The sequence below is a fragment of the Nesoenas mayeri genome, assembly GCF_963082525.1.
Source record: "Nesoenas mayeri genome assembly, chromosome: Z".
Taxonomy (NCBI): Eukaryota; Metazoa; Chordata; class Aves; order Columbiformes; family Columbidae; genus Nesoenas; species Nesoenas mayeri.
The window spans coordinates 7,286,648-7,358,736 of record NC_137542.1 but is presented as its reverse complement, the minus strand read 5'-3'; the positions used below and the strand labels follow the sequence as shown (position 1 = coordinate 7,358,736).

Genomic DNA, 72,089 nt, shown 5'->3' with positions numbered 1-72,089 from the left:
TACAAGCACATAAATATTCATCCTTGTGCCAGTATGCACATACTAAACCAGTATTTTTATGCAAAATAAATGTACAAATGCATCTATTTGGGTTCCATAATGTTTTTCTTTTGCAAAGAAATATTTTGTTTTGTTTTGTAGTAGTTAGGGAAGTGCTTGAGGTTTACTGTCTGTGCACAAAGTTATTGCAAGGACCTGCTAAGTGTAGCTATTGCAGAGGCAAGATTAACTGATTAAAACCAGGGAAATAAAATTTATTCTATGCTTTTATCAGAGAGGTGTCATGACCTTTGTTTTTTTTCACTTGCTTCCTTTCTCACAACACAAATAAAAAATCATTCAGATGGAAGATCTTACAAATCTCCTTGCTATGATTTCTCAGCACCAGCAGTTGCATAGCTTTTCTGTGGTTTTGTGCTCCTTTCACGTATTTCTGCATTTTTGTTTGCTGTCCTCTTATTTTGGCCCATGCACCTCTGAGCTTGTGTTACCTTGGCACAGCAACAGCCCCATGCAGAGGGTAACAGGGGCTCTGCAGTAATTCTGTTTAACTTGCCCCAGTTCTCGCCAGATTGGATCGAATCTGGCACCTGTAAATAGTGATGAAATATTGCTGAACAGTGCAACGGCAGCATGACTGCTGTCGCAATCCTTCCTTGGACCGAAAAAAACCTGAAGTACACAACTTGGGCATCATCCTGAATGTGTTTGTGTCTCATACAGATTGGGTGGGTTTATTTATCTGGTTAATGTCTGGTGAATAATGTGGAGATTGGGCACAGACCACAAAAAAATCCTCCCTGAGGTCACAGAAGACAACCCTTGTCCAATTCTTGAACTCTGTGATTCTCCCTGCCCTCGGGGATGAGCTTTTCTCTCACAGGTGGACTGGATCTGGAAGACACCTGTCCGAGCATTGAGTCATAGTGTGAAAAATGCAGTTGTGATTCGTGCTAAGATGTTTAATGTTTACAGGTATAACCAAATGAGGCACGGACTCTGAACTTGGAAAAGGAAAATGTGGTTAAGTTCTATGTAAAAAGTTATGAAACTTGTTTAGGAAGTTATATTGATAGAGGGAACTAACACTTTAAGGGTTAAGCAACTATATAATAATGGCCTACTAACAAGCTAACATTTTAAATAACATTATTAATATCTAGTTTAGAGCTGTATGTAACTAATTGTGCTAAAAAAAGCAGGACTTCATCAAATGCCGAGATAAGAAGTTCTACAGCACCAGCTGCAACCTTGAGGAGACAAGATAACCAAGATTTACAGCAAAAAGGGGGCGCCAGTCTGGTTTCAGTCTCATGGTGCCTGACACCTGTTGCAATTCAGTGTTGCCCCATCACTTCAGTGGAGGTAAACGACCTCCACCAGCAGATGGTTAGAGTTTGTCCTTTCCCTGTAAATCAAAGGTTTGCCCTGTGTTGTTGGATCATCTCTTGGAAAACAGGTGAGAAGGCTGAACACAGCTTCCATGGGGCCTTAGTGCTTCAGCCCTTGCACTGCTGCCTCTGCAGTGGGTACACTACACACGAGTGCATGATGTGAATGCAGTGTGGACTTAAAGTGGCATGTTTCGGTGCACGGGTTTCTTTGGAAGAGACAGATCACAGGATCACAAGGCAATTCAGGTTGGGAAATCCTCACAACACAGCAATAGTGTTCCTCCTCTGCGAGCTGGCTGAGCATAAACAAATTCCAGTGTGGTCCTGGCGGGCTCTCACTTCCAGGAGGGCTGTAACCCAGCGTCACACAAACACTTTTTGTGTAGTACTTTTTGTGTAGTCTGGGCTAAAACGCAGCTGGATTTCACAAAGCCTTTGCTCAGCACAGGGGATTCCCTGCTCTGCCAGATTGCCTTATGCTCTAGAGACCTGCTAACAGCTCTTGTTCATGCTGTCCAAGTGGAGGTGGGTTTTCTGCAGCCCTGTTCAGCTTCAGACATCACTGAATGCGTTTTATGCCATGCTTACAATAGTGACACAGCAAAGGGGTGGCAGAAACCGGGTGTCTGTCAGGCCTGTGCTCCCTGAGCAGCAGTCACAGGCCATCAGGATAGTGAGGTTAATTGTTGCTGTTCACTTCATTTCTCCATGCTGGAAATTTTAGAAGCAGATGAACAATGTGGGTGGGCTTCCAGACCTGTTCATGCTCTGACTCAAACCATCCAGAAGAAAGGCAGAAGCCTCTCCAAGGCATCCAGCGTGAGCCTGTGGAGCCCCATGTGCCAAGTGGCCCAGCTCTTTGCAATTGTTTGCCTTACAGATTTCACCAGAAAGATGCTGCACAGGGCTGACCAGTTTGGGTGCCACTGAAATACTGGGAGAGCTGGGTCTGTTTTCCCCAGGAAAAGTGGGTTTGCTGCCTCCTTGGGTTGCCTGCAACCACTGCCCTGTTGCATCTCCCTGTGGCTGTGGCCACATCCAGCAATGATCTTCCCAGCCCAGGGGAGAGAACCTCAGTGTGGAGCCCTGTCTTGCTCTGGGATGGATGGAGGGCACTGCTTTGGAGCTGACAGGGCCATTCCCACTTCTCTGAGCCATTCACTCCCCTCCGATCCCACAATGACCCAGCTGTGAGTCTCCTTCTTGCAGTACAGCCCTGTGTGAGGAACAGGTGTGTGCTCTTGAAGCACATTACTTTTGCCTTCCTCCATTGCTGTTTTTCAGCAATCAGCCAGCTGCAGATATGTTGGGGGACAAAGAGAAATAAACGTTTTTTATGCCAGCACATTTGGTTTTATTTCTAAATTTTTAATTACCAGCTTAAATTCAAGGGGATCACTAATTTAGCAGCACACTAATGCAGCTCTCATAAACTCTGTTGTCCATGCTAGGCTTCAAAGCCTGAAACCTTGAAGTATTATAAGGCAAAGAAAATAAACTGCAATCATAATGTCTGAGGGCAGGAGTGTCCTCCACTTGTTTATACAGTTTGGCTTGCCAGTTAGTAAGATGAATTGAACCCACTGGTTGCTTTCCTCATACTTCCACAAACAATCACTGTATTTGGCAGGTCACTGTTGTTATCCTTCATCCCAAGTTTCGAAATTATGAATGTCTCTTGCAGTACTAAAAGCATCAGCTTTTCAGGAGGAACAAAAAGAAAAACATTGCAAGCGAGCCTCTGAGTGCTTGTCTCTGCTGGAGGCAGGTCCCTGCAAGCCTCTGGGTGAGATGTACCCATGTCTTTGGGTGTTGGTGGCAGGAGAGAGAGCAGATAGGACACCTCTCCATCGTGCTCACTGTGTGGAACATCTTTGGAGAAACAGAAAGTAGTAACAGAGCAATTAAAAGAAGCAGCCAAGTGAGCAAAGTCATTAGGGAGAAAAGAAAGTGAGACAATCAAATCAGTGATCGGAAAACTGCAGCAACCACATGCTGGTGTTCACAGCCTCCCAGGCCAGGGTGCGTCTGTTGCAAATGTTGGCTTTCAGCCTCAAAAAAAGCAATGTTATTGGCAGGTCTAGAAAAGTAACTGAAAGCAGAAGTCCCAAGACAATGAAAACCTTGTTTACTGGGCACATTTAAATAAAAGACAGATCATGGTAATGGCAGCTGGCTTAGCAGAGCAATTTATGGATTCAATGTTGAGTATGTGGTCAGATGTTTTGCTGAACTGAGACCAGTGTTAACCTCTTCCCCTGCACAGACGTGGCCATTACCTCTAGTGAGGTCTCAGCCACAGCAGAGTAGGCAGTTTGGAGATGACTATTTTGTCCCTTTCTGTGACATATTAGTTCTGTGGCTGAAGTAGGGACTTCCCTCTGCAGGGCTAGTCACTGCAAAGAGCAGTAATACACAGATGTAACACACATTAGCTGCTGTAAGTGTGAAAGAGCACCCAAAATAAAACAACATGGCTGTCTGTGAGGACCGCAAATAATCCCAGTCACTGCTCTGCTTTGCTCAGCTCAACATAATTTGACATTAAGTATTTCAAAAGCCATGCCAGGTAACCTGCTTAGATAGACAAGTTAAGGAAGGGCAGGATCTGGAGTTCCCCGGGATTTCATGCGGCAGATGAAAGCAGAAGTGAGTCCTGCCAAATTCCTGTTGATTAAAATGGTTCAGCCAGGGGGAAACACTAACTCCTTTTTTGCTGTCCAGTACTGATAATGGAAATTGATCTCTAGTGTTTGCAGGGACTGAGTTTACTCAGCTGTTGCTAAAGCTGTTCAGAAAGTAATACCCTTTACAGACAAAATGCCTAGGCAAAAGGCGGGCTGTGTGGAAGCCCATGGGGCATTTTTCATGGAGGTGGGATCCACCTGAAGTTGACAGCAGGTCTCACCAAATACAAAGATGCCTTCGACAGACCTTAGTTCTGGACTGAGCCTTGCATCGCAGAAGCATGACCTAGCGGCTTGCTGGGAATGTGGAAAGCATGTGCTCAGTGAGAAATATGGGTGCAGAGAAGGCTGCTGCTCTGCTGCAGGTGGGCAAGGGCACCAAGGCTGCGTGCCAGACAGGAGAAGGGGCTGTTTGGGGCAGCAAGATTGTCCAGGGGCTGCACATGTGCCCCCACCCATGTGTATCCATGCACCTCAGCGAGCAGCCGTGGGAGGGGGTTTCCAGCTGTATTTGTGCTCCAAGCTCCCTGCAGAACTTTGCTTACTGTCAGGTGAGAGCAATGAAGTTCTGTACCACATTGCTACCTGAGGGAGGTAAAGGCTTACCAGAAAGCAGCCATGCCAGACAAATGGCTGAGCCCAACAGGTGCTGGAAAGATGGAGAAATCCAAACACACCCTTCATCCAGGGAGACCTTATTGTGGAATTTCAGTACTCAAAAAGGGCCTATAAGAAATATAGGGACAGACTTTGTAGCAGGATGTGTTGTTACAGGACAAGAGGTGATGGTTTTAAACTAAAGGAGAAGAGATTCAGGCCAGACATGAAGGGGAAATTTTTTACAATGAGGGTGATGAAACACTGGCCCAGGTTGCCCAGAGAGGTGGTGGATGAACCATCCCTGGAGACATCCCAGGCCAGGCTGGATGGGGCTCTGAGCAACCTGATCGGGGTGAAGATGTCCCTGCTCATGGCAAGGGTTGGACTAGATGAGCTTTGAAGGTCCCTTACAACTCAAACTGTTCTATGGTTCTGTGATCCCAAAGGCAGTTGTTCATGCCTGTGCTGTGGGCTGCGAAGAGCCTCATGGAGACTGCAAAGAGCCTATGTCTGAGACGACATAGTTTTCCCGGTGCCATGTGTACCATGGTGAGCAGGTGCTACTGTCCTGTACCGGCAGCCACCAAACGCTCAACAGGGATAACAATGTTGGGCTCTGCAGGCTTGGTATCACACAGCAGAGTCTGGGCTGATATCTTCACAAGGAAAATAAGAAATTTTGGTATGGTCCATGCTCTGTGGTAGGGAGGGTATCCTGCCTCGCTGAGGACAGGAAGGTGCATGTTCCCTGAGATGCTGCATCCCCTGTTCCACTGTACTTACCTGCAAAACCACCATCTCCATTGCCTTGGATGACTGCTGAGGGTCAGGGCCAGGATACCAGGGAGCTGCTTTCTTCTGGTGGTGTCACAAGGGAAGCCTGGGGAGCTGGTGTTGCTCCTGCCATCCCTTTCACCTTTCTCCTCCTCCACTGGTCAGGAATCCCATCCAGGAAAGCCTGCCACTATCCCTGGATCCCACTCCCCACTCTCCATCCATCAGGGAGCAAATACACAATGAGAAACAGAGGTTAAAAAAGCGCATAAATATGTACATGAAATAGCTCAAGTGAATCCTGAAATCTTGAAGATTTATTTCCAGGTTTCTCACAGGTTTCTCTGTCTATATTTTTTTCAACCTCGCTCCCTCACTAGTGTTAATCGGGTACTTTATGTTTGCATTTATGAAGAAAAAGCCTGATCTTACCCTCTCAACCTAGTTTTCAAACACAACAACAACAACAACAACAACAACAACAACAACAACAACAACAACAACAACAACAACAACATAATAATAATAATAATAATAATAATAATAATATCTCTTGTGTTTTTCCTGAGACATATGTTTGTGAAGGTAGGTGTGTGTGGGAGACAAGGAAACCAAATAAGTACAAAAGGAGAGAGAGAAGGAGGGGCAGGGAAATGTGTGGTAAACCGTTTCCTCTCAGTTCCCTCACAACCCCTTTCTTTATTATTTTTCTGTCTCTTATAATTTGAAAAATCTCATCACAATAATGAATTGGAGCTTAGTCAATAAAAGAGGCATTGCAAGAAGCCCGTTTAGAAAGACCAGATCTTTCCTCTTAAGACGATAGTTCACATTTCTGGGGCTAATAAACTCCCAAAATTATGGCATTAAAATCTGTTTCATACTGAATGACTTATAAACAGAAGTTAAAATTTTGGCAAAAACATATAGGTAGGAAAATCAGAAATATTACAGGCAGAAAGGTTTGCTTGCCAATCCAGGGTATACCTCAGGATGGACTTCTTAATATTTAGCACTGGCTAGAGCTATTGTGATAAAACTTGTGTGCTTTAAAGAATGAGGGTGCATTAGCTAGCCCAAAAGAAATCAGAGACCTGGTGCAAGACTGCGTAACTACAGAAAATGGCATGATTGCTAAGCTTATAAGACTCTCCCTCTTTTTGTCAGCATTTTTGTTTCCTTTGAGTTATCCCCACAACTCACAGGGAAGCATCTACCTGCCCGTGAATGACAGCAATAAAAATAAATAACGCAGAGGAAGAATTACCAATGCAGCACGGCCACCAGCATCGGCACAGAAAATGGTCTGTTCTCTGAAGGATAAGCTCACAGGATGCTTTGAAATCCCTGTAGATGTACCAGAGCTGTTTGTTTGACCTCACTGCAAGAAATCCCTGCTCGTTCTCCGGTGCCTGCTGAGCGCTGTGCATGAAGGTGATGTGGGGACGGGGTGGTCACAGCCCGGTGGAGCAGAGCAGGTGCACCCTGCCCAGCTCACCTGGCACACACTGCTCCTGGTTCCAAACCCCCAAATATTATCCCTCTGGGGTCTTCTTTTCAAAACTCCAGCCGCAGTCCCTCTCTGCAGCTCAAATGCTTCACTGGCAGACTGTGTGGTGTCGAAAACCTTGTGGGGATGTGGCATTGACGCTTTGCATGTGTAAAACTGCTACTTTGCTGTTCAGTGCTGGCAAAGGCTGCCTCATAACCTCCCAGTAGAGGTTCCAGCTCTTGGGAGCTCCACACGTGGCAACACAGCTAATTTCCTCAAACTGCCCAGGGCAGTGTTTACATACCACATCAGAATGATTTGAGCAAGCCTCCTCATGTGTTTGAAAGTCACATAGTTTCATTTCATAACACTTGTCATTATATATAAATAGAATTGATTGCCAACTAGTAATACATATTTTTTTAATCCCCTTCTTTGGATGCTTTTCAGCAAAGGTATGGACAACTTGTTGCTCCCCAAACAAGCTAGCCGGTCAATGGACAGTGCTAGAAACAGTTTTTCAGCAGCAATCTGGCAGATCAAGCCCATGTCCCACTTTGGAAAGCTGATGCACACAACAGAGGCACCCTAGGAAGCTGGTACCAGAAAACCATGAATGTCACCAAGGTGCCCAGCACACACTGAAAATCCAGGGGCCCGAGGCTGTTCTCCTTGGTGAGGAGCATGAAGTCCTCAGATTTCTGGCAGCATCAGGGGTGGACCCAGTGCAGCAGACCATGTACCTTGGGCTGCATCAAAAGGAGCGTGGGCAGCAGGTGGAGGGAGGTGATTCTGCCCCTCTGCTCCGCTCTGGTGAGACCCCACCTGGAGTGCTGTGTCCAGCTCTGGAGCCCTCAGCACAGGACACACATGGACCATGGAGAGGGGCCAGAGGAGCCACCAAGATGATCAGAGGCTGGAACAGCTCTGCTGGGAGGACAGGCTGAGGGAGTTGGGGTGTTCAGCTGGCAAAGAGAAGACTCCCGGGAGATCTTATTGCAGCTTTTAAATACTTAAAGGGGGCTTGTAAGAAAGACGGGGACAAACTTCTTAGCAGGGCTTGTTAACCTGTTCTATGAGTCTATGTTGCACAGCTTATGCATACATGTCTGTGTAAATAACCCCACACAACTCCTTGCTGTCACCATCAAGCCAGGCTGACAGTTTCACTGTGCTCTCTAGGGGATGTTCCCCCTGGACCAGTCACGCTCTCCTTGTCAGGTGGCTTTGCCCCAGATGGGAAAGCTCATCTTTTCTCTCTCCCCTTGAAAAATTCCTTCCTCTCAGGACATTACCCTGAGGCACTTCTGCCCTCCTGCATGATGGAGCTTTCTGCCCATCTCAGGGGTGCTGCCCCATGCCAGGCAGCCAACAGCAGAGCTGGTTGGTGGCAAGGAGCTCGCTTACTCTGCCTCAGCTGCTCCAGTTTGCATTTCTTTTCCACGGTTCTGAATATGCATTCACTGAAATCCTTGCTGAAAACGTTGTTTGCCAGTGGAAGATGCTCGTGCTTATTTTGACGTATTTTCTGACAAAACTGCTGATAAATACAGGCAGGGAGAGGCTCTATCTTTCATACATGTGAAATTATTATATTTCAGCCAACTCCTAAAAATGTTATGGGTGGAAGAATGGGGAGAGGGGCAACAGAGACCCCATGACTCCCTTTGCCAGCACCAACGAACCTGTGTGGACAAGTGTAGTGGGTCTCAAGCTCACTATAGCTTACACTGTGCAACTGCCAAACACACAAGTGTTGCATGCTGTCATGGCATGTCCACAAGCCTTGCTATGACTGGACAGTCATTTTTATTTTAGCTACTTCTTTAAGATAAATTTCAAACATCCTCACCTCTGTTGTGTTGGTACAGAGAGCAGTTCTGCAAAATCCTAGTGCTCCGTAGAAGCAGCTATGCTGGTATTTCTGTGAAATCCTGAGGAAGATTAATGGGGCAGACCCTGAGTTGTTTATTAAAGGGCCTGATGCATCTCCTAAGCTTTAGGTATCATTTGGAGATCTCCTATGTGTGCAATGTTTGTGTATTTAAACAAAATCATTGAAAAATGGGGAGGGGTGGGAGATTCGCAAGTAATTATTTTCTGAACACACTCCATAAGGATTGTCTAAATAACTGTATTTGTGGTGATCTGTCAGTGAGCACTCCACCCCTCAATCTAAAACTCAGCTTACTACTGACGTCAGAGAAGGAGGAGGGTACAGTGCGATAGTCATAGTTAGGAATGACAAAGATTATTGAGCTTTCTTCCTTCTTCCGCCTCTCCCTCCTTCCATTTTTCTCAACTTGCAGGAACCTGCTGGGTGAAAACAACCAAAATCTGAACCAGTCCTGGCAGAGAAACTTCTCCTGGTCTCCATCACTGCCACTGCAGGCCCCAAAGAGGTGGAAAATATCCTCAGTGACTAATCAAAGGATTGACAGAAGAAGCAAGCACAAATGGGAAGATCAGAAGCCGGGCTGGGATGGGTTCCTCTAGCTTAGTAAATCTCCAGCAAAACAAGAGAGTGGCCTGTTTGGTTTTTGTTTGTTTGCTTGTTTTTCTTTTCTTCTTTCTCTTTTTTCCCCTAGCATTTTGAATCAAAGACAGGCTTAACTTATCTGGAGAAATTTGTCTTTCTGTTTTATTTCAAGCTCCTGGTTTTGAAGCAACAGTAACATAAAGTGTTCCTGCAACAAGATCGCACAGTCTAGTACTTATTTTTCTAAGTGGTAACTGCTGAGACTTACCATGTTATTGGCACTACTTTACGCATAAAGTCAACACTGAAGTTCCTGTTGGCCAAAGTCCCGGTTTCAAAGCGTGATTTTAGTTCTTTAATATCACCACAATGAGCGAAGAGCCCAGTAGTAGGATTCCATCATACATTCAGAAGACACTTTGGGGGTTAAAAAAAAAAGTTTCCAAAAAGATGTTGAAGGAAGGCAAGTGGAAGCCACGAGGGGAGTGCTCGGTGCCCTGGTGCTAGCAAGGACACAGTGGTGTGAGAGCAGGCACAGGGGTGTGGGAATCGGTGTACCTCCTTTTCTAGGATTTGCTGTATTGGAGCAAGCCCTGCCCATCCATCCAAAACTACCAGCATCTCTCTTGGGAAAGAAGGGCAACACCTGGGAGCTCACTAACAGGACCCAAGACAAGCCTCTGTCCGGATTGCCAGAGCTCTGAGCCCCGACTCTTCCCAGTTCGATCACCAGTCGAGTAGGTGTTTGAAGTCTGGACTTTATAGTAGTAAGGGGCAGGCCAGGGGTTTTCCTACTGGCACAGAAATATCCATGTGTGTGATACAATGCTGGTGCTCATCTGCTGCTGTTCCAGCGTGGGAGTTATTGCACAACTCCGACATGGTGCTACCTGCCTGCCAAGGTGGTGATTTTTCAGCATTGCTGCTGTTTGTGGCTTTGTTGGAAAATCACTTAAGCCCACTTTAGGGAAGGAAGGTAAAAAAGAGCAATGTTTGTTCAGCAAGTGTGACAGGAAAGATGGGCAAAGAGTGTGAGAGAGAGCCAGGAAAAATCCTTGCTTGGACAAAAGTGTCAGTGCAATTAGTTTCTCTTATTTCGTTTGCAAAAGTGTCACTTTTTCTTACAATGTGCCTTTTTTTTCTCTCTCTCACACTCCTGCTGACATATGATATTACTGCTTCAGCAGAGCTACTGTGATTTCAGCTGCTGCCTCTGAGCTGATTTGAGTCATGAGGCCTTTATCTTGTAGTCTGCCATACCCATCCTGCATCCTTCATCCTCCTGCAGACTGCAGGGGCCAAACCAGCTCAAAGCACAAGCTGGAGCAGCGCTGTGGTCACTATAACTCACTCTGGTGAAAGCATCCCACCAAAATCCACTGCACTGCTGGGACACAGCCCTGCCTGGCCCAGGGCACAAACAGCAGGATGGTCAGGGAGAAGAGGCAGACAACCCACAGCGATGTATCGGGAGCCTTTGAGAATGTTGCAACACCAGCACATTCCTGCCTTGCTACTTAAAAACACTTCCAGACACTTTCCCTCTGCACCACACTTCACTTAAGCCTCCAGTGTATAAGCACACAAAAGGGGAAAACTAACAAAAAAACCCACCAAAATCTGCAAAAAAATTGACCATGAGAACATCAATGTTTCACAACAGATACTAAGAAATATTCACCTCATGAGAAGACTAAACAAAACCATGGTGAGGCCTTCGGGATTGATTTAGCGACCATTTTTAATTTAGCCATTTTACCAACAACCACACACAGACCTAAGACCTCTGCCACGCTTTTTTATAAGGACTGGCTACAAGCTACATGCCCAGGGTGCTGCACTTATGCAAGTGACAGGTTTCTGTCCCTGCACAGGCACCAAAGCCAGAGCTTATGGTTTGCCTGAGGCAGGGAGCCCTCCGGTGAGTAGACCCAAAGCAAATGGGCAGGTGACACTCCAAGATTTGTGGCCAAAAAATGGGCAATGGAGACATCATGTTTTTATGGGAAAGCTTGCTCTTGTTACTGCTTCTCAAATGGTTTATTGGTAAGGATGGGAAAGGATGTATGGGAAAGGATGCATGGGAAAGGATGCATGTGTGTTGTCCCCCTACAAGTAGTAATGCTGGAATACAGGTTGGGCACACTCTGGCTTTGGTCCCTGCTGCAAGGGGACTGCAGGGGTGGATGCAAGAGGCTGCTGAGAGACAGCACACACACCTCTGGTGCAGTAAGCTACCCACCTGCAAGCAGCCAAAACCCCATTGTACCCTGTGGATTTTCTCCCTGACCATCTGCTTCTCATGCCTCCACATCACTGCAGTGACACGAGTTTCCTGTGTGTGTGTCATTGGGGAAACCTGTTCATGCACGGTGCCCAAAGCCCAGACATGGCAAAAATGGTTGCTGAAGTCTGGGGTTGAGAAGGAAAGCACTGATGCATCTTACAGCCGAGTGCCATATACCTCCAAAGCATGGCATGGGTGTTCCCTGCTGCTTGGCCTCCTGCAGTCTGATCACCAAAGGAAAGCATCTGAGCATTAGTGGTCTTCCACAGGAGTTGAAATGAAGGCAACCTGGGACCTCAGCATTGACACTGGCTGTTGCAGATTGGTGATGCTGTATGAGCAGTGCTGCCAGTAACAGTCCTGATTTCTTGGTGCTGAAAGAGGCTCTGCTGGCCTCCATCAGTCTTCTCCATCGATGCAGTACACTGGGGCACATCTGGAAATGTGCACAACATCATGGCTACCTCAGGGGATCTCAAAGGATTAATTTTTGCTGCTGTTCCTGTCATTCTGTCTTTGGTAACCCAGTTCTGGCAGCAAAACAGAGTATTTCTTGGGTTGTAGACACCAAGGACTAAAAATGGGTGGCAATACCTGTCTTGCTTCTGCCAAGGCTGCATCATCCCACCTCCATCATATTGACCCATTCTGGGGAGGTGTTAAACCAGTACAGAGGTTGTGCCACTGATAATCTCTTCTCGTGAGAGAGGTATCCAGAGGCATATGCAAAATGCTGATACTGAAAAAAACACAAGTGAGGAGAAAAGGATATTGTCAAAGTGCAGCAACCTCTTTTTCAATTAAGTCAACTGGTCTGAGCCAGGTAAGTCCTTTTTCCAGGTGGGACTTTCATGCAGTGTGCCAACAAGCAATTGTGCACCTACTGAGTTTCATCAGTTCAAGTAGTGGGGACACAGGTGTCCACAAAGGGTTCTACCAAAGTAACAGAAGAAAAAAGCATTGTTATCAGGAGTTCTAGGCAAAATCGTTATCCATGGTGGGAAGCTAAGACTAAGCATCATCTGTTTCTGCATTAAAGAGAGGTATTTTTCTCACAGCCAAGTAAGATGCTGAGGGCTGTCGTTATGGGAAAGATAAAGAGCAAAGCAGTGTTTTGCCAGATTTCCTATTCCATGTCGTGTTGCGTGATAGTCTCACAGAGAGGCAGCTGAGCCAAAAAAAAACTCCAAACACCTTTTTTTCACCTTACAGTCCATCTTCTATAACACACTTCCCAGGCACCCTTGGTGGCATCTGACACGTGACTATATGCAGAGCAAACAGTTGTAAGGAGAGAATGTGTTGCTCCCCAAATGCTGGTCCCAGAGGCTGCAGCACAGTGTACCAGCAAAAGAGTGGCCATGGGGCTCGCTGGTGGCCAGGAGAGCTCACACACAGCTCTGTCTGTCACAGCACCATTGTGTGAAGGCAACTGGACCATGATGAGCAAGAGCCATGATCTCAGGAGCTCTTGAGAGCACCAGGGAGAAACTGTTTATTTCCACTGCCTTACCACTCAGAAGGAAAGCTTTTTATTAAAAAAAAAAAAAAAAACAAAAAAAAAAAAAACAAAAAAAAACAAAAAAACAACAAAGCCTGTGCTTTAGAAGTCCTTAGATTGCTTCTGTATGCTGAAAAAAGAAAACAGGAGAAAAAACTAAAACTCATTTATTTACTCAGTGGTCCCTTTTCTTCAGTTCCAAGGAGCTCCTTACGCAAACAAGTACCCAGTGTGAGAAGAGGAAGAACTGATGAGCTGCTCAATTGCTGAGATTCATCATTGTTGCAGGTGAGAGGTATTATGAGCTGTGAATAACTCCTAGATGCTGTGAGCCCAGTTTTCATTTCCATTAAGTATACCTGAAACCATTTTGTCTGCACGTACATTTTTTTTCCGTGGATATTCATCACATACATGCCCAGTTTGCCATCTCCTTATGCTGTCAAAGTGGTGGAAACAAGCACATAAATAAGGTTTATAAGCTCCAAGATTCATTCACAGCTTTCACTGTCTCAGAAGCTCTGTGGACTGATCAATGCATTAACTCTTTGATCAAAAATGAAAAAATAAAAGGATAACCTAGCTTGTCTTCACTCACCTCTGGAGTTTTGTCAGAGAAGAAAGAAAAAGTCAGATTGCTCCAAGACTGCATCTTGCTTCCCAGGGCAAGTGACAATGTTTTATATACCAGTGGGTATCAAATTCTCACCGTAAACATGGTGTCCCTGTTCGCAATGGAAAGGGCCCATCCTTGGTCGTTAGGTCAGAGGTGGTTTGAGGTGAGCGGTCTTCCTCAGTCTGTGGAGGTCTCTGGCTGTGCAAAAGGGCAGTCTTGGAAACAAAAATGAAAGACATTTTTCTCCAGATTTCCTCAGGCTCAGATCTTCCCCCACATCCACGTGCACCCTGGGATGGTGAAATGTCAGGCCACCAAAACAGATCTAAGAAATCAGAGAGCAGAGAACTAATACTTTAAAATACTCTATTTACAGATTCTCCTGCCTGCTAGGCAGAATGAGGCAGAAGCTGATCTGAAACCAATTTTAATATTGTGCTATGAATACTCCTAATTTCAAAGCCCATTAAGCTGTTTGTAAGTAATGGCAGTGTTGCCAGGAGAGCACAATAGGTTTGATACTTCCTACTGTAAGGCCAAGTCGAATCAGGTATAGCTGCTGTGAAAGCTGCTCTCCGTCTCCAGAGAGCAGTTGTTTAGACTGAAGGCCAGATGGGATCACACTGCTGGGCAGTAGCACCCTGTGTGCATGTGTTTAGCTGATGGAAATGTGAGATAATCTGTTATTAGCTTTGTCTGTAATAAAAGGACGTTACACAATGTTGTTCTTATCACAGGCAGAGCGTGTTCTCTGACATTCACAGCAGCTTGGCTTATGCTCCACAATTTCATATAAATGTCGGTAATTAACATCTTAAATTCTTGTCCTCAGTCTCAGAAACAGCAAGAGGGCTTGATCAGTTTTTGATGAACTTGTACAGGGTCCAGGTCCATGCTATCTTGGCTCCTGGCATGGTTGTTCTTATTAGTAAAAGCATTACTTTGGTAAGGACAACACCATCAAGTTAGGCACAAAATGCTCTGAACTATGCCACCTGTGATACAGCCATGATGTAATAAATGTACTCTGCCTCCAAAACACATCAGAATAAAAAGATAGCATGGAAATGCTATAGTGGAAGAGAGGATCTGCAGAATGAAGTGCACTTTGGGTTGTCCAAAAGTGAGAGGAATAAAGCAGCAGGCACTGGGGCCTAGAGAGGCAGGAGAGAGAGTAACTCTTTATCTAGAGCAACATAAGGTTATGCCTGCTGACAGTACAGTAAGGTCTATGCAGCTGGAGTTTCTCTGGAGTCATGGGACATCCTAGAAAAAAACACGGATTATTGCACAGGGCAGAAGTCTCAAACAAAACCCACAGAAGATGCTGGAGGTCCAGAGCAGCCTGATGAGACAGTCTTACATTGCACACAGCCACTGCAGTAGTCTGAGTCTCTCCCTCCTAGGTCTGGTCTGTGTGCCCTTGTCCAGAGCTACCACAGCTGCAGACCTGGCTGCATTTTCACAATGGCTTCTGTCTACTATCTGAGATTTTGTTGAAACAGCCAGTGAATTGAGTCAAGTTCATCTCAAGGACTGTCTCAGGTCTGGTCTGGCTGGAGGTTTGAGAAGTGGAAGGAGAGTTGTGAGAAAATGCTATCTAAGCAAAAGCTGGTTTTGGAGCAAGGCTCCCGTGAGCCCAAAAGAGCAAGTTTGTTTTCCCAGGTGCAGGAAATGCCCAGAGGATGGTGTTGTTCTGATATGGCAGTAATTTCACTTTGTGCTCATTTGGTGCCTAAATAGGTGAGGTGAAATTCTGCCTTGTTCAGACTGATAATGTTCTCTCATAATTTCAATCAATAATTCATTCTTGAGAGCTTTATAAATATTAGCTATTTTAGTCTCACTTCACCTAAGAAGACATATCTCCAGCACTATTGAGTTTGGATTCATGAACCTCATTTGCTCCAGATGCATGGGGATTTTTTGCTTAGCATTTTGCCCTCAACTAAAAAGCCCTTCCTCCTGAGGCTGTAGAAGGTCATAGGCAAAAAGCAAACACTTTCATGCAATATTTATCACACCTGCATTGCTTCTGGCATGCTCTAATGGTCTTGCCTGTTAGCTGTAACTGGACCCTTCTGTCTCTCGGTGTGCAGACCTTCATCCTTGAGAGAGGAATACTACACCACCCGACCTGCTGGGACTGTTTCGTTTCCAAGGCTAGTGCTAGGTAAATAATAAATGCAGGTGCCTGTTTCTGCAGGGGCTGATGATCCTTCTTGTGGTCATGGAAGCATCTTCGTGGAAGCATCACCTTGCTTTTCCACACTCCTGGCACCCTCTGCACAGGTGGAAGCAGCAGAAAGCAGTCCTGCAGAAGACAGATGCTGGCAGCTGGCAAGGTGTGGGGAGGATAAAGACTATCCCAGCTCAGTGTAAACGAAGGAGAGGAAATGTAACCATAGTTTAAAAAAAAAAAAAAAAAAGTCTGCAGAGCACAGTTGCTAAAGGTCACACATCAGGTGTTGGTCTTTCCTCAGGATCAGAGGAGCTGGCAAGCCCCAAAGCACAGAAGAACAAGTGCTGAACGGGACATTTATAAGGGTATGATGGCAGGGTTGGTTAATTGCTTCAACAATGACCGTGAGGGCTACAGCTACATGAGGAGGGATCCTGAAGCATGCATCAACAGCTGTGTGTCCATCACCAGGCTCCACACAGGGCTGCGCTCGCTGCTGCCTGTCTGTGGGTAGCACGGGCCTGCTGCTTGCACCCGTTCCCATGGAGAGGAGGATGCAGTCAGCACGGGGACATGCAGTGAGGTTAGTCTCTCAAAGCCAGCACCATGTAGTGGGAAGAAGCTCCTGGAAGAAATAGAGGTGGGGTGAGGTAACTTGTAAAGCCAAAGCCCACGGCTTTGCACGTGCTGTTAAAACTGGTAAAGCAGCTCTCTCTCTTGGGGATGGCTCTCCAGTGATGGACTAACCCCAAAGCTCACTCTGTGCTTGTCTCATGTCCTCTTCCTTCTGCTTCAGCACACACTTGCTGCCTGCACCCACCATTGGATGCCAAGGGATCCCATGCACAGAAACCCTGGGCTTAATTTCCCCAGTAACCTTGGCCAGAACCTCCATTTCCATTAATTGACAGTAACTCATCACTCAGGGGAGAAAAATCAGTGTGGAACCGTGATGACAGTTCAGAAGTCCATGACTTAAGTGGTGACTTGTTATGGAAAGTCCAAGATTACTTGGTGGAAATTCAAACTTTCCATTGATTGCCAGCTGAAAAAAAGCCTGTGACTCTCCTCTGAAGTGCAGCAATACCTAAACAGGAGATGGGCCAGATAAGGCCTAAACCTTATAACTTCATTTGAACAACATTAACCTTTCCCATTTGTACATGAACAATATTAACCTTCGCCAGCTGCACACCCGTCAGTAATATGTGATAATGTTATCATCACTTACAGGAAAAAAACTAACTGACTGACTTATACGGAATGAGTCTTGTTGAAACAGAAGTGTCTTTTGACAGAAGATACAAGATTTCTATCATAATGAATAAAACACCCAGTTTGAATCTTGAGGTCACCAAGCCAATGTCTCTCTGTCCTGGAGCTGGGTCCTCAGGGGAGCAGCAGGCAAACATAAGCAGTGGTATTTTTGGGACTCCACAGTAAAATCAGCAGAGAACAAGGGAGCACAGGAACACCAGGGAGACCACAGCAAAAGGAGACAAAAGACCCTGCCACAACAGACAAAAGCCTGCAGGAGTGTGAGCATCCATCATGCTGCAAAAGGCTCTGGTGACAGTCATTGCCTGAATCATGTCAAAGGTTAGAGGAAGGAGCCTTGGGAATAAAAATGACTTGAGTGCAGTCACTGTCATTGCTTAATCACATCAGGGCATGTGATCTTAGAGGTGAAGATAAGGTTTAATTAAACTGCAAAGTGCACGAATCTAAATAGTTGTGCAATCTAACCATGGTAATAGGGAAAGCTGCAGGCTGCACAAAATGATATGACATTTCTATAATCTCTCCTGTCCCAAGCACATAACAAGTACAACACTCCGTTTGAGACTTAAGGTCACTAAGCCATTGCATCTGGAGCTCAGTTGTCTCTAAGGTAAGTTCTTGTTTCAAAACACAGCTCCCCCCAAATTCCTTGGCTACTTGGCCAATGAAGTTCAGCTACCCTCACGATAACGTCACAGCTTCTGGTTGCTCCACCTTTATCACTGAAACCTTCCATCCCAGTACACCTGTTTCAAACATTTTTTCCTTTCTCCCCCTTACACACCAACCTCTCTCCATTTTCCCTCTAGAGATCCATTTTGCAGTGCTCTTCTGCTTACTCTCCAGTGTTAATTCCCTCTGAGGAGTATCAGACCCAGCTATCAGGTTTCCTTGCAACTACAGGATAAATAGTCTCGGAACACTAACATATAGAAAATAATAAAGGAAAACAGAACACTACTGAACCATAAACTTAACAGGAACAAAACACAGCTGTGCAGAATATCAGTGGGCTGGATCCTGGCATGGTTGGTGTTGTGTATAGCAGGGCCAAACCCAATACTATGGAAGTACCAGAGAACTGGAGTAAATAAAAGGAAAATTAGATCTTCCTCTGCATTCTTACAGGCAAGGGCTCATTTCACCATCCTTGGAGCTACCTCCCACCATGCAAACTGAAGAAAAGAGATAGTTGAATGCTCTTGCCTTCCTCTGGCCAAGAGTCAAGTAAACCCTTCAGGTCAGACCATTTGCTGAGAGGAGGAATTCAAGAAATTGCTATGCTCACTGAACTAAAATACACACATATATATATGGGCATGCACATGCATGTAAGTATATATTTATGACTCTCTGTGCTGCTGCAGGTCTAAGACCCAAAGATTACTTTTCGAGGTGTTTAACGTGAATCATCAAGTACCAAATGATGTTGTTCAAAATCTGAAGTTTAAAACAGCTGTCATGGATTACCCTGGTGTAAATGGCAGTGGAACATTGCCACTGCCGAGCAGACAAGGCAGCCCCATCGACTTCCAGCGGGTGCATTTAGACAAGCAAAAGGCGTTTCAGCATGTAGCCCAAGCTGGACTCACTGACAGCCTCTGTTGTGTGGTGGGTGGTTTTTTTGTTTTTGTTTGGTTGGTTTGGGGTTTTTTTTCGAAAGCTAATCCAGCACAAATGTGAGCAACATAATGACAATGTGTAAATTCTGCTTAAACAAAACAGCTGTTCTTGAATCATACAAAGGGCAATCATTTAAACCATTGTTGCGGCAGCCTGCAAATACATTCCTTACCGTTTAAAGGCAAAATGTGAAGCACTGAGCACTTTCCTGAAATGAACCAAATGACATCTGTGGTCACAAATTTAGCAAATTATCTACCACCCTGTGAATTTTGTGAGGCACATGTTAGTCACTGTACCCAGAGACAGAATTGCAAACTGGGACATCAGTTGCAAAAGATAGATTTTCCTGAGACTTTTTTTGTTTTTTCCACAAGGAGGTTGCACTTTCTGTCCCTGTGTGTTGCACATTTACAGATACCAGATGTGGCCTTTTCAGTTTGCTCTTTGGATTTTCATCACAGAAGATCTAAGCTCTCCTTTTATTCCAAGACACTGCAGACTTGAAAAAGGTGTGATTTAAAAATCATATAATTATATCAGTGCAAAACTCCCAAACTGACATTGTGAAACAGATGTCAAGCTTTCTTAAACCCATGAAACCAAAATGAGATCAAACCCTGGCTTAGACTGAGCTCAGAGCATCCAGCTTTTTACCCACTCAGCAATCTTGAGCAAAATGGGCCGAAGCCTGTAATCATGGGATGTAGCTTTTGACAGGAGGATATTTGGTGTGCATCTCAGCAACACGGTCAGGGACCATAGTGACAGCCAGCCTTGCTGCTCCTGGCAGCCCTGTTCTGGAGGACAGGGGACACTTCAAAAGGGAATAACTGGTTGCAATAAAGTGAATTGAAACCACTCCCTTTAAGTATAACACTGGCTACACCTGTGCAGGTGTGCCCCGAGTTAGGCAAGCTGTGATAACCTTCGCAAGTGGCTTATACCTTTAGCCAGTAGCTGTGTCAATGCAGCCACATCAGCTAATTGTAAAAATAATATTTGTTTCAGTTGCACATTTTACAGGAGCTCCTCAAAAGTGAGTGGCTACATTTGAGCAGCACCTGCAGAGTGTGCAGATGAAAGAAAATGCCCGAGTTTCACCCCAGACACCCATTTGTCCCGGGTTTGCTCAGTGCTGAGCACTCAAAAGGCCGGATCCCTGAGTAGAACTCCCCACTGTGTTTGAGATAATACAACAAACTGTAAGTCACATTACTCCTCTCACATAGTAAGCCACAACTTCTTCCAGCCCAAAAAGGTCTGCATTTCAGATGCATTCCAGGATGTCAGACAACCAAACATACCATGCATTTGTATCTCCTTTTCAGTCTTATACCCATCCCTACAGAAGAAAGACCAAGGCACAGCCAGGTGTGGGACGCTGCTGGTGCTCCCCGTGGTGCTCTGCCCAGGGTGAAGGTCCTCACACGAGGATGGCCTCTCTAAGCAAAGGTGTTTCCTTGTTTAGTATTTTGATGAGCACCTTCACCAAGGAGCATCATTACACCCCAGCACAAGATTTGGGTGCTGGTACTTGGACCTAACAGCATTCAATTTATTTGGAATTATACTAGCTACATTACAGCAGTTGTTTTCAACTTGGTTTTGATTTCCAAAGCTTACGGGTTTTCTGACAGAGGCTGAAACTTATGTCCAGCAAATGAAAACCTTTAGCAATAGGTTTCTTCCAGTGATTTATTTCCTGCTGATCTGCAGGCTGAAAACCACCAGCTCGGTGTAGAGTGATGCAGAAACCACAACCTGAAATTTACGGGCAAACGCAACACTAAAAGTTCTCTGAGAGTGAAACTCTCTGAGATGGAAAGTTTAACTGAGCTCAGCAGAGAGGCAGGCTGAAATCAAAACCAAAAACTCACCCAGCTGAAACCCTTTCACCAGACCGAAAGGAGAAAAGAAAAAGTCACAGCTGCTGTCTTAGTTGGTTCGTGCTTTTGGTAGTTTACCACACAGGTTTCTTTATCTTTCCTTTCCCAGTACAAGAGAGATATGGACATTCTGGAGAGAGTCCAGCAAGGTGATGAAGGACCTGGAGCACCTCATCTGTAAGGAAGGGCTGAGAGAGCTGAGACTGTTCATCCTGGAGAAGAGCAAGCTCAGGGAAGATGTTATCAAAGATAAATACCTGCAGTGGTTGCAAAGGAGATGGAGCCTGGCTCTTTCCAGCAGTGCCCAGTGACAGGACAAGAGACAATGAGCACAGACTGATACACAGGAGGTTCAGCCTGAACGTCTGGACACACTTTTTCATTGGGAGGGTGACCGAGCACTGGCATAAGCTGCTCAGAGAGGTGGTGGAGTCTCCATCCTTGGAGGTATTCAAAAGCTGTCTGGATACAGCACTTGCAATGGGCTTTAGGTGGCCCTGCTTGGGCAGAGAGGTTTGGCTGAGGTGACATCCAGAGGCCCTTTCCAACCTCAACCATTCTGTGAACACCCATCAAGGAGGAAGGTGGTAAAGCTCATGTCCCTGGACAGTCATGTAGCATTGTCTATCCACAGAAAACTTCATAACTGAAAGGATCCCTTCCTCTAGGATGTGCCACCTCCATGTGACGATGTGTGACAACATACAGTGTCACACGCCCTGGACCTCCATATGAGCCAGGCGATGAGCAGAGGGTGCCAAAGCTAGAGGCCTTTCCTCCCTCTGATGCTGCTGTGCATGGGGTCCCCAGTCCCCTGCTGATCAGAGTAACTTCCAGCCATCCTCTCCACCTGGCTTCATGGCACCAAGGCCTCTGAGCAGCCTTAGAAAGCCTCATTCAGAAGAAAAAAAAATACATATTTTTTTCAGCATTTACCAGGAAGCACGATGACATCAAGGCAGGAGGTCTGGAAGTCAGCAGTAAAAGGGCATGAAGGTCTTTGCAGCCTGGGTTTGACGGTTGCAGCCCGCTTCTCCCTCCTCCTGGGGATGTGGGGTGCAGGGCTGCATGGCAGGATGTGCTCCCTGGGATGGTGGTCCTTCCTGATGGCTTTGCCTGCTCTATGAGATCCACCCTCCGCACACCACTCTTACCCCCATACCAGTCATCCTCAGCCAGCAGATCTCCAAAGTCTTTCTGGAACTCTGATTTTCTCCCCTTCGTTAACTCAAAATTCTGACTGTATCTAAACAAATATTTCCTTTCTTTTTGAACTTGTCAGGGCCAGAAAGATATCCTAAGTGCTTTGCCTTTACTTGGACTTTTGCAGGGAGGTGAGGGAAAGAGAGAATTTCAAGACTTAAGGAAAGTAACAACTTTACCAACTCCTCTCCAAAATCAGTGTCGTTTTGTTTATGTTTTTAAGTGAAAACGTTTGTTAAATTACTCACTGTAGTGAATTTTAGGCGTGTTCATTACTTCATAGGAAGAAATCCCAGAAAGAAAAACCACAAGGCATTTCCTCTCTTACAAACCAGCAAAATCCCAACTGTGCTTCAGCATGCAGATAAAAACAGTAATACTCCATTTTTTTTATGATAAGCCGGCACTACCTACAAATTTTTCTGTACCCACCGCACACAAGCAAACTATGACACACGGAAGGAACGTATCTGAGTGGTTTGCAAAGATGTCCTAATGCAGTAAAGAGATGGTGCTGCAGCGGCTTTCCTGCAAACCAAAACTGAGCTATTTGATGCAGCCTGGCATCTGTCTGCCTGAAGTATCTTGGGCTGCATCAAAAGGAGTGTGAGCAGCAAGTGGAGGGAGGTGATTCTGCCCCTCTGGTGAGACCCCACCTGGAGTTCTGTGTCCAGCTCTGGAGCCCTCAGCACAGGACACACATGGACCTGTTGGAGAGGGGGCTGAGGAGCCACCAAGATGATCAGAAGCTGGAACAGCTCTGCTGGGAGGACAGGCTGAGAGAGTTGGGGTTGTTCAGCTGGAGAAGAGAAGGCTCCAGGGAGGCCTTATTGTGGCCTTTAAATACTTAAAGGGGGCCTATAAGAAAGATGGGGACAGACATTTAACAGTGGCTGTTGTGATAGGACAAGCGGTGATGGTTTTAAACTAAAGGAGGGGAGATCAGGCTGGACATGAGTAAGACATTTTTCACACTGAGGGTGGTGAAACACTGTCCCAGGTTGGCCAGAGAGGTGGTGGATGCCCCATCCCTGGAGACATCCCAGGTCAGGCTGGATGGGGCTCTGAGCAACCTGATCTGGTGAAGATGTCCCTGCTCATGGCAGGGGGTTGGATCAGATGAGCTTTGAAAGTCCCTTCCAACCCAAACCATTCTTTAATCTATGATTCTATGAAGTGATCTTGTCTGTGGCAGGCTGTCGAGAAAACGAGCCCTCCGTCACCATTTGCAGCACAAAATAAAGCACCACTTTCATGTGGCTGATACAGCAGCTAAAACTGCCAACAGTAGGACTATTAACAGTTCAGGAGAGGTGGGAGGAAGAAGCCCCAAGATCTGCCTGCAGTGTGCCCAGGTTTTCCCCATAGTAAATGCTTAAAATCATGTCCGCATGTTATCAGAGCTAGCAACAGAGTAGCTATGGGCACAGAATAAGGAAGAGGGTAGACGCTGACACAGGGGTACAGGTGGCTCCCAACATTTGGTCCCAGGATCCTGCCCCTGGCATGAGTACAAGGCTGCTGCCTCTGTCTGCAGCCCAGATTCAGCAAGATTTTCAGGCAGCAGCTGATCTTGCAACTGTTGCCCACAACTCCAGCAGGCTGCTCCAAACCTGAAGGTGACCTGTGGTGCCAACAGGGACAAGTGGTTCTCCCGGAGGTATCTCCCATCCCCACTGCCCAGGCTGTGGGGACCTGGTGCTGTGCTGGCAGCTCTTGGGTGGCGAATTGACTCTCAGGGGAGCATCTTCTTGGAGAAATGAAAACCTAATTAAGAAGTCCTGCCCCTGGCGGTCCAGAGGGCACAAACAGGGCTGGCAGCACCTCCTACACGGGCAGGAGCAGCCACGCAGAGAGACCATGCCAACTCTGTCGCTTTCTTCTGCTTCTTCATACTCTCTCCTCCAGCGTGAGAGCCCAGCAGCAAAATCCTCACCATGTGCCACAGCAGAGGTTCCACCTGTGCAGCACCATGAGGCAAAATGGGCTGTGCTGACTACTTGCTTTCAGTTGCATCGCTGATGGACAGGGGCGATGTGGGGAGCCATCCACCTCCGTTTCCCTGTGCAGTGATAACTCAGGCAGGGTTGAGCAAGGACGCATCAGGACACCCCTCCAAATCACTTCCTCCCAGCCTCAGGAAGGGGAAGAGACACACACGATTTACAGGTGAGAAAATGTCCCTCCCGGCTCCATCCACCCCCATGGTCTTTCTCTGAATTTGCCATAAAGCCCATTCTCCCCAACTTCTGCCTGCAGGTGCTACCTGGCTGCCACAGGAGGAGGTCAGCAGCTTGCTGTATGAAGTTGTGCTGTCCATCCTGGCTCACACAGAAGTGGGACAAATAGTTACACCGCCTCTAAGTGAAGGCATTATTTCCACAGTTATTTCCAGACCCCAGTGCCCAGCCAAGCCCATTCATTGACAACAGTGGGAGCCACACTCATGGACAGCAGCCACGTTTGCTCCAAAATTGGGCAGGTTGAATAACTTCAAACAGCAGAAGGCATCCTCACACCTTTTTTCCCTGGCTCAGTCTAACAGGCACAGTTGACAGGTTTTCACAACCTGTCCCTGTCATTTCTCATTTCCCAGGTTTTCAAGGCTCACATTACAGTTGGATGTCGAAGTGGCACACCTGGAGGGATGGCTGTTTGCCTTGAAATGCCAAAGCCACACACCCTGTCACCAGTGCCCACGTCCCCAGCACCGCACTGACCACGGCACCGTGTGTTCCCACAGGCTCTGCTCCCCTGGGTCAGCTCTCGCCCCCCAGACTCAGCTCTTAGCAAAACCACAGGCCTAACAACAGGGCTGTGCTCTTGGCTGAACAGGAAAAGGGCTGTTAATGAGAAAAACAATGGTACGCAGTTGTCTAGTAATAGAGTGGGCTTTCAGAAAATATTCCCTTATTAAATAGCTTTTCAGCTATCAAAGAAACAGTGTAAGAAACTGGCAAGGGAACAGTGCTATCTGCAAAGCTCATTGAAGTCCAAAAGCTAATTCAAAATCCTTTCATGGGGATTACAAGTAAATACCTAGAATAAATACAATACTAAAGACAGCCTAGGAGAAAAAACAACATGGTATGTGGCTCTGGCTGGAAGCGCTCTGTTTCAGTCTGCCTCTGCTCAGGTCACAGCTCGGCGGCTGAGAAGAGCAAGTTACACCACACGGGTCACCACGACGTGCGGCTGTGGCTGCTCATGGCATTTACTTGCACGTCAACGACACCTGGAAGTCCTGAGCCCAGTCCCCACTTTCGCATGCTTCAGCCACCTCTGTGGGCACACAGCAAATACCACAGCTCGCTTTCCTCACCACCTCATGTGCTGGGTGTGAGTGCAGTGCCACGGTAGACGTGCAGGCATTTGCCACGTGTTTCCAAGAAAAGAAAACAAACCCACACATTCGTCTTCCCCTGTGGTAGCGTCCAGGGGCTTTGTCTGACTTAATCAACGTACGGCACTTTCTGTGCATCATTTTCATGGGAGGGCAGTGACAAAACTTTGTGCTCCTTTCTGAGCTTGCAAAATGGCCCAGAAGAGCAAGTCCAAGCACTTACATCTGGAGGAAACATTTGCAAACACAGACGTGTGAGAAATGCTAGTTTTAATAAAGGTAGTGGTTAGAAAATAGCAATTAGAGATAAAAAAGATTAATTTGAAATAACACTGCAGGCAAATACAAGTGTAACCACTCAAATGAGACATAAGAAGGACATGTCCACTGCCTTATGAGTCATTATGTAAGACAAACCAGAATAAAGAGGACGGAGGATACTAGGTTTCAAACTGGCAGCATTTCATATTTTTCTCTTCTCTTTTGCGTTGGAATAAATGGACACAGGGAGGAATCCAGCCCTGTGTCTGCCAGATAAATACTGAAGCTTCTCCGGAATAGGATGTACCACCTTGTGGAACAATTCAAGGCTAAGTTCTCAGTTTGCTTGTGTTTCTGTAACATCTGTTACCCTACTGAAAGAGCAATGTGTTTGAACAAAACGCGTTTCTGGTAAGTAGGAATGCAAAACCTCCAGACAGCAGAAAGGCAAGAATGCAAATGAAAAACTTTTTTCATTTACTAATATAGAAATGTTATGTATATATTGGAAAATAAAGGGGGAGAGGTTTATAAACAGCAAGATTTCTGTTGTGTTTTTTTTAATTTGTTTTCTATTTACATGCACAAACAAGCATGCCTCATCTTTTTAAAAATTACATGAAATATATCCTCCTAAAGAAAATTTAGGAGTCAATATGAAAGTCAATATACTTAGTTTGACAGTGAAGATATTGCAAATAAATTCAATAAGCACATGGTTAATGTTGCTTAGCTAGCTTGACGCTAAAGCTAATCCAATATGCAACTCAAATTCCCACAGCTTAATGCATTTTATGAATAAGCTGCATGCTTTAATGGCCATTCATAAAGCCTGAATCCCTTAGCCCAACATCCAAAAGGCAGCATATGCACTGAAACTTAGGCTAAGCCACAAAAAGCATTGCTGTCTGAGGGTGTGAGCCCACTGCAGCTTGTACCGGTGTTGGTGCTGGCTGTTGTGATTCCCCTCCTCCTGCCAGCCACCCAGCCCTTCACTGAGCTCTTCCACCCCTAAAGCAACAAACACACAAAAAAATGCATCCCAAAATCCCGCAAACCCAACCCCAACTACTTCCCATGCTTTGCAATTGGGGTTAGTTCACTGGAACAGCTTTGCAAAGGGTTTGGCAATCACTGCAGCCAGCGCCAAAGAGGAGCATTTGGAAACCGTCCGACTCCCACGGCCTCTGCCCAGCTGTGCTCGTGTGTTGCAGCTGGCAGGTGCCCAAGTTTCTGCCGCTAAGGGTCTATTTCAAGGAATGCTTATAACTTGTACCGTCCTGTCAAGCCCAGGAGCTCATGCCCGGTGTCTCAGCTTGCTGGAGGACCAGCGGCACGTTTGTCTAAAACAAGAGAGTTGCATTTCTAAGGGACACACAGCAACTCCTTGCACCAGGTTTCTGAACGCCAGAATAGTCAGACAAAAGCACAAGGCAGTAGACACACAGACAACACCTAAGCCCTATGTTTTATTCCCTAATTTGCCTTTCTCTCTGCTCTGAAGCACCTCGAGAGCATCCAGAATCCTATTCCTGCAGCCCCTAGACCTGCCTATAAGTTTCAGGCAGTGGGCTCTGGCACAGAGGCTGGACATACCCTGAACCCAGCAGAAAGACATGCTGCACCCATCACACATGGTGCCTGTTCCCAACACGCACGGGACCAGCAGGATCAGCTGGTGGTCAGTGTGATGGTGGCCATCAAGTCACCACGGCTGCCTCTGTGTTTGTATTCCAGCGAGCAGCAGGCTCTTCCCACATGCAGGTCCTTCAGGAGGGCACACACCAGCGGCATATGCACCGTTGGCTTCTGCATGAGCTGGTACCCCCTGGAAACCAGAGAGAAGAGCAAATGGAGAGAGCAACGTCAGTCCCTGCACCCCGCACACAGAAAAGGACATCCACCTCATTCCCACAGACGTGCCCTTGGGCAGGGAGCAGCACCCTGAATCTGCACTTGGCTTGGAGGGAAGAAATGGGACACAAAAGGGGAGAAAGCAAACCTAGAGGTAAGATGATGCTGGTGGGAACATTGAGCAGGGGAATGGGGAAGCCTGGCAGAGGGACAGGGGGCACCAGGGCAAAAAGGAATGCTTGAGATGAAGGACAGTTTGTTGATTTCCTCACCCAGGGAAGAACATTTTTATGTAAAATGCAATGAATGCACACAGAATCTGTGCCCAGATGCACACATCAGGGATATATATATTAAAAAAAAACCAACACACTTATTTTCTTTTTTCACCTTGTTATTTCATGAATGAGTGATGGAGCCAGCAGTCACAGTCAATGATTACAATCAGTAATCCATTTGTATTGTTTCCATTTCAGACTGAGAAGGAGATAATTTCCTTTTGGTTCAGGTAACAGAATGTTTTTTCTCTATTTATACTGAAGTAAAATAATTTCAGATTCATAATCTGAATGCTTTGAGAGGGACTCAAATGCTGCTCCCTGGCTAAATGCATCTATTTGTTCATCAACACATAGTGCAGACATGAAGATTTGGCAGCCCCGACTGTGTTACACTTGTGAAATGAACATTTTCTTTGCTTGCAGTCTGGCTGTAGGCAGGAGAGCCTTATTAAGGCAGCCAAGTGATGCCTAGAGTACTTTCAGATCCAGTTCACATCAACAGAAGTTGGAAGTCTAAAAAACCCAAGTCCTGTCAGACCCTCAAACTGTACACAATAGCCAGAAACAAAGTGTGTGAAATACAGACTTGGAGTTCTTAGAGTTCAGAGAAGGGCAATGAAGCTGGTGAGGGGTCTGGAGCACAAGTCTGATGAGCAGCAGCTGAGGGAACTGGGGCTGTTCAGCCTGGAGAAAAGGAGGCTGAGGGGAGACCTTATCACTGTCTGCAACTGCCTGAAAGGAGGTTGTGGCATGGAGGGGGTTGGTCTCTTCTCCCAGTGACAGGCGATAAGACAAGAGGAAATGGCCTCAGGTTGAACCAGGGGAGGTTTAGATTGGGTATTAGGGAAATATTCTTCCTGGAAAGGGTTCTCAGGCATTGGGACAGGTTGCCCAGGGAAGTGGTGGAGTCACCATCCCTGGAGGTGTTTAAAGTATGTGTAGATGAGGTTCTTCGGGACATGGTTTAGTGCCTGAGTTAGGTTATGGTTGGACTCACTGATCTTGAGGGTGCCTTCAAACTGAAATGATTCTATGATTTGCTGATGAAGAAATGGGAGAATCTCACATATGAGGAGAAGCTGGGAGAGCTGGGACTGCTCTGCCTGAAGAAGAGAAATCTTGAGGGGATCTTATGCACGTGTATGAATACTCGACGAGGGTGCAGAAAAGGAGATGGAGTCAGACTTTTCCCAGTGGTGTCCAGCAGCAATGGGCACAAACTGAAACACCAGAGGTTGCCTCTGATCAGGAAACACTTTTGCTATGAGAGTGACTGAACAGGTTGCCCACAGAGTTTGTGGAGTCTCCATCCTTGGAGATGCTCAGAACTCAACTGGATGCAGCTCTGAGCAGCCTGCTCTTGCTGAGCCTGCTTTGAGCAGGGGGACTGGACTAGGTTTCCAGAGCTCCCTTCCAGCCTCACTGTGCATGTCTGAGATTCACATTTAACTCTTTGTGGGGAGAACTACACTGCAGCTCCCTGACAGCAGCACATACATCTAATATTGGATGGACATGGGAGGAAGAAGACCCTGCACTACAAGGATGCTTATGGTGGCTATTTAGTGCTGTTTGCAGCAGTGATTGTCTATCTTCCGGTGAAGAATACGATTCCCAGTTTTACCGAGAGGATACCTAAGGCAGCATGGACCCTCTCTGGTGGAGAGTAGAAATTTCTTCATCTAAGTTTTCTTAGACTGGTGTCATCTAATTCATGTCCTTGTGGACATGTGTAGAGCATTTCTAAAGGATGCACAGAAAGTAACTAAGCAAAGTGAACCTGTCACAGAAAGCTTTCAACAGACCACCCATGACAAAAGTGTCAAAGGGTCTATCAGTTGGGTGGACAGCAGAAAAAGGATGGCTGGTTTAGTCAATCTGATCAAACTCAAGTGAGCAATGATACACTTTCCTCCCCCGCAAACAATAGGTTTCAGCTAAGTATGGAGAAAAGTTCTGGAACCTGAAACATTGCTAAGGAGCGGGTTGGCAAGAACTGCTGTCTTTCACAGGAATGCTACAGTGAGACTTCCCAAACAACCTATTTACCTCCGAGTAAATGCTAAGTGAAAGTTTACCTTTCTTTTTCTCTCCTTTTTTTTTTAATTTAATTTCTGTTTCTATAACTGCCTTGGCAGGAACTAGTTCCCAGCAAGGAACTGCGGGGCATCAGCTGTGTCAGACTTACACCATCTGCACACTGTGGTACATGGAGACAACACCCACCAGCCAGGACATAAGTGTGCCCTTTAGTGCCCTCTGATTTCCATCCCTTGCTAACAGCAGTGAGGGAGTGGTAATTTTCCTTTGCTTAGGTGGGACACGTTAATTCACCAGTTGCAGTGTTGCAGTGGTGGCAAACGGCTGTCACAGGTGCAGCAGACATCAGAAGTAGCTGTAGTGCAAACTCAGCAAAGGCAACACAGCAGGGAAGTTCAAGTGCACAGCGATGAAACAGCAGAGCTGCAGTCCCGCCAGACACCTCGGCACCTCCAGCAACCTGGAGAAATGTGCCCAGCAAATTTATGATGATAACAACTTCCCAGAGAGTGAGAAGCTCAAAACAATTCACAGCCAAGAGGGGGGGAAAAAAACAACAATGTGCTGTAATAAATTAGCTAATTCCACAAAGGTTTTTAGAGGGGAAAACTACTGGGTTTTGGAGATGGAAGAAGAGGTTAGTTTAAAAGACCTCCTTTAGTTTGTAAAGTATTTCCCTTCAGGACATGATCTGTGTTTAGACTTATAGCAACATCAGGAAACGCTACTCTTGAGATGTAAAATGGCATGATTTTGTGGCCAGCAAACCGGCCTCTGCGGTCCTGCAGAACATCAGACACCACCATCCCCTGGAGGTGTTTTAAAGACATATAGATGAGGTTCTTGGAGACATGGTTTAGTGCTAGAGCAAGGTTATGGTTGGACTCTATGATTTTAAGGGTCTCTTCCAACCAAAATGATTTTATGATTCTAACAGATGTCACCAGCCATGCCATCGGAGGGTCATTTCTCCCAGGACAGCTGTAGCAGTTTTACTTTGAACTGCTCTATGGTACACGGCCTCTGGGCACAACTCTGCTGCTGGGTTCAGGCTGCTTCACTGAGACTGCAAAACCAGCCTGGAGAAAGACCCTACGCCTAAGTGCAGTCTGTTCTGGTTCATGGACTTGGTTTTATTACTTTTGTCCTGGTTTTGTTAAACACAAGACCAGTCCTCTTTTAGTGAGTTTTCCTTTCAGCTAATTTCTCCTAAGTAACTGCACTTTCCTGAAGTTAGCTGCATATTTTTTGAGACACTGTTTGCTCCAGGACTGATAAGATGACCTGCACTACGCCAGGACCTTAAAGACTGGTTTTGCATATTTTGTATCATTTTCTCTGTTTATTACTGGCATTAGTAAAGCCTTTAAAACCTTTCCAACTTGAAGTCTCTTTTCCTTTCTCCTTGTCACTTAGGTAATAGAGAGCATCTGCCATGGTTTATTGTCACATTCCAATTAAACCCTGACAGATTTAATTAGTGGCCCGTACAGGGAAAGAGAAGAGAAACCGTGACAACTTTATACATCGATAAAGAATGGGTCCACTGTTCAACAGCAGCAGCAGACTGACAGGCAGAAATGCACCAGCTTCTCTGTTCATCATAGCGCAGAGGGCTGGAAATGCCAAATTTCACTTCTGGTGCTCATTTCAGCTATGGCTTTAAGCAAAATGAAATCACCTCTTGAGCCATCACCTGCTGCATACAAAAGCAACCTGTTTGGCAGAAAAAACATGAAAATATGCAGTTGTACTCTGGCTGCACAAAGACTGTCTTCATGAAAGTACCACTGGATGTCAAATACGACTGTTCACTCCTAGCACAGTCAGCATATTGCTGACGCATTATGATGAGATCATTGTTTATATCAGTCCACATACAGACAAGATACACTTTATATTCACATGCAGTCATCATTGGCCACGTGCTACACAGCTCAGCTTATCATAATTGTGGGGCATGCCTGAAACACACTGACATGTTAAGTATCTGAAAAAAAAAAGAAGGGTTGTAGTCCACACCACCATGGCTAGACAGGTTGAACTCACAGGACAACACTCCTAACATCTGCCGGCACCCTTCTCCCTCCCTGCTACACCATCTGCTTTAGACAAACAGAGTCCTCAGGTCCCACATCATCAGCAGGGACCCTTCACAGTAGGGAAATTTGCCAGCAGCAATTTCAATAGTAACCCACTGGCATCTCAAAGCCTGTGGCTGCAGACACTCCCAAACTTGGAGAAGATCCAGGTTTGGCCAATAGGCCAACAGTGACAAGCCATCCTTATCCTACAAGTCATGTGCAGGAGCTGGCATGTGACCGAACGCTCCAAGACACAGGGAGCCAAACTGAGAAGGTCTCAGAGTGATCTGTAAGCAGGAGAAAACAGCTGCAGGTTCTCGTGTGTTGCTAATCAGCTGCAGGGCGGTCAGACACCCCTGTTGACCTGCCTTCCTCCTTTGCCAGCCACACAACATAACCCTACAGCAGATCTTGCTGGAAGCCCCATGCAATTCAAGGAAAATAGGCCTCTTCTAGAGAGTTGGCCTGGAGGAACACCCCAAAGGTCGGTCTGTATCCAAGCAAGAACCCTCAAAAACATTCCTACGGTTTCACCTGTGTGATATTCTTTCCTATTACCCAACTTGTTGCAAAAGCACCCAGATTTGATGGTATTCCTGCACTGTGGAGCATTAGTCACAGGCGAATTTAACTACTGCATTCACTACAGCTCCCTCCATCTTTCTGTTCTTCTTCCCACGTTTCTGTCCTAGGAGAAAGCTACTTCTGTGAAGAACTTCAGGGGCAAAACAGTCATCTCAAGAGGAAAGAGCAGAAGCCAGTGAAACTGAACAGAAAGGAGACAAGTGACAAAAGTATGTGCCTTGCCTTGCTCAGATTTTGCAGGGCTGCCAGGTAAGGAAGCAGAGTTTCTGAACTCTCCCTTAGTGGGGACTTATTGAGAAGTTCACTACCCCAGAGGGTAGACAAATAAAAGATTGTTCAGGCTTACGACTACGGAGTCCAGAAAAAAAGTCTGACGTTCTTTTGAGCCCTCCTCTGTCTGGTTACTGAGAGATGAAATGAAACTGGATACAAGCCCCAGTGGTTCATGATTTATTTGAGCCACTAGCTTTTTATATTCAAAAAATGTTATTTTACCTGACTGGTCCACCCACAGAAAAGAATGGGCTTTTCAAATTCAAGTCTTCTTGCAAGGTTTTATTTTGGTATTAGTACAGATAAGATTTTATATAAAAGTTCATATAAAAATATATGTACTTATAAATTTTTATATATAATTTTATGTATGTGCAAATAGAAAAATAAACTTTATTATCTATACTGACAGAATCCCCCAAAGCCTTCATAATTTCTCCATATTTCCTTATTTGCACAGGGCTGGGGCGGAGGGGGGGTCGCTTTTGAATATGTTACTGCATTTTACATGTATGCTCTATGAGTCTTCTGTCATCTCATCACCTCCCTCAATATTTTGGTATCAGAGAAAGGAAGGAGCCATTACCACCAAAAATAAGTTACTGTTGAATACATAACATACACCCTTTCCAGGCAACAGACGAGCCTTAGAAGAGGAAAAGCTACGCCTCTACAGTAAGGGCGGAGGGGAAGGCTAGCACAGCTTTAGATTCAATTGGGCTCACTACAACCCTCCGAGCAGATCTAAGTTTAACACAGGCCCAGAGGATGCAAAGCCCAAGTCAAGAACAATAACCCGCTTCATGTGAAAGCCCAGTGACGAGATTTCTTTCGACAGCTCCCGCTTCCTGCTCCCAGTGAGCTGGCCCGCTTCCTGCACCAGCACACGAGCTGACCTCTCCCAGTCACCCACAAGCTGGCTGCCTATAAAATGGCCATTAATTCCAGCTGGCACACGGGTTTGGCTGGGGCCCTTCCTTCCTGTCAGCTACAGGGAAAATGAGACGGGGGGATGCATGGAGGGATGAGACGGAAACATGCAGCCATCCACAGACTTCCACTGCCAGCTGCCTGGTTTGCACCTCTTAATTGATCATCTACAGTCACACCAACAGGCAAAAATACTTAGAGCTGATTAAGATCAAGAAGAGGAAGCACATCCTCCCCAGAAGCACAATGAAGTAGCAGCCCACTCTCAATCTGATGAGAAATTAAGAAATAAAGCACTTCAAAAATTGTGTTGGAAAGTATTAGAAATACTACTTTTTTTTCTTTTTCTTTTTTTTTTTTTAGTCTTAGTTTACAGGAAGGTCATTGCTGGACCGCTCTCCATCATCTTTGCCAAGTCTTGGGAAACGGGAGAGGTGCCCGAGGACTGGAGGAAAGCAAATGTCACTCCAATCTTCAAAAAGGGCAAGAAGGAGGACCCGGGTAACTATAGACCGGTCAGCCTCACCTCTGTCCCTGGGAAAGTAATGGAACAACTTGTCCTTGGTGCTATCTCAAGGCATATCAAGGATAAGAAGGTTATTAGGGGCAGTCAGCATGGCTTTACCAAGGGTAAGTCATGCTTGACCAACCTCATAGCCTTTTATGAGAATGTAACAAGGTGGATGGATGATGGCAGAGCCGTGGATGTGGTCTACCTTGACTTCAGTAAAGCCTTTGACACAGTCTCCCACAGCATCCTAGTTGCTAAGTTGCAGAGGTGTGGTCTAGACAATAGAGTAGTGAGGTGGGTTACAAACTGGCTTAAGGAGAGAAGCCAGAGAGTGGTAGTCAATGGTGCGGAGTCTAGTTGGAGACCAGTATCTAGTGGAGTACCTCAGGGGTCAGTACTGGGGCCAGTATTATTCAATATATTCATTAACGACTTAGACGAGGGAATAGAGTGTACTATCAGCAAGTTTGCTGATGACACTAAGCTGGGAGGAGTGGCTGACACGCCAGAAGGCTGTGCTGCCATCCAGCGAGACCTAGACAGGCTGGAGAGTTGGGCGGGGAATAACCTAATGAAATTTAACAAGGAAAAGTGTAGAGTCCTGCATCTGGGCAGGAACAACCCCAGGTTCCAGTATCGGTTGGGAAATTACATATTAGAGAGCAGTGTAGGGGAAAGGGACCTGGGGATCCTGGTGGACAACAGGATGACCATGAGCCAGCACTGTGCCCTTGTGGCCAGGAAGGCCAATGGCATCCTGGGATGTATTAGAAGTGGGGTGGTTAGTAGATCAAGAGAGGTCCTCCTTCCCCTCTACTCTGCCCTGGTGAGACCCCATCTGGAATATCGTGTCCAGTTCTGGGCCCCTCAGTTCAAGAAGGACAAGGAACTGCTGGAGAGGGTCCAGCGTAGGGCAACCAAGATGATTAAGGGAGTGGAGCATCTCCCTCATGAGGAAAGGCTGAGGGAGCTGGGTCTCTTTAGTTTGGAGAAGAGGAGACTGAGGGGTGACCTTATTAATGTTTATAAATATATAAAAGGTGAGTGCCATGAGGATGGAGCCAGGCTCTTCTCGTTGGCAAACAATGATAGGACAAGGGGCAATGGGATCAAGCTGGAACACAAGAGGTTCCACTTAAATTTGAGAAAAAACTTCTTCTCAGTAAGGGTGACAGAGCACTGGAACAGGCTGCCCAGGGGGGTTGTGGAGTCTCCTTCTCTGGAGACATTCAAGACCCACCTGGACATGTTCCTGTGCAACCTCACTTAGGTGTTCCTGCTCCAGCAGGGGGATTGGACTAGATGATCTTTTGAGGTCCCTTCCAATCCAGAACATACTGTGATACTGTGATACTGTGAATAAGCTGATTAGTTATTTTAACCTAAGCAAAGTGTAAAGACAAGAACCACAAACATATTCCGCTGAAAAGGCTCACAGACACACTTGTTTCCATACAGACTGCACAGCTTCAGCATAGAAGAACATATAACACATACAAGACACTAACCTATATCTGTTTTTGAAAAGGAAACACACTGGACATAATGTTGGAAGGTTATAGCTGAACATCAACAAAGCCTTGGGATCCCCAAGAATGGCTGGTTTGCTTGTAGCTGAACAAGACGGATTCAAAAGGAGAACTGGCCACTGATCTGCATGCAGGACTTAAAACTGAAAACACAGCCAGCTGCCAGTTGGAACTACCACCAAAATAAAAAAATTCAGCAAAGATTTGCAATATAGTCAACAGCAACCTTCTACATGAAACAGGTAACCAGACTCTAACACAAAATGGCAAGTGACTGAACTGGCATGAAGGAATTCAATGAACTTTGCTTCCATAGTGAAAGATTCATTCTCTAAGGAGCAGACAAATAAGCACTGAAAGCAGAATGTGTGGAATTTAACCATAAGAATTGTAACTTCTCAGTTGTCTGATAGCTGGCAACAGAAGTTCACTTACGCAGTGCAGAAGCAAGAACCTTTAAAGCAGTCAGACTTCAAATGCTCAGCATCTGTAAGACACACAAAGCCAGTGGGGTTTGGTTCTGTGTTTTGTGGTGGTGTTGATTTGTTTTTGGTTTTTTTCTGGTTTTTTTTGGTGGGGGTTGGTTGGTTAGGTTTGGGTTTTTTTGGGCACAGGGGCTGTATTTTTTTTACTATATACATTTTTGTTAAAAGCACATCCCAGATCTCCCACTTGAGCCACAGTGCATTTCTACAACACTAAGATGGAAATCATACATGCCTCCTCCAAGGCCAACATGAAGGCAGAGATTACTTTCCTAGGGGAGGTTCTCATCTGCTCAGATATGCAACACTAATTGTTACTGAGCAGTTTATCTGGAGAGCTAAGAAAACACCTTTAAATAAACTTGTGTATTCACCCTGAATATCCAAGTAGTAGACCAAAGCGGTATGATCTGACAGTTAGAAACTTCAGTCCAGCTTTTGGGTCTAAGGATGCATAAACTAAGTTTGACATTATTACCATTCTATACCCTGCCATCCTTTCTTCCACATATTTACACAAGCCTGGAGAGTATCCAAGCAGAAGTCACTTTGTATAACTGTAAAAAGTTCATCTGCTGGCATACAAGGCTTTGGGTTTCCTCAGCCTCAATAGCCAGATTTAGTGTCATAGCTGTTGGGGGACCAGTTCAACCCAAGACCAGCTGAAGCTCAAACCTACCTTAGAATTAGATAATCAGAAATCAGGTGTGAGGATTAAAAGAAGCCTTTAAGATGAATGGAACAGATTTCAGAAGTGAAGCAGAAGGCTGGAAAGAGATAAAGTTTTCCAGCTGACAGGACAGAGGAAATGTAGGCAATCGACTGTCAGTATCAGGAGACAGAAGCGCGGCAACAAAAGGAATTAAAGTGGGAAAGATTTCATTTGAAAACACAGAATAAAATCAAAACATCATTTGCTCTCAGGTAGGAAAAGAATAAAAGGACTCAGGAAAGGGGACTTTAGTGTTGTGCTGTGTGTCTACAAATGTACTGAGCACAAAACACACTCAGGAATATTTACACTTCTATAACTAGTTTTCAAACAATTCCAGTGGTGTTTGTCTAATATGTCTCCCAGATTCCAACAACCATCATACACACAGTCTCTTATTAAGTTCTGCATGAAAATATTAATAAGTGTTGGGAACAATATAAGAAAACGACAAGTCAGATGATAGAGCAAGCACAGAGTGTTTTCTTCATGGAGTACCTAAAAGCGAAGTATCAACACTACTCCTCAACTTCAACATGTTTTGTTACAAAAATATCCATCCATCTCTAAAATCCAAATTTAGGCTGACCAGGTATAGTACACAGGGAACCATTTGTTCTGTTGTTATGTCTTTATACACTGAAGTTATTTTAGATAATAAGGATAACTCAAAATCAGATTTAGGCACATGTGAGTTAACTACAGCAAAATATAAAATCCAAAACAGACAGCCCAGGTTTAAAAAAACTCAAAAGAAAGCCACATCCATTTATTGCTGTTGAGATTAACTAGAAATCAAATCTATTAACACTCTATAAATACTTAAAGCTGTCATGTTAAAGCATTGAACAAAGGGCAAAAAAACCCTGTATTCCAAACAGATTGTATTCTAAATTTATTTCTAAATACAAGAAAAAACAAGACAATGATTTTAAATAAACATGGTATAATTCTACACATCTGTAGATCAACACAACTTTACATTAGCCACTTTTAACTTTTAGAAGTTCTGCTGCAGCATCTTCTACAACATTTGACAGTGTTGGTTTCCATTTCATCATCAACTGAACAATACCCAAATGAAACTATTTGCTTAAGTGAAGCTTTATTTTTCGTGACCAAAGATGGTTCTACTAATACAAAAGCACCTCTTAAACAATTATCCCCATCTATTTTTTTCAAATGAAGTCTGTTCAGTTTTTTCTTTCCTTTTTTCTTTTTTTTCTTTTTTTTTTTTTTTGGTTCTGTTCCATTGCCTGCATAGAAATCAGCATACAGCTAAGTTGCAAGCTAAGCTTCACTTTAGCAGTGCAATGAATAGCAAACTTCATAAAACAAACAAAGATACAAACATCAGCAAAATTCAGTATCAAAACCAGAATGTTTTTGTGGGTCACAACTAGACTAGTTTTCAGTGTGCAACCTTCCTCAGGAAAAGTGCTTCTTCCTGATTCACATGAAAAGAATGAAGCATGCAGCAAAAGCCTTTGTTCATACATAAATGCCCATTAAAACTGTTCCACGGTATCATAAGGCAAAGAGATAAACACGGATGAACCATTTTGGCCCAGAGTATGTTTTATGACACATACATACGCATTATATCCGTGTAGCATATGACATGTAAGGGATTGGCTCAGTAGGGTAAAAATGTCCATTTTTATAAATACATGTCATTATTGCTAACGTGCTACACGTTATCATCCAACTTTTAAAGCTGCTTTGTTGGCATTAGCCTTGTAATTCGCAGCTCACATTCCTAGTGACAATATGCTATTCCATATGAAGAAAAGTAAAGCAGCATAAATACAATTATGAAAACAAAAGCCTTATGCAACATCCCTCTCGAGCTTTGCTGTGTTTTTTTAACTAAAAACTGTTCAAAGAAAACAAGTCCAGTTCACCACAAATTAGGAAGTCTCACAATGAGGTTGGCAACCAAGCTACAGGGAGCAGAGAGGGGAAAAACACAGCATGCATTATAACCTAGTCCTTGTAGTCATACCAGTGGAATACAAAAGTCCAATCTAAAGGCTCGACTACTGGTAGAGGCAAAAGCCAAGAGTAGACTTAGTTTGACATTTAAATTAAGATTACAGTTTTAATAGTAACAGCAAACTCACCTGGCCCTTTAATATAATCACAATATCTACCGCAATTGAATACGTAATTATGACTAGTATAGGTATGTATGTTTACTTTAAAAAGATATTAAATACCTGCATCATGAAATTACATTCTTAAGACATTGTGTAAGAAAATAGCTCATGTGTGAAATGTTCCCAAAATGTGTTTCTGCTCCCTTCTACCCCCTACTATGTCCCCCACACAACCACATCCCCCCTCCCCCCATCAAAGCATTCACTCACAGGGGAAAATAAACACCCCTTAAAAAAGGATGGTAATATTGAAGGGGACCAGCTTGGCTAGTTACAGCACAGTGCTTAACAAGGTTCAAGACAGAACCAGATCAGAGTTGGCCAAAAGATGCCCACAACACATGCCTGACCAGTAATTCCTTCCAACTCATTCTATCAAACTCAGTCCACTTTTGGTTCATTGCAATGACTACAGTATTTCATAGATACATTAGATAACCACAAGACTTCAGCTTTACTTTAGTTTGTTTTTGCAAAGCATTTTCACCTTTCCATTCATTTTGTTCTGCAGCAACTACAAGAGGTAGGCATAAAGCATTTAAGAGCTTCTTTCCGAAGGTCCTGTGACTAGCTCAATTTAGTGGGATGAAACAGAGTTCAGCTGTACTTCTGTGACTTTACTAGGTACAGCCTTGCACAATCCAGACACAAAATAGCTATATGAACCCCGGATTTGCTAGGCTAGCATACCATGGAGTAAGAAGCTGTTCATATCCAGGAGGATACTACTTTGTTTTTTTGAAGAGTTTACTGCAGAGTATTCCTACAGAAAGTACATGGTGTTTCAAAAAGATGGACTCAATTTGAAATCAGTATATTTGAAATTGGGTCCATCTTTTTGAATCACCCTGTAGATGTCAGGACCAATTCTCTCCATTTCTATTTGTACATAGGAGCAAGGTACCATTTGGCCAAGACTACAGATGTATTTTCACAGATGCAAGTGCCATGCAAAAATAAATTAAAGAACAGATACCAAAACATACAAGTAATAAAACTACTGAAGGTAGATCTTTTAAGTATTTATAGAAACAATTTATAGTACTTTTCTTCTCCCCCTTCTCTTTTTGACATTCACAGTTACAAAGCTGAGGCTATACATCAAGGATTTCTTCTGCAGTGCCTCCACAACGTAATCTGTAGCGTCCTGTCCTCCAGCTAATAGTGGGGTCCCACAAAGCGGATAGGAAAATATATATTGTCATGGATTCTCTGATGAACCAAGCTACTGCATAATCAAGTTTTGAAAAACACAGAGCACCACCCTAGGAATACAAAAAACAAGTATATAAAATAGTGATTATTCAAAAGCAATTTTAAAGTAACTTAAAACATTTGTATTACAGATAAATCTATGCTAAAGCTTATTATACAGATTTACATATCAACAGCATATTTTTTATAAGCCAGTGACATTTTCCTGGTCAAGACAGGATTACCCATATTAAACATGAGGAGCTTGGCAGAATGATCCAGGTTCAAAGAGAGACTTGTATGTAGAGTAAAAGGCAAGGAAAAGTGTCACAATTTCACCTTTTTCTTTGTTCAAGCAGACACTGGGTTTTTGCCATAGACCCCAAAAAAACAGCATCTTGACAGAATACTCCTGCATGTTCCCAGAGGAGTGAAATTCAAATAAATAAGCCTTTGGGCTACTGCATAGCAGAAGTGGGACCAACAAAGAACACACACAAAAAAACACACACACACTTACACACTTACATCCTCTCTAATTTTCTGCTCCTTGGAGAACTTCCAGCTATAGGCAGAGCAGGAAATCAAAGAGGTTTCAAAAGAGGAAAAGTAGCCACAAAGCACTTTTACACACTGCACATGGTGAGAGGAGTAATCAGAAAGGTGACAGCTGAAATGACCTTCTGGAGTCCTACTGAATCAACACAAGGCTGACTTTTTTTTTAGTATGTGTTAAAACTACCAAAAGAATACTTTTCAGTATCATGAGAACTATTTGACTGAATATACAAGTAATTATAGATCAGGTTTGGATGGAATATGGTCACAGCAGAATGTTGTCCAAATAGTTCCTACAGCATTAGAAAAAGAAATGCTGTTCCAATTTGTGACAGAAACAAACTTAGAACAAAGCACACTTAACTTGTTTTCGTACTCCTTTAATTGAAGCTGGAAGATCGAGAAGTAATGGTATCTGAACTGTTATTTCCTTGATGTCAAGAAAGTATTTTTGTTATAATTAGGCTTCAATTTTTACTGAAGTAGGTGGCACTACTAACTTTAATAACCTCCAAAGAAATTGAAGCTACATACCTGAACACCTTTTAGTTGAATGTAGTCAAATATAAACCACGCCAAGCAGTGACACATGAAAAATACCATTATATCCCATCTAAACACGTGATGAGCTGCCCATCCAATAACTAGACTGGCAACAAAGCACTCTGAGATTGGCTCACAAATTATGGTGGCAGGCAACATATTAATTCGCAGTTTGGCCCACCTAGAAAAGACAAACAAATCAGTTCTGACTAGACATTATTCTTTTTGCCCTCCTCCTCCACCTCATCAAATTATAAGCCACCACGGTCTTTTCTGACAACGTTAGTTCAAGTCTCATTTAATTTAGACCTCTGAATAAAATATTGCAAAATTTTCCCTTTCAAGGATACTGAACGTAGTGTTTAAAAGATACTAAGGAGTTTTTTAAACTTTTTTTAATACTTATCAGTCATGCTTCTGTGGAAAGTCAGTACCTCCCTCCCAACACTAACGAGAAGCGTGCCTCAAGCTGTGGATTGGAACTTCAGCATTCTGGATATTAGATAAATTAGCTTGGAAAAAGTATTTCCTCACTATCAGGTTATCTGCATCAGAGGCAGGTGACAAGGGTAGGTGGGAGAAGAATAAAATTTTACCTGATCATTCTGGACTGAAACTGAGAAATCGAATATGAACCAGAGTTTTGCATTGCAACTTGTGTGGCCATCGCAAATTTCCAGCCCCTGGAACATGAATGCAGTATTATAAAAAATGTGCAAATGAGAGATGCAAAAAACTAGTTAGAACACCCAAAGATTTTATTAGGCTTCAAAAGCTTCTTTGGCACACATGCCATATTATTACAACAGGTATAAACAAAAAAAGAAAAAAAAAGCCAGCTGTATATAATACCTAAACGAAGTTCAAGTTCTCAGAAACCTTTTTCTAAACAAATCAACAATGATCTGGCTTTTTATTTCTAAAAGACTATATTGATAAGACAAAGCACATCATAGGCATGTTTGCTATACATATGTGAAGCTGACGTGAACGCTTATAGTATGTATCATGTGATTTAAAAAAAAATAAATTTAAACTACACTTAAAGCAGTAATCTTGCTTCAGAGTCAACTCACCGGTCAGCTATAGCTTTGGCCATAAAGTAATCTTCAGCAATATATTGTGCAAAAGCTATCAGTCCTCCAGCTTGGTCCAAGACATCCTTCCTCATCAAGCATGACATTCCTGTTACACACTTAAAGCCAGTTAAGTTGGCTGAAATATATGACCTTGGATGTGAAGTTCCAAAATAAACCTGTCAAAAAAAGATAAAGCGTTTAACACTCCATATGTATTTATGCAAGTACTACTCACTGATGAGTTTTTCTCCAAGACTATTTGGAGGGAAAAGAGTGCTAGACATGGCCACTTATAATCGTGTATCTGAAAAGATCTTTACCACCAACCTAAGAAATGTAGTCTACCACAAAATCTGACAAATCTAGTACGATATAGGCCATATTTTTATAAATCTATAAACAGGTTTTAAATCTACATATTAAACTACCACATTATTGAGGTTGTTCTCAGGGAATACATACATTAAAATCCATTCAGTAACTTACTAATCACTAAGATTAATACATTATTTGGTGACAGCTGACAGGGATGCTGTCACCACTTCCTCTTTTAAAGGTAACTGCATTACTGCATGCACATTCTTAGAAACTTACTACATAGTGGTACAGAAGCAGGGGAATTTTGTTTACTTAATGTACTTGCAAACAGAAATAGTTAAGAAAATATTCAGACTGTGAGCAAGTCTTTTTACAAAATTCAATAACTTTAAACCAGAAGGGTCCTATAAAGGGACAACAGGATGAAGTGCTAGTGGTTGTCACTATTATTCTTCCTACATATGACCTTCACACTGGTATTACCAATATAGTAACTCATTCAAGAAAACGCATGCCCATCTTGCAGTATACTTGATTTGGAAGCAAAAAGCTATGGCTGCTTTAGCATGTAGCAGTATTATAGCTTTGTGCTACAGCTGCTTGCTCCTCTTTTCTAAGAGGAAATACAGACTTTGTGTTACAAAACAAAAACAAACAAACAAAATCACTTGAGCTACCCTCTCTATACAATGAAGAAGGCCTAATGAATTTCACTGCACTTTCATCTCACATTTCTGCCTTTGACACACATTAGCTAGCCTCGGGGCCAAAATACCTTATACATGTCAGCTTAGAATAAAAGATGGCTGATTAAATTACATGCCTTGAGATACAAGGAACAAATGAGAAAACTCAACTTCTTCATTCTACGAAAGAGAACTTACTGGGAAAGAAGAGAGGGAAGAATAGGTTAGAATGAGTGATAGGTGGATAGAAATCAACTCTACACCTTCTCTTCCAGAGCAAGTATTAGGAGACATGAAATAGCACTATAGAAGAACAAAGGTCAGAGTGAACAAGGCAGTGGTTCCTGTAACTGACAGTAGATCTATGGAACATCCTGGTACAGGCAGTTACAGATGTTCAAAATCTATATGGACTTAAAAAAGGAACGGAAAAGTTCATGTAAGAAATTTGTTCTTACTATAATACTAATATATTGAGGATTAGTAAATATACAAGTCTACTTCCTGCTCAGGAAGTCTCTCAGCTTAAAATTGCAGAAAGTTGAGGCAGTATTACAGGATATAAAACGTGCTTGTGTTCTACTCTCTTCAAAGACTCTGCTTATAACTTCTGCTGGAAATAAGATACTGTGCGAGCTGGACTTGGCTCTGACTTCTCATGGCCATTTCTGTGTTCCTTTTCACACATCAAAATAAAAATTAGTGGCCCTTCCCGACTATGCACTAGAAAGAGTTCTTCAGTTTTAATAAATTTTTAAATAAAATCCATAATTTTCATCTGTAATCTTTTTTATTTTTACTGCAAACTTAAATACGGAATCAATGTTCAGAGCACACCGTAGAATTTTGGATCAAGTTATCCTAGATGGTTTGAAGTGCAAGTGCAGCTGAAAATAAACATTTCTTCACGTAAAAGGTGCAGGACCCACTGTACAACTTTAGGTCAGCAAGGTCTTGCAAAAAAAAAAAAAAAAAAAAACCACAACCAAACAAAACCAGCAACATGTCACTCACCTGTTCGAGGGTAGCAGCAAAACCCTGTCTGTCTGCCACATATGGAAGCCCATGGACCAAGCCTACTTTTTCAGTCATTTGGTTGGCCATATCTGTCAGTGTGTCCGGCGTCACTAAGTGACAAATGAAAAAAAGACAGCCCACTGAGCAATTCTGATATTAGCACACTACTCTATAGAGACACTAATTCTCATTCGATTAGCAATATCAAGAGCATGTATACTTTGACGTAGAGTATTTTGGAGCAAAGTTTCAGAAAAATAATAGTGATTAACACCATTATTATGGCAACAAATACAATGAAACAGTCTGACAGTATATTTAATGGAATTTTTACCTTCAGAGAGTAAACACTCTTATACCATGAAAATAATTTTTCCAGACTTTTTAGTTCTCCTTGTATTTTGGGTAAAAAAAAAAAAAATCTCCAACAACTACTTGCTTATAGGGAAAAACAGCAACATAACCGTACATTACAACACACACCTACCTCTAATTCCGCTATCACAAATCCATATGAGATCGTATTTGGCAACTTCATAGCCAGGCATTAGGTTGTTAATCTTGGGGTTGATGCCAACTTTCTTGCCACCTAAAAACCACAAACATCACACTCAAATAACGTTTGGGGTTTTTTTAGAATTCAGACTCAATACCCAAAATATTTAGATACACTGACTAAAGAACAGTAGATGTCTACCCATCAATACTTAAAATTTCAATTCTTCCCATAAAAGTGGACTAAGTATTCCTTCACTTCTGTACTTAAGATCTTACTACAATTATGCAGAGAATTATGAAGGGAGAAAAAATTCAAATGCTTCTTCAAAATGGCAGAATAACAATATTAATGTAATTTAAAAGGTAGCAGAACTACAAAGTTTACCACATTCTGTAAGGTAAATATTCTCTACCTTTTATTCCTTACGACTACTGATTATGACCATTATACTCTACAGTAATTTCAGCAGAAAAAATAAAAAGGAGCAGACTAAAGTGAGACACTCTTTTCCTTCCAACTGACAGACATGGTGCAATGTGTTTCATGTCAGAAATAAAAAAATTTACATTCTACCACCTAGTTTTAATATCTCTTCCCTCCTCTAATTCAAACATAAAGTGAAGAAAGACCCCTACAGCCTAAGGTGATGAAAAGGGATTGTTGCAGTACCTCGAGATCAAATACAGTCCAAGTCTATTTCTGCACATTTAGTTCAGTGCCAAGACAGGATCTAAACTGCAGTTTCAGATTTAGAAAGAAAAAGTTGCAGAGGTTGCATAAATCATTCTTCCAAAAGTTATTTTGGTGTGACGTCACAGATTGTGACTACAAACTCACTTCTTTACACCAAACTGATGACTAAGGTACAGAGCCAACACAGGCTGAAGATGACAACTATTTATTTTAGAATATTGTATATGGTGTTCAAGGCCTAAAAACATTTTACAAGTAAGAGTCCCACCTTTGCGTTGCACTGCTTACCTATGAATAGTCTAGCATCAACATTCGGGTATTTGCCAAGGAGCTTTTTGCACACATCAATAGCTGGATCATCATGATCTTGTACACAGAGTAGTACTTCATACTAGTGAAAACAAATGTATACACACACAAATTTATTTACAGATACACAGTGTCAACATGATCTAGGGAATAAAGTGTACCAAACTAAAAAGAAAACCCACACTGAATATATAAATTTATATATATATATATAAAATTGTATATGTAATTATAGAATTTAAAATAAAAACAAAAGGAGTTGTTTTTACAGCTAAATAAGAAAATTTTTAATGCAGAACCAAGTATTTGGGAAAAAATAATCGAGCCTGTATTCCAGTAAACTTTTGTATTGAGGAACATTTTCCTATTATTAGAAGAGTTTCTATTATGCATGAATCAAAACATCCTGTTACGCATGGTAAATCTTTTCTTTAAGTTTCCATTTTTGTTCACATATGAATCTTCAACCTAATCTTTTCGTCAATGAAATTACAGCACACAAGATGTTAAAGGAATGATATTATGATACACTTGACTGTACATCTTGGAACTACACCTTCCTTTCCTTTACTTTGTAGATACATATGCAGAACGGAGCTGGAAGACAACCCACAGAGACCAGTACATGCACACTGAGTTGCGTAACAAAATTACTTCCAGGAACTGGTATATGTATGTGTAATGCATATGTATTGACCTCATTAATCGAATAATGGTTAAAAAACTCAAGAGGAGGTAAGTGAAAACTGTAGTTGTTTCAGCAATCAAACTACTTGCTTGTTACACATTAGCTGCAGACAGTAGATGAGGGAATAGCATTTTAGAAATTCCTCAGAATTTTGAGAGAGCTTTGCAAGCTTTGATGGAGGCATTTCTGTTTCTGCATTACCAGCAAATTCCTTGAATACTCCTTGCTTGATATAACCTTCCTCTCTCCCAGTTAAAATTACTGAACTATTACAAGTTAGAAATCCAGTCCAAACAATAAAATTCAGAAAAAACTGATTTCTCATCCAGACAAATAGAAGCCATTTTTACAGTCCAAGATTTAAAAATTCACTGTCAATAAAAACAATTTTATTGGATCTCATTTGATATAGCACCTGCAAATAAGAGACCCAAATAGTGACCAAAACAGTTCTTACTCTCCCTTACACTATTCTGTCATCTTGCTGAACTTTACTTTTTGCTTAAGTAGTTTACTGAAAGTGCTCTGAACTTCAAAAGCTGCCTGTGGGCTCAGTGATGACAATCCCTGATGTTCATGTTCAGTTAGAACTATTTCATAAAAGAAAAGACATCAAGTTAATAGATTCTTTCAAGAAAAAAACAATACTGTTGAACACACAAAAACCCAATTACTCTAGCTGCATTCAGAATACTGTGGAAACTTAAAATCATTACCACTAAATGGGAGACAGTAAGACTTGATCAAGCACTACAAACTATCAGACAAACACATCTATACCTCTGGGAATGCAAACTGAAAGCCAATTTGCCTAAAGAGCAAGCAGTATTTGCTTCCTGTCATTTTACCAGAATGGAAAATGGAATTTGAAGGGTAAAACACGTCTCATTATGCAGACAAGTCCTTCCACCACAACAGAACAATCCTGAGAGCATGAACACCATAGAAATTACCAAGTGAAGAAATCAGTTATTTATTGTTCATCCAATTAAATATGTAAAAGAACAACTAATTTTGCTACAAATTTATTAACTAATCTTCAAACCACAGTTGCTGTGACACCTCTATATCCATATTCTCCAAGAAATTCAAGCAGAAATAATAGAAAACTTTGGGACTCCAATACTCAAAACCAGAAAAAGGCACAATATATGGCCTTCGTATACAGTAAGAAAGTAAAAAAACTACAAAATATACGACTAAAGGAGAAGAAATATAAAGACACTTATCTATATAAATATTACAATCAGGTTCATTTGGACATAGCATGAATAGAAAGGTTTCTGCCAAATGACCGATATGCACAGTATGTAAGAAGTGTTCACTGATAAAAGTATTACATGTAAGTCCTGCAGTTCAGAAGCTGTATAACTGCATTCCATGCAAGATCAGATTATTTCACACATGAGGTATCACAAAAGAGTATCAAAGAATCAGTGTCAGTGCAGGTTGAACTCAGCCTCACTGGAACAAGTTTAAGATTATTCTTTCTTAATAATTTTTCCTTGGGCAGCTGAATTTTGAATACAAGGCAATAGTGTTGTTCTAATTTTTGTTGTATCATGACTATCAATTAGGTATTATTGTAGTTATTGTACAGAAGTGTTTTCAAACAGCTTGAGGATCTTACTTGCACTGTATAATTTGTGCCCCAGCAAACCAAAGCATTAATAACTCCATTTTTACTCTCCTTGAGAAAAATATGATTGTCACTATTATTTTCTGAAATTCAGATTTGTGTGGAGTAACAATCTTTTGATTGTCACCCATATGTATAAGTTCTCAGAAGCAAAAGTCAAAACTATCTCTCAGTGCAAGACCCAGCATTAACTTCTTCTGAATTCTCAAATTGTATTTGCAGTCAAATATTCCAGCTGCATAACACTGATGCTCACTATAGTAATAAAATAGTTTAAGATATTGTTGCAGCTTCTTTGCACTGTTTGCAATACTGGTATACACAGCATGCCTCAAGTATGCTTTAAAATTATCTTGGCCACACAATCCTTACTGTACTTTCATTGACTTAAAAGGATTCAAATGTTCATGCCTGAAGCTTTTCAAAAGGTCCCAAGCTTCATTACAGGAAAACTATCCAATTTTCGATAAGTTCCAAATGGTGGGGTTTATGTTTGTTTTACCCTGCCTACTTAGGAGTAAGTTTAAAGCCTTTGGTCAGAATACACAAAGGAAACTCACTGTAGAGCTTACACATACCTTTGACCTCTTACAACTAAAGCAGCAGTGTCAGCAGCAGTTTCAAGAAGAATTAAGAAAATTTTTATTAAAGGTAAATTAAAAGTTCTAGAATTCAGGAGATATGCAGTAGAAAGATGTCCTTTTTCTATCCACAGGAGCATACACCAAGTAGTAAATGATATAGCAAGCATTTGCAGGTTTCTCGTTTAAGTTGTAAGCTCCTTAAGGCAAGGACAACACCTGACACACTTATTACTTACATTACTTATCACTTGTATTACAAAGTCAAACAGTGTTCAAGAGCAAATGCAAGTTTTTATTAACTATTTGTTTCCCAACACCAACAAGTGTCTTGGAGACTATCCTACCTACCAAAACTGGTGAGGTACACCACCTCATCACTGAGCAATTCTTCATGAGATAATCCGCCAGTAAGAAGCAGCAGAAAGTCCCAGGCTACGACTCAACTGTTCTCCAGCAGTAGCTAATTAGGGAAGGTATCTGGCTTCTCAAGTGATCTGTTATACACTGACGGGTTTCATATAGCTATAAACACCACAATGTGGGAATAATAATTAAACAAATTTAGTGAAGTGTAGACAATATTTTGCCTCTAAGCCTTGCTCATGCCTTTATAGACAGCTTTTTAAAAAGGAGTAAGTTTTGTTTGCAACATGTAAAATGCACGACTATGTATTTGCTGTCGAAGGAAGAACAATCCAAGACATAATCAAGTTGCATAGTTCTAGCCCAAGCTCCTAATACGACTTTTGGAGGGCATGAGAAGGAAAAACAGACATTAAATAGTATACGTACTTTGGGATAATCCAGTTCAAAGAAGGTTTCTAAGTTGTTGATCAGGTTAGGATCCACACCTTTTAACGGCTTTAGAAGTGAAACACCAGGAAGCTTGCTATATGGCTGCTTGTCTGTGACTTTCTTATTGAGGTGGAGCCGTCTGCAGGGAGAAATAATGTATACAACCACATAAAGAAAATATGCTAGAGAATTCAATTCAAAATACAGTCAGAAATAAGCAAGATTGGGAGTTAAAATTACTGAGGAAAAAACCAAAACAACACACCAGTTTTGGTTGAAGAAACAGCTATGTTTATATCTGACAGCGGATGTGTCACAGACAATGTCTAAAAAACCTTTAGCATCATATGTAGGTTAAATTTCAACTTAGACATTTCAGATTAATGTATTTTGCACTAAGCACTCGAAGAATAAGAGTATCCCTTTTTTCAAACTACAGAGACAAGATTTTTTTTTCTGCCTTCCTCCATAGCATTAAGACTCATAGCATTGTAACAAAACGACTAGATAAACCAACTTACTGTAAACGAGGCAAAAAAATTAAACAGGTCAGGTGGTTTTTCCTGCATTAAGTTATGTAAAACTTAGAGCAAGCTGAAAGCACAGGGGAAACAGTTGATTTTACTAATCAATTTGTTAACAAACACCTCCAAGAAAAAGATACAGGTCAATCAACTACAGTATAAAAATCCCAGAAACTGGACATCAGGCTAGGTCAGAAATCTAGATAAACTGACAACAGAATTTCAAACAGTCACTAGTATTTCAGTAATGAATATATGAAGTAAATTGATGATCATGTCACAACTCAATAGCATGATTGTTTAATCCTATACTACTGCATGAACTAAATTTAAAACTTTCACACTTTAAAATTCACAAGATGCTGCCTCAAAACAAACAAAAATGGGAGTAAGGTTGCTTTATGGAGTACTTCATCCTGGTTAAATGGTAAAAAAGTAGTTAAGTTCTTAAGAAGCATGCTCCTGAAGAATCTGCTTGACCAAGTGAAGTTACTGAACTATGAAGGAGCTCCACTAGGAGAAGAGATTCCAGTAGCTCTGTAGAGTTATTTTTTCCTGAAATGGGATAGTGACATCCTTACACATGTTACCTCATCAGCCCCACCTCCAGCATACTCCTTTCAGGCAAGTTTGCAGCTGGACACCAGGGGCATAATGCTGTTACAGAGAACGAACACTGGGCTCACAACAAAGACATCAAAGAAAAGCAGATTACATCCTTGTATTGTTATTGAGTCCAAGCTTGGGCACTGCTGAGGTAAACTGAAATAGTCTTGCTGAGCAATTAACAGCCAAGGACAGTTAGACCAAAGTAAGAGAAGCAATAGTCAGATAACTACCACAGAGAGAGATTGCCTTACCAATTTTCACAAACATAACAGCAGACAAAGGCTTTAGTGCCAACCTGAAGTGAGAGTCTCAAGGATGCAACTTGGACAAGGCAGGACAAAAGATAGATAATGCAAGGAAAAAAAAAAAAAATCTATTTAAAACAGACCGCAGCAATGCTCACAGCTTTGTACAAAGGCCTTGATGAAGAAGAAATAAGTGGTAGAGTTAGTGGAAAAAAAGGATGAAGCCAGACTTGAGGCAGGACTGTGATAAAAAATAAGTACCAAGTGATAACACTGCAGAATATTGCAAGGCATTGTATTACAAACCATGTTGACACATAGGACTATGCAGATGACTGAAATACATAAGGAAAAGCCTACATATGGTGCAAGAAGGAAACCTTGGAAAACATAAATGGGGGATGAAGCATTGAGGATCTGCTGAGCTATGAAACACCATACACTGAGGCAGAGTATGGTGTGACTGTCTCTAATATGCTGTCTTAAAAAATAAGACTCCAGTTCATGTTCTATTCATAACACTGCACAGAAGTGGCAGTCAGTCATCCTGAAGGTACTGTGGTATTGTGACACTAAGGTAAAGCAATTTCTACACCTGTAATTGCAATGGCTTGTTAGACTCTACAGAATAAAAGGCAAATTAACAGTAAACATTTTCATGTTTAACATTCTTATTTTACACTGAGGACTACATGTGAAGTTGCATATTCTGAAGAATCAAAAATTGCAATTGAAAATCTACCATCACCCAAGAAGCACACCAACAATTCTAGAATCATACCAGATTTTATGCATCTGGGACACAACAATCCTAGCTGTACATACAGACTGGGAAACAAGCCCAATGGAGAGGGATCTAGGGGTTCTGGTTAAGAGCAAGTTGAACATGAGCCAACAGTGTCCCTGGCAGCCAAGAGGGACCCGTGTCCTGGTGCATCCAGTGCAGCATCGCCAGTCGGGCAGGGAGGGGATGGTCCCGCTCTGCTCTGCACTGGTGCGGCCTCACTTGGAGCACTGTGTGCAGTGCTGGGTGCCACAAGATAAAAAGGGTATAAAACTGCTGGAGAGTGTCCAAAGGAGGCTACAAAGATGGTGAAGGGTTTAGAGAGGAAGCCATATGAGGAACAGCTAAAGTCGCTTTATTTGTTCAGCCTGAAGGAAACGTCATTGCAGCCTACAGCTTCCTCACAAGGGAAGGAGGAGGGGCAGGCACAGAACCCTTCTCTTCAGTGACCAGTGACAGAATCCAAAGGAACGGCAGGAAGATGTGCCAGGGGAGGTTCAGGTTGGACATCAGGAAAAAGTTCTTCACCCAGAGGGTGCTGGACACTGGAACAGGCTCCCCAGGGAGGTGTCACGGCCCCAAGCCTGACAGTGAGACTGGACAACACCCTCAGACACATGGTGTTAACTGTGGGGTTGTCATATGCAGGAACAGGAGTTGGACTCAATGGTCCTTGTGAGTCCCTTTCCATTCAGGACATTCTATGATTCTACAAAACCAATTACAATATTCAACTAAGGCTGAAAGTCAAAATAGACTAAATTTAAACAACATGAACATTGCTGATGAAGTTGAGTGTTACAAAATATGCAAAGCTGCCAAAATACAGGAAAGATGAAGCAGTAAGTTGGTACTTTGAGCACAAACTTGTGATTGTGGTTCAGCTCTCTCAGGCAGATGTGCAGTTCAAAATGATAAAGGAAAGCAAACCTGTCACAAAGTTTGTATTACATATACAATATATTATTTTGCATTGAAATTAGCCCAAAGCAGTCATAAACATTAACTATACTGTACATGCTTAATGCATTTTTTTCCACCTCTTCCTAATGAAGCAAGGTGCAGAAAAACACTACACCAAGGAATGTATAACAACTTTGAGCTCTGAAACAGATGCCAGCAGAGCGCTATGTAAAGGCAGTTTCAGATCCTATGTGTGAAAGATGAGTAGCCGGATTACCCATAGGCACTTCTGTGCCAACACATATTAAATGGATCAGCCGGCAATCCCCAGGTAGTGAAACTGTGAAATTCTCTCTAAGCAGTCTGGTGATGCTGTAGGCACATGAGAAAAGAGAAAAAGCAGCAGAATATAAAATGGTGTCAGGAGCTATATTTCAACTATCCTATATCATGTAAGATGCATCTGCAAAATTTTCTCAAACTTAAGTTCCTCACCATGATAATAACTAACCAACAGAAACAACTACAATCTAGATTTCTTCTCTCAGAAAAAAATAACTGTTTCCAAAGACAAAAACTAAACTACCACTGCCCAGTACACTACATGATGAATTTTTGCTAACCTGTATTAAATTAAGCAACAAAACTAACTTCAAAGGCCAAGACTACACTTCCTCTGCCTACCTCATTGAGGGCAGGAGAGTGTTCCAGGAAAAACAAAAAGCTTGCTACAGCAGACTGCTGTGTCTCTCAGTTGAGATAGTAACATACACTTTCTCAAAGCAGCTGAAAAAAACCTAAACACTCTTCATTCAGTCACTTCAGCCTTCCCTCAGCAGTGACTTTACTTAAAGAACTACCCTATTAGAGGGAGGTAAGTAATTCTTGGTCATAAATTTGTATCAGATCCTTAAATATTGCAAGACAGCACTGAACACAACTTGAAGGCTATGGTTCCACAAACCACCAACATATGCTAGCAGATCCTTCTGAAAGGGGCTGTTTTCCTGCTTCTACTTCTGAATTTACATGCCCCTCCTTTCCCCAGTTTGTTTTCACATTAGTGAGCTGAACCATCTCACACAGGTATTTGTATCAGTCTGCTATGGAGTAAGAGACAGGAGATCTCAGCTTGCACAAGAGAAATAAAACATAATATTATCTTTCTTCCTTTGGCAACAGAAAGGTAAAAAGGACAAGCTCACCATATCTTCCTTTTTATACGTATCTTGTGTTAAAACATTTCCAAATGTAGGTACCTTTATCCACAGAAGAAAAAATAAAATTTGCTGTGGGTACAACACACTACTCAGCGCATTAAATACAACTGAAAGACTGGAGGAGTCCAATAAGTATTACAGACAACCCCTAAATTGCAACCCTAAGTTGCAATCACAGAAACATGGTGGGATGACTCGTACAAGTGGAGTGCTGCATTGGATGGCTATTAACTCTTCAGAAGGGATAGGCAAAGAAGGAAAGGAGGTGGGGTAGCCATGTATGTTAGGGAGTGGTTTGACTGTCTAGAGCTGGGGTGTCAAACTCATTTTCACCGGGGGCCACATCAGCCTCACAGTTGCCTTCAAATGGCCAAAGTAATTTTAGGACTATATAAATGTTGAAGGCAACCATGAGGCTGATGTGGCCCCCAGTGAAAATGAGTTTGACACCCCAGCTCTAGAACTTAATGATGGTGATGATATGGTCAAGTGCTTATGGATCAGGAGGGAAGGCTAATGAGGCAGATAGTCTGCTAGAGTCCACCAGCATGAAGAGGCAGATGAAATATTCCATAAGTAGCTGAGAGACATCCCACAATCACTAGCCCTTTTTCTCATGGGGGACTTCCAACCTACCAGATGTCTGCTAGAAATACAACATAGCAGAAACAGTCTAGGAGGGTCCCGGAGTATATGGAAGACAATATCCTGAAACAGCTGGTCAGTGAGCCTACTAGGGAAAGGCAGCCCACTGGACTTGTTTGCAAGCAGAGATGGACTCACGGGTGATGTGATGGTTAGAAGCTGCCTTGGCCACAGCAATCGCGAAAGAAGAGTTTGATTCTCAGAGAAGGAGGATGGTCAGCAGAACTGCCACCTTGGACTTCCAGTGGGTAGACTTTGACCTGTTTAGGAAGCTGGCTGAAAGAGTCCATGGGAGACAATCCTGAAGGGCAAAGGGGTCCAGGAGGCTGGTTGTTCTTAAAGAAGGAAATCTTGAAGTCACAGGAACTGGCTGTTGCCATGTAATGACAGATAAGCCGATGGGAAAGAAGACCAGCCTGGCTGAACAGAGAGCTTTGCCTGGAACTCAGGAAAAAAAGGTCCACCGCATCAGGAAGCAAAACAAGACACTTGGGTGTGGAGGCAGACAAGCACAAGAGGACTCTCCACAATGACACAACTAAGTCTGAATAATACACTATTATCAAGTACTTATTTCTTATACCCAGATTTATGCACACCAGCATACCACTGTCCATTAAGAGGCCTATTACCCCTAGACTTCAGATAAATTTTAAAATTGCAAAATAAATAAAACAAACAAACAAAAATCACCTGTGGCCAGAGGCCTCCTAGTAAATGAACAGAATTATTCTTAAATCAAGAATTAAACACCTTTATCTTGTTTTCAACCTTTTTCCCCCCCTAGAGTGATGCTTTGTAACATAGTTGAACCAGTTTAACTACAGACTACTGCTGAGAGGCACTCTCTCTTTCCTCCTTCCCCCTCTATATGGGATGTGCTGTGCTTCTCAGTGGTGCTGACATTTGTCCAATGCCACAGTCACCCAGTTAAGATACTAATATCAACACATAACTATTACCATTTTGTAATGTTACCATTTTGTCAGTTTAGCTTGGCAAGTATACAGTTTGAAAGGACGTGGCAAGGTGATCATGCAGCTTCACTAGCAGCAAAGATCTCCCAGTGTTCCTTCTCTATGCTGCCATCAACACCAGCCAAACAAGACATCATGTCAGTATCAATACCCATACAACCCTGAATCAACTCATTGACTTTAGAAAAGATTATATGTGACTTTTTTTCTCCTGTTTCAGGTTGTCTTATGCCAAATTAGAGCTAGGGCACCTTAGGGAAGGCTGCAAGAAGTTGCAGAGCATGTTCAAGAAGGAGGCTGTGAATGTGGTATCAAGATCACAGGAGAAGAGGAGGAATAGGGTCTCCTTCCTTCTCAGACTCCAGTGAACTTCCAGAAGAGCCAAGCTGCCACTGGATAAGAAGCATAAACCCACTCACCATGAAGTCAGAGTAGGACCAGTGTCAGCACAACTGAAGTACCAGGGGTACAACACCTTCCTCTAGAAACATACATAAGGAGTAGGGTCAGGCTCCTGAAAACTCTTCCATAACCAGCTCTGCATCAGTTTTCCTTTATAGCATTCATATCCTTATAGCTTGCTCCCTGCCATTATCTGCCTGGGTCAACCCTTCCCACCATTCAACTGGTGTTCTCAGGTCAGCAGCCTTCCCCATCTGCCACTCTTGTCACTCACCTATATCTGATTCAAAGGCCACAGGGACACATGACAAGTCGATCCACCTACACACCAAGCTAAAAGTTACACAAGGGTTAGATCCAACAACACAGAGGAGCAGAAATGCATAGCTCAGGATTAGTGGAAGGGACTTATGAGGAAATCCTAACATCACTTTTAAAATGACAGAAATTGTAATCAAAAACAATTACCGTGACACTTGGCCTTGATAAAATACTCAGAAATAGAGGGAAGTAGACAAGTCTGAAAGAAGGAAATGGTGGGTAAGATTCAGAAGCCCACTTTGTAGTACAGACTTCTTGTGGCTGACTGCCAGCAGAGAAATAGTCATGGCTTTGTGCATGCCTGCAAAAAAAACTGAAAACAAACCATGTAATCCTACTGTTTGCATACTAGAAGTTTATGTTGAAAAGCATGCTGCCACTAGTTACAGCTTCATCACATGCCAGCTCAGGGCAGAAGGCAGACCAAACATTTCATTCACTTTCAATGTATATTTTCAGACAGACATACAGACAGACAGAACGGACCGTAGAAAGCTTTACCACCAAAAATAAAAAGTTGAACTAAAGGTCTTGAGAAGACACAACTGAGAAAGAACGTAGATTGTGATAATTTTAATTTTTCAGAAGGTATTTGTTCTTAAAGTTTTGTTCATCTTAAAATTTGTTCATCAATTTGTTCTTAAAGTTTTGGGAAGTAGTAGTTCAATCAGTGGCTAGTAAAGACAAATAAAATCATACAATGTACAACAATAGAAATCCAGTCTAGTGCTTTTCAACATTATTAATTTGACATATTCATACAGAGCTGAAATTCTTTAAGAAGCATCTTCCAAATGTTATCACAAAAATCATGTTCAGTAGATGCAACCTATGACTTGACAGAGCTTTTTTTTCCTTTCTTTTTAAAGGGAGGGTGCAGGGGGAAGTAAAACTTTTTTCCAAGTGTGTTTAGGAGTTTTAAGTAAAAAAATACCCTTATTCAGGAAGAAGAAAGAGCCAATACTACAGGCCTCATCCTAAAACCAGAAAACACTGCATTTTTTTAATCTAGAAATCCCTCCCCTCTCCCTGCCCTCACACACCTACATGATAAGAGGAAAAAAAACAGGCTCCCATACAAGAGATTGTAGTTAAATCTGAAGTAATGGGAACCCTTCTACTGTCCGAATCCTAGACAGTTTACAATTCAGCAAGCTGAAATAAAACGTGCTTAACAAAAACACAGCAAGTTGCCAATAACATGGATGACACCAAGAATTAAAATGAACACAGTTTTTCCTTGCAGTTTATTTGCAGGCTGCCATTGAAATAGCAATTCATTCCCTGTTCCTGCTTTCCCACACCCTCAGCCTACCGGTGGCTTAAAGCAGTCAGCACCACAAGATAAATTAGATGAGGCTGCTGATCAAACAGAGAACTATCCCACAGAAAAAGCTAGCTTGCTGATCTGAGTCACCATGTAGCCACAAGCTCACTAAAGGCAGATTATAATGGCAGAAGTGTTTAGAAAGGTGTAGGGGCAGGAAGTGATTTGGATTATCCCTTTAAGCATCAAACTGAAAGCCACTGACACACAGATATAACAAATGCTTTTTGATACAGACTCCTTGCAAATAACATTATGCAACTTCAGGGAACTGCATCCAGCATGGTTTGTATTTTATTTATGAAATCACCTCCTGAGAATGGCAGTAACTGTGGGCCAAACAAGCCAACCACAATAGACAGCTTTAATACATGATCAACCCTTCACATTTTAAGTATGGGATCTTTTAAAATACAAAGCCTTAGAACATTTGTACTGTGAAACTAATAAATTCATTTTTCTGACCTTTATTTTGCAAATCTGTAGGATTAAAATACCTTAGCCATATTCATTTTGTAAGGCATAAGTTTAAATGACATCATTTGTTAAACATTAATGTGCTCCCTACAAGCTCCAGGTTGCTTTTTACCATTCTCAGTGTGCCAAAGATCACAGTGATCCATCAGCATTTTCCAGTTTCTTTTCCCTAAAAGCTTCCAAAACAGTTAAGTGCCAGCAACAGAATTGTGTTAATGACTATACAGAAACTACATTAACAAATCATAAAGCAGATACTATGCCAATATTATTTTTTCTTTTCAGTGGATGGCAGGCTGTTTTCTATGTAACTCAGCTGCAAGTGTTTCCAGAGTACAGAACAGCACACCACTGAAACAAAAACCTAACTCAAACACCAACTCTCACAAGTTTGAACACACAGTTCCAGGCCCTATTACCCCAACTGAGGATAATAAAAATAGCTGTAAACCTTGCTTGGACTACACAATTGTCAGCAAGACATCCTTGCTGCCCTTGTGCTGGAAATGCCTTGGAAAGCTTGAATAAGTCTCCTATAAGGAACATCAGAAATTGACGAAATCAATTAGAAAAAGCCTTCCAAAGAAAACATTAATTAAAGTAACAATTCTACACTCAACACCAGGTTTGACATCATTTCAGAAGAGCAGTTTTTTTGTTTGTTTCCAACAGATAAAAATCAGAAAAACTAACTCAGTAAATATCACCCTCCTCTATTAAAAACAAAACAAGCCACACAACACTGCGTAAATAGACCCTCAAGAAAAACATTTGCCTTCGTCACCATTACACATTCTACTTAGAAATGCTGTTATGAAAATTTTGTATCATGCCTCTTAAAACTGCTTAAAAGGAAGTGTGGCGTGTCTTAATTTTAAAGCACCTCATTAGTATTTCAAAGGGTTAACAGGTACAACCCTCAACACAGTGTCTTTCAACCAAACACTGTACTGCCTCATACTGTGTATAACAGGTAGGTGAAAAAAGCAGCCAAAAAATCCCACAAAATCCTGCGGCCTGAAAATCCTGTCTGCTCCCCACTTTGCCCTAGCCAGCCCATCATAGCTATCTGTGACAATAAAACCAGGAAGAACTTCTTACTTTCTAGTTGCTACTCGTATAATTATTTTCAACAGTTCACACTACATGTTCTCATGAAGATGAATCTGAAAGTTTTGCATCTCTTTTTAATGCAGAATCTTAATTTAGCAAGGTTTGCAAGAAAAATGCATGTTGATTTAAGCTAAAAAAGTAATTAATTGGAAATTGCTTAGGATATCTCCTCAATAAGAGCTCAGTACATTGACCAAAACCTAAATTTCAGCACCTTGGTTCTTCTGTGTCTAACAAGGTGAGCATATGACTAGAGAAACATTTTTTCTGCTTCATAATGAAATGTAGCACACGACCCATTATTAAAGCAAAGCAACAGTCACCTGGGAAGTCATCACTATACATGCACATTGAACAAAGACCTCAAGAAAAACAGGACATTTGCAAACAATATAAAAATGCATGTTTAACTCCATTTACAGATTCCTCCTCATGGACTGTACTGCTCAAAGTTAAGATGAGCCATACCAAGGGGAGGAATAAAGACCAGTCTTTGGTTTACAAAAAAGTGTTTCTGAAGAGGGGGACAATAATACGAGTGTGCTAAACCAGATCAAACCAACTACCAGCAACAAAGATAGATTATTCATTATCTCATTCAAAGGTACATTATTCGTTAGCCCACTGTTTTAATAAAAAAAGATTAGTCCACTTGAAGTACCTATCAAGTGTTCAAAGATTACTTTAAGAAACACAATTCCAAAACAAAAAGTTACAAGTAGCACTGCCAAGTTGGTCCTGATCTTTCAGTTACTACAATGCCTCATTTTGGCTTTCTATCTTTGTCTGCACTTGTAAACATGTTTTTACCTTACTTGTCCAAAGGACAGCATGTAAGACTTTCTCTATGCATGCTGCAACTCCAATAATTTGACTCAAGGTATGAATTCAACCCAGGCCAATTATGAGAAGCTATGGTATAGTCTAGCCTAGGTCCTCAACTATTATTAAAAGCAACATATTTAAGAAAATGCCAAACTATTCATCTTGCAATTAGCAAAATGAAAAGCTTTTTCTGATCTATAGCAAAACACTTCTCACAATTAATAATTTATTTTAAATCATAGTTTTCAGTAAAATGCAAAACCACTATTAAGTGTGTCAAAACCACAGAACCTCATTTCAGTTAAAATAAAATGTAAAAAGCCCAGTGAACTCTGAAACCATTACTTGGCTTTAAGCTGTTCCCAGGGAGTGATGGACACAAATACTGAAGGGTGCCCTGGTAAACCAGTAAAACTACTTACATATTTAGCATGCCACAGAGCTGTTCTCACAGAAATTTCACAAATTCATTTTTAAGGTCACTTATCTACCACTCTTCTTGCCCATCTTAATCAAAAGTTATGCCTTTATAGAAACATGGTTCATGTAAAGCATCAGCTTCATTAAAATTCTTTTACATCTTCATATCCCGACAAAAGGAGACAACTAGTTATATTCTTTCGTTATCCTACTGTTCAGCTTCTTCCACTCAGCTGACATACAAACATGGATGCTTTTTTTCCCTCCAAAAGCTTCATGGGTGGCACTAACCTAACCCATTTCATTTCCACTTTACCTACTCTGACAGTGTTCTCCATTCACTTTCAACAAAATCCAATTTTTTGGGGGGTTTTAAAACCCAGTTGTCACAACTATTGCACCATCTTCCCTCCTCTCAACACAAGCATACTATCCAGTCTGCCACAATTCCTTGCCTTTAAATCTATGCTAGACAGTCTAATCTAGGCCTTGCACTGCGAAATCATTCATGTTTAGAGATGCTACTGCCATACTGTCACCCCAAAGTTTATAGTCTTTCTTATCCTCACAAATCAAACCATTAAAAAATTGACTTTCCCCTAACTGCCTCCAACATTATGGGGTTTCTCCCACATTATTATCACTCTCAGATTTCTGGCTCCGCACTGTTTTGCTTTCCCTAATTATTAATCTTTTAATACAGAAACTCATTCAACCACAATCTTAACATAAATAACAAAAAATTAACTCCTGCTTTCTCCAGATCTGTCTTCTCCTAAGGATTAGCTAAATTTAAATCTTGTGACTACATAGCATCACGTAAATTTCAGCTTGTTGAACATAAGCAATATACACAGCTTACACCTTCCACACAACCTCCTTCTGAGTCTATCGCTTCTTAACAGTCCAGGCAGCAGCCTGGCTGTCACCTTTCACAAAATCACAGCACAACAGCGGTTGGAAGGCACCTCTGGAGATCAGCTACTCCAACTCTACGGTTCGAAGTGGGGTTAACTAGAGTAGGTTGCTCAGGATCGTCCACTCACCCTTTCCTGTCTCCAAGGATGGAGCATCCAAAATCTCTCTAGAAAGCCTGTTCCAGTGTCCAACCATGAAAGCCTTCCTTTGTTTAAAACAAGAGTCTTTCACTAGAATGAGGCTTGTTGCCTCTCATCCTGTCACTGGGCACCACTAAGGAGAGTCTTGCCCTGTCTTCCTTACATCTCTCCACGCCCTCAAAAATCAGGTATTTACTCACACTGATGGGATTGCGCCCCCCAAGCCTTCTCCAGGCTGAACAGCCTCAGTTCTCAGTTCCTCCTTTTATATCAGATGCTGCAGTCCCACCACCTCCATAGCCCTAAGCCAAATCCATGTTTCTCACACCAAGAAGCCTAAAACTGTGCACTGCACCCCAGATATAGCCTTACTGTGTTGCACAGAAGGGAAGGATCACCTCCCTCAACCTGCCAGCAATGCAACTCAGGATGCTGATGGCTTTCTTTGCCATGACAGGCACACCTCTGTTCATAGTTAAATTGGCATCCAACCAATTTAACCACTTTCAGGTTCTTTTCTGCCAAGCTGCTTTCTAGCCACTCAGCCGCCAGCCTGTGCTGATGCATGGAGCTATTCCCACCAGATGCGGGACTTGGCATTTTCCTTGGTTAAGTTTCATGAAGTTCTTGTCAGACCATTTCTCCAGCCTGGCCAGGTCCCTCTAAATGGCAACACACTCATGTGGTATATCAGCCACTCCTCCCGGTTCTGTATCGTGAGCAAACTTGCTGCTATATCCCATCTTCCAGGCCATTAATGAAGATGTCAAACACTACTGGTCCTAACACTGACCCCAATGATTTTGGGCATCTCAAGCTTAGCACCTCTTCAGTGGTCTCCCTCTTCTATCACAAGCTATCATTATTCTATCTATCTACTGCACATACAGCAAACTGCTGAAGTTTGGTCCAGCTTTGAGCAGGTGGTTGGAACTGAACCTCCAAGAGGCATTTCCAGCCTGAAGCACTCTGATTTCCTTTGCAATGCTGGAAAACTGACTCTCATCCCTACCTCTAACAGATTACTAATACAGATCATGAGGTTGCACTGTTCCCTGTTCCACACATGCAAGATCACAGACAACAATCTATTGTTAGAGCTACCAACAATTTACCATCAAGCTTATCAGCTGTGTAACTGGAATAACTATTTACCCTGAAGTAGACAACCTGCCTGGAAGACTTCAACGTAAGTGGTTCAAGCTCAAAAAACATTCAATTAAGGAAGGAAGACAAACTCTAACACAGGCATAGCATTCTGCACATGCTAGACATCTTCCAGCCACTGCACGGAGAAGCTCCAGTACAATCACGCTTCTCAGTTTTCTGTTTGATCATCAAGAAGAGGGAAGGGTACCTCTAATCTCAGAAACAAGTATTTGCATTATCTCCAAAGTTAACCAAAATATTAGTTCACTTGTGCCTGGTAACACCTGACAGTAACAGGCAGGTTCTCTAAAGATCACCTTCTAAACCAGATCCACACCACATGCCCTCCTGGCTCCTGTCTGTGACAAGACTGCCTCTGAAGCACTTCTGAAGTCAAAGTAAATGCAACCCTATGATGGCAAAGTGAATGACTACTACGGCTCTTAACAGCTACTTTAGCCAATCTATTGCCAGACACTGACAGTGGAAAATATAAGACAGCTCAAAGGAAGACACAGCCCCACCAACAAGCAAAATGTCAAAAGGAGATGATAGAAGACAGACAGGCCAGAGAACTGAGCAGGGTAAGCCTGGTCACAAATCATGGGCTGAGCAGCAAGAGAGGAACAAAGAGAAAAACAAGGTGACACGACAATCGAATACTGCCAAGAGAAATACAATTATTTTCTTAAGAATAAAAGGTCACAATTATTATACAGTAATAAATTATTAACCAAAAGATCTAAATGACTTCAAATAACAAAAAAAAAAAGTCGAACGTTGGCTATACAGGGTTTTTTATCTAGGTGTCAAAGCCACATTCAGAAAGCTCTTCAGTCCTGCAGAAGTACTTCAGGAAACTTAAGTTTTATGCCTCTGTACAAACTGAATTTCCTCCATGTGTGCATATGCATTACACTAAGTCTATTAATTGCTTCTAGTTAGATTCAGGTGTTTTATTACATTTATATGTATCTGAAAGTCTCAGGTTTCATGCACAGACACAGCACAAGGGGCCCAATTGTCCAAATGCCAACATGAATGCAGAATTCACTATTTCTTCATTGACTAGTGTAACTTACAGACAAAATTATTTTTAAAAGGTAAATACAATAGTGTTTATCAATTAAATGACATGCACTACCATTCCCACTTATACCTGGGAACTGAGAGCAACCCCAGCATCAACTGACTGTAGATGCTTTCAAGAAAGTAGGTCATTTACAGCAAGTGCTATATTTAAATTGCAATCAACAACTGTTACAAGAACAATGGAGACTCAAAACCAAAACACAACTCCATGAGTCTGGTTTTGGGGACCAGACAAATAAAGCAACAAGATGTAAACATATTAAGAGATTTACCAAACATTTCCTAGGAACTCTGTTGCTATGTTGAGTGCAAGTCAAAGATTTAATTTTACTTCCTTAACTTATAAGCCGTTCTATTGCCTCTCCTCAATCCCAGAATAAATTTACAATACACACCTCTACTACATGTTCAAATTGAAATAATCATCAGCAACTAAAAGTGAGTTATTCAGAGAAAAATAAAATATAAACTCAATAATTCATTTTTAGACTAAAGCCTGAAGACATAGTAAGGAAACTGAGATCAGATTGATTATGCTTAAATAAGGTATTTTCTAGGTTCTGTAGGCTTCATTTGCCAGCTTTATTTTAGAAAGAGGCACATGTTCAGAAAGCTCCTATCATTATTAAACTAGAACCACCTATTTTGAAATACAGTTAAATCAGCAAATCCACTGTCACAGCTCTTATCAGCTAGTGATTCAGAACTAAAAGATCTGTTAGAGTGCCATAAAGCCCAGGAAAAGAGCTCTAGTTGTGGGGTGGGGGAAATTTTTTTTTGGTTTTTGGTGTTTTTTTGCTTGTTAGGGATTTTGTGAGGGTTTTTGCGGGTTTTTGTTTGGTTTCACTTTTTCCGTGATTTCTTAAGAGCTCTACTGTGCCCTTTGTACATGCTTAGAATGGAAGTTAGTAAGAATCACTATTTAAGCATTTTAGTAGTCTGCTACAGTATCAATATATACTCCTCAGTTTCCTGAACAATACTTTAGCCAATACTTATAAATCTGTTTCTGTTATTAGCACATCATATCCACAGTCTTCCATTTCAGATACAGCTATACATCTGGGTTTAGTTCTCAAAGTTCATTTTAGTTATCCACACAACTACACAACTTCAGATGGTTTCAGAGTCAGTATATCAAATAACCTTCAACACTGAACTCTTCCTACTGGATCAGCTGGTGGCCGAACATCCTATATACAAGCAAGAAAGGGTCTTAGTCAAGGTCCCAAGCTGGGTATAAAGGACAACAGCTCCAACAAGTCAAACACAACAGCCTTGCTTTGTATAGCAACACATACAAACTGCACTAACTATAAAAACCTGCTATTTGCTCCATGTTTATTTTATTGCCTTTAGTTCACTGCCTGTGTATTACTTAGAGAACACCAAACCAAGACCTATTTCATAATCACATACATTAGACAATTTATAAAGATTTGCCTTTTGACTTAACACTGTGGCTATTTGGCATTCATTGATTCAGCTCACCTGTTTATTTTAAAGGAATATTAAATCAACCCATCCTACTATACTTTATTTATAAATCAAAACCACTCAAAGTAGGGAAGGCAGTAGGGAAAGAGGTGGCAAGAACCAGATTCTGCAAATGGAGTCTGGAAGAACAGATACTCTTCCTCAACCAAGACCTTGTCTGGTACCTTAGACATCCCAAACTTACATCTTTTAAAGCAATTACAGCTCAAACCAACACAGCTGAAATGCTGTCATGACCTTAACCCTGACAACTGCTGACAGCACTTCAAGACAAAAAAGCTTACTTTCTTGAACAATCCTATTTACCTACTTAATTCACATATGTTCCAAGTATTTTGCCAAATCAAACATCTAAAATACTAGTGGGGAACCACAGGAGGAGGACTGCCTCAGCCACAACAGCTTTGCTGACATGCTGCAACATTATCTTAGTTCTTCAGTGGCACAGATCAGCCCTTCCAACTCACTAGTTCAGCACTGCTAGAAGTAGTGCAGATGAAGGACAAACAGCCCCTACCCCAATGACTTTAAAAAATAGTAAACCAACAACACTGTCCACCAAAAAAAAACCAAACAGGAAGACTAATTAGTTTCATCTTCTTCACTTCCTGTAACAGGTGCAGTGTCTAATACTACATCCTCCCACTGACATCAAAAGTTTGAGTTTCCATCTATAATTGAAGACCCCTTCATACCTCAGTGGTCTAGAAAAGGGTACAGTAGGATGTGCCTGCTGTCCAGGGCAAAAGAGTCTCAATGAGATGAGAGACACTAATGACAGTGTCCAGCCACCAGAATTTTCAGGCCATGGAATTAACAATCATCTAACTGTGGTCCCTTCCCCATAAATGCACTCCAGCAGTTGACAAAAACACAGTTGGTTACCTCCCTCTGCTAATTCCCTTCACAGGGGTGTCTTGCTTGCAGGACAAGGCCCTTCCTCCACATACCATTCCACTAGACAAGCCCACAGCTTTCCTCCCTTGTGCAGGGCAGCGCTCACAAGAGGCACAGGCTCCAAACTCAGAGCAATGCTTTCTTCAGCCATCAGCTATATCCCAACAGCTTCAGTATCCCAGCACCACCACAGCCACTGCAAGGACATCTCCCTGGCATGACTGCTGTAGGTGTCCAGAATCTCTTGAATTTCACTGGAAGCAAAGGGCGGCTACGTGGTCACACTATGGAGCGGTGGTCCCGTTTCCACAGATCTGTGAAATCACTAACTGGGGCAGCTCCAACACAACAGCCTGCCAACCCAGCACAGCTGCAATTTGGTGACTTCAGTGCTACCAGCTGCTCAGCTCCAAGGGCCACCTTTTCGCAGTGAAGACTATGTTGACCTGTAACCACGAGCCCATTACTCTGACAAAGACAGTCAGCTCCCGGCTCTGAACCTGCTGAGATAGTAACTTGAGAGCCCTACTGGAAGCACACTTTTCTTCTGGGTCTCACAGGCTGGGACAAGATCACCCCAATTCTTATCCATCCCCTTCACAGCTGGCAAGTTTTCCACCTGTTAAAATATTGCTTGGATTAACTCACCATGTACAATAAATACATTTGTAACACAAATTCCCAATTTAAAAAAAATTAAAAAAAAAAAATCAATCACATCATGGCAAGTACTTCAGCCCCATGCCACATCAGGTCCAGCTGCTGCCCACATTCCCAACTGTTTGCTGTCACTGGTAGAAACAGTCTCAACTCCAGGAACTCTACTCAAATTATTGCAAATTAACAGCCAATTAGTTACCAATTTGGCTACTGGAAAAAAAAAATACAACCAACCAACCTATTAGGGAAGCAGCATTTGTCCTCCTTCCCCAGGATCAGCGTCAGTCAGAGACCTTTCCTCCCGACCTTTCTGTCTGAACTGTTCTTGTTTCCACTGCTCCTTACACTCAGTTCTTCCTAAGTCCTTCAGCAAGGCAATACAGGAGGTGAGGGTCAGTGCGTAATGGTTTTTCTGACACATTTCTTACTCATTTTCTCCACTGCCAGTTGCTTCTTAACTGTTCCTCTGCTGTAGCAGGTGTACATGCTCCAGAGTGACTTACCTACAGGCTGCAACCCTTCTGGCAGTCTCTGCCCCAGTACAGGTCTGCTATGGGCTGCAGTCTTCTCACAGGTGGGTCACCCACCGGCTACAGTCCCTCAGGGTGTCTCTACCCCAGCAAGGGTTGCCCACAGGTCACTTCCTTCAGGGGATGTTCTGGCATGCATAGCCCTTCAGGCCATGCTCTGGCATGACCTACCTGCAGCCCACAGACCACCCAGGAGTGTCCCTGCTCCCATGTGCAGCCTCCACAGGAGGTACTCCCTTTGAGGGTCACAGCTTCTGCAGTGTGCACTGCCCAAAAATGTCTCCTTCCTCTGGTTCTCCTCTCATGTATCTTACTGTATCTCATCCTTTTTTCTCCTGTTTATCCTCTCACACATGTATCTCCTGCACCTCACAGCTGCCACTCTTCCTTAAACATTTATGAGCAGCAACATCACACACGCTCATCTGATAGATAGATGTTTCAGCATGAAACAGGCTGTTTTCATCAGCTTCAAAGCAGTCCAGAATCAGCTGTGCCCATGGTAGTCCATGTTCTCTTCCCCTACCAGGCAGCTCATCAGTTCTGAAATCCTGCCATTTGTGCCCAAGACAACTCATACTGCTAGTTTTCAAGAAAGAAGTTAGTTACTTCAGTAAATATAAGATCTAAAGACAACTGAACTACAGTACAGGAAGATTATTAGAGCTTATAAGTGATTTCACATAAAGAATAAGGCAACCATGACCAAGAGTACCAAAAGCAATTCTCTAGCATTCATGAATTCAAGAGGAGCTTTGCCTTCAACAAGGGCTGAGGTTTATCACAGATACCTATCAGATGCATGTGTAACAGCAAGAAAGGAGAACAGATAAGCACAACTAAAGCAAACACAAATTCAGATTTTTTTAATCCCTTCCGTGATGCAACAGTGGCCTTCTATTTAAGAGGGTAAAAACATGGTCTTCACAGAAAGAGGGGTGTGTTCTTAATCCTTTCCCCACATACCCACAGACAATTCCTCTGCCAAGCTCAAGCAGGAATCTGCTTTCTTTGTTGGCCACCAAAATGCAAACACTCCTCATAAAGCCCTAAAGGATTTTTTCCTTGGAGTTATCCAAGGGTACAGACACACCATATATATTTTTACTAGCCCTACCATTATTTCTAAAAAAAAAAAAAAAAAAAAAAGGCGTACTTAAAGCTACAATTCTTCTGTCTGGTCAGCACAGGGTACTGCGCTGCTTTGGTTCTACTGTAGACTCAGCATACAGTGAAAAAACACACACTTTGTAGCTGCTGCTTACATTTGTCCCTCACCACCCGCAGAAAAGCCTGGCTGCACAGGTGTACCAGCACACAACAAAACCCGAGCCTTCCCTACCAGCGCTGAGGCGAAGGAACAAAGATCACGGTGCACAAGCAGGCGGCAGAAACCTGCGGAGAGCGGGTTTTACCCGAAGGCCGATACCAGCTGTGCCCTCGCAACCGCCAGCCCGACCGACCCCCGCGGTTCCTCGGGCCTGACGCCGGCGGCCGCCGGACACGGGCGGCGGACGGTCCCAGCACGCCGGCCCTCAGCTGAGACCCGCCGGCCCCGGGGCAGCGGAGGGCAGACGGGAGGCCCCCCGTGCCTGACACCCGCGGGGAGAGGAGGAGAAGAGGTGCCGCCGGCCCGCGGGGGAGGCGGCGCGGTGCAGGGAGACGAGGCCGCTGCCCGTCTCCTCAGCAGCGGGGCCGCTCTCGGTGCGATGGCGGGCGGGTGGGTGGGGTGGAGGGGGGTGAGGGAACAACGCCGGCGCCATGTGCCCCCTTCTCCCGGCCCGCGCTTACGTGTAAATGATGGACATGAAGTGCATGAGCCACAGCACGACGAAGAGGATGAACCCGAAGATGGCGAGTCCCGCCAGGGCCAGAGCCAGCACCGCCATCGCCGGGGCGCGGCGGCCCGAGCAGAAGCCGGCGGTGGAGCGGGAGCGAGGCGAAGGCAGGCGGCTCGGCGGCCTGTCGGCGTGTGGAGCGGCGGCTGTCGCGGGCGGGCTCCCGAGCTGCCGCTTCTGCTGCCGCCTCAACTGCTCCGCCGGCCTCCGCGCCGCCAGCCGTTCGCGCACTGAGGGGCCGGCGGCCCGGCCCGGCCTGCCCGCTGCTGCCGGCGCCCGCCCCCTGCTCGCGGCTGCGCCTGGAAAGGCGGGTGGGGAGTCACGGGGCCGGCACTGCTGGCGGGCGGGCGGTTAAATCTGTTACCGCACCTTCACCCCAGGGCAGGGCCCGGCCCGGCCCGGCCTCGCCTCGTCTCGCTCCCCTCGGCGCCGCCGGCTGCGTGACCTTGCGGCGTCCCCCTCGGGCCGGCGGCACCGGGCGGCGGCAGCGGCCGGGAGCGGAGCCGGGGCCGCGGTGGCAGGCGGAGTGCGGCCCGGAGGTCACCCCAGAGAGGGGTGGGAGCGCAGCAGGCGCGCTCCGTGTCCTCCAGCCTTGCTGGTGGCTCTTGAAAACGCTCCTTGCCCCGGCAGGTCCTTGTTGCCACCGCTGACGAGACCACAGCGCTTTACCTGCAGAAGCAGGTGGGCTGACAGGGCTGCATAGCCGTTCTTATTCAGGCTCGACATGAAGACATTTTTTACAGTGAGGGTGGTGAAACACTGGCCCAGGTTGCCCAGAGAGGTGGTGGATGAACCACCCCTGGAGACATCCCAGGCCAGGCTGGACGGGGCTCTGAGCAACCTGATCTGAGTGAAGACGTCCCTGCTCATGGCAGGAGTTGGACTAGATGAGTTTCGAAGGTGTCTTCCAAACCAAACCATTCTACGATTTTTTTATTTACTGTTTCTGATTCATAAAGCTGTCTTGGTGACAGCTGCAGGACAGGATTGCTGTTTCCAGCATAGGTGTGCACCTGAAGGGCACTGAGGGTGCTGATCCTCCCAGAGCCCTGGGCTGGTGCCAGCAGCCACGCTGCAGCCAGCGTCAGCCAGGCCCAGGCACCGATAAAGCAAACCTGGTGATTACCAGCCTTGACTAGCTTTGGGATAGTGCCCAGCTAGTGAGTGTCGTGTGTTACTAATCAACTAAGCCATCTAGTCTTGCCTTTATTTCATTGCAGCATTTAAATCAATTCCTGTTACTGCAATGTTGCTCCTCTTTTTGATGGGTTTTGTACAAAGAAACTTCCCAGTGCTTCTGTTCGGCTTCTACAGTTTACACTCGCGTTTTTGGTCTGGGGTCAGAAATGTTAATTTATCTCTTCTGCTAATTGTGTAATAGGCAAACACGCATTGCGTTAACTGTTATAAATTTAACTCCATTAATCTGGGCTATGCTGTGGAAAGAACATTACTTGCATGCCTGTACCTGTGTACTGGGCTTGCAAGATGCAGGTTCTTTCTAGTCTGGAAGAAGCACCACCACACATAAGAGATCATGGTTACCTGTACATGTGAAGGTACACTCTGTCCTCAGGACTCTTGACCAGCAGCACAAGCTGAGCACTACAGTATATGCATGCTCTCTAATAGGTTTTTTTTTCTTTCACAGCCTTCAATTATTAATGCAGATGAAGGAGTGTTCATAAATTCTGCTTAAGAACTGAGTCATGTTTTTTTTAAAAAACATTCTAGTCACCATAATGCTTTGAAACTAGAAGAATTAGGTTTCAGGGTAGCTCTAGTTGTGTATAAGAAGTTAGGATGTAGAGATTTACAGGCAACTTATTCTCAGAAAAGCTAGGATCTCACATGGTGTTGCAAGAAATTGGCTAAACTTGAATTAAAAGCAAGATTTAAAAGTGAAAAGTTACTGATAACTCTGGTAATAACAGGTAAAAGTATTAGTCCATTCTAGAGCCAACACTGCCTGTGTAGTCTGTTAGTTCCTGCTTAACATGGGTTCCCACGTTTACACTGGCTTCAGTGTTTTCTTAGTAAAGCTTCCTTAAATTTTCAAGTAAAACAGATCACCTTGATTTTCAAATTCCCCTGTCACAGAGTGTCTCTATATCTCATTTGTAACTGAAAGAAGCAGGCAGTTTTTCATTTTTCTATTTGTTCCTGCAGTTAGAGACTAACAATCACATTTATATTGACTTAAGATTGCCTCAGTGAGCTTTATATAAATTTTTTAGCCATGATTTGAGTTGTCATGCTCAGTTTTGGCACTGTCACAAGACTAGTCTAGCTGGAGAATTATGAGCTGATCTGTATGATTTGTTAGAATATAGCTGGTATAACCCTTATCTGCTTGGATTCCATCTCTCTTACAAGGCAGAAACAGCCTATGGAAAACAGTAGCTTGCATTAAGATATGAAGTACAGTGAATTTAGGAAGATTGAGGGCCTGTCTTCAATAGTCAGTTGAGCAAATGATCACAGTTATTAAACTTTTTTCTGGTTTTTAGTAGCTATTGAGCTGAACAACTATTCTTTGTCCTAGAAGGTGTTTGCCTGGGAGATTATGTTGACAGGCTGCTTATTTTGCAATAGCTAGGGTCAATGGCTCCATGCAAACAAACTTAGCTGTGGCTTCTTCATAAATAAAATGCACAGAGGTTGTTTAACCTGCTGCTGACTATGATAGTTCAGCAAACCACACCAGTGTATGAGCAGTCTTCAAATAATATTATGCAGTAAACTGCCAAGCTGGCCTAAATAACTTTGGTTTAGCAAAGGACGCATCTTTCTGCCATCCTCCCTCGGACAGCATTTTGTCCTACTGGCTTTGTTGTATGGGGAGAAAGAAATCTTTCATGACGGGTTTAAGGTTAAAAGCTGCAGCACCCAACACTCAGGTCAATGTCTGGTTTCAAA

The 72,089-nt window shown here is 43.0% G+C and overlaps 1 protein-coding gene and 1 long non-coding RNA gene across 2 annotated transcripts; one reads left to right on the top strand and one right to left on the bottom strand.

The window, feature by feature from the left end:
• The first annotated feature begins 32,202 nt into the window (after positions 1 to 32,202).
• On the top strand, positions 32,203 to 34,124 carry LOC308052009. Its single transcript, XR_013923540.1, has 3 exons — positions 32,203 to 32,355; positions 32,564 to 32,705; positions 33,568 to 34,124. It is a non-coding gene; the product is annotated as an uncharacterized lncRNA (long non-coding RNA).
• Positions 34,125 to 39,271: 5,147 nt separating this feature from the next.
• On the bottom strand, positions 39,272 to 69,452 carry UGCG (UDP-glucose ceramide glucosyltransferase). Its single transcript, XM_080362921.1, has 9 exons — positions 69,124 to 69,452; positions 49,655 to 49,796; positions 45,931 to 46,033; positions 44,938 to 45,039; positions 44,448 to 44,560; positions 42,427 to 42,605; positions 41,947 to 42,033; positions 41,342 to 41,531; positions 39,272 to 40,320 (listed from the first exon to the last, which is right to left on the bottom strand). Exons 1-9 carry the CDS (start codon positions 69,219 to 69,221, stop codon positions 40,150 to 40,152), a joined length of 1,185 nt encoding a protein of 394 aa, XP_080219047.1. The 5' UTR covers positions 69,222 to 69,452; the 3' UTR covers positions 39,272 to 40,149.
• Between the last annotated feature and the right edge of the window lie 2,637 nt (positions 69,453 to 72,089).

Excerpts from the sequence above, each read along its gene's own strand:
- UGCG (XM_080362921.1), bottom strand. The coding sequence starts at position 69,221 with ATGGCGGTGCTGGCTCTGGCCCTGGCGGGACTCGCCATCTTCGGGTTC. Across the intron at positions 49,797-69,123 it reads TTCATGTCCATCATTTACAC|ACGGCTCCACCTCAATAAGA; the intron begins GTAAGCGCGGGC and ends TTCTCCCTGCAG. Across the intron at positions 41,532-41,946 it reads TTTCAGTCCAGAATGATCAG|GTGGGCCAAACTGCGAATTA; the intron begins GTAAAATTTTAT and ends TGTCTTTTCTAG.